Genomic DNA, 69185 nt, shown 5'->3' on the forward strand with positions numbered 1-69185 from the left:
ATTAGGGCGCATGCCCACGTTTTGGGTTCCTTCCCCTGTAGGGGGCGTGCAGGAGGCAGCTGATCAATGATTCTCATCATTGATACTTCTATCTCTCTCTTTCTCTCCCTTCCTCTCTAAAATAAAAAAAAAATGTATTTTAAAAATATTTATAGATGATAGAACATCTGCTTTCAAGCAAATGCTTCAAAACAATCTAATTGACAAGGAAGTGGGAACACGGGAAGAGATGAAACAGGATTGACTTGGCAATTGTCTATATTTATAATCCATTATTTTTGTTCATTGTGGAAAATACACATCATATAAAACTTATCTTTTTGTTGTTGTTGTTAATCCTTACCTGAGGATATTTTTCCATTGACTTTTAGAAAGAGTGGAAGGGCGGAGGAAAAACAGAGAAACATCGCCATGAGAGGTGAGAGAAACACATCAATTGTTTCCCACACACGCAGGACCAGGGCCAGGGATCGAGCCTGCAACTGAGGTATGTGCCCTTGACCAGAATCGAACTCAGGACTCTTCAGTCCCCCAGCCGAGCTCTATCCATTGAGCCAAATAGGCTAGGTCTAAAGTTTATCATTTTAACTATTTTCTAGTGTACAGTTTAGTGGCATTAGTATATTTCTCTACCCTTTTTGTTAAAAATTGTCCAAAATAAAAGGTTGAAATAAAAATTGTGAATAAGTAAATGGTGATAAAAATAAAACATGTAGATAAATTAATATTGAGTTCCTAGGTGGGCTAGTGCAGTGATTTTTATTTATCTCTTTAGTTTCTTAAAATTCTATAATTAATATGCTAATTTTTAGAGATTAAATAATTTTTGTTGATTTGTTTTGAGAGAGAGAGAGACATACATCTATTTGTTGTTCCACTTATTTATGCATTCATTGGTTGTTTCTTGCATGTGCCCTGACTGGAGATCAAACCCAAAACCTGGTTTTATAGGGACGACCCTCTTCACCAATTGAGCTACCCAGCCAGGGCAATTTTTAGAGATTTTTAAAAATAACAATAAGAAAAAGCTAAAGATGGCATTGTTTTTCAGGACAATTATTTCACAGGTGTTCCGCGGGCAAGCGCTGCTCCTGTATTTGGCCGTAGGAGAAGGGCCCCCTCGTGGCGGATATGAGAACTGCCCTTGCTCGTTCCGTTACCGCGGTCCTGGGCTCCTGCTAAGGGAAGGAAAATGCTCCTGGGGGGCTATGCATCCTCTTGGGCGACTCCTGAGCGCCGAGGGGGCACTCGAAGTGACCTAAAGGTCTTGTCCTAGAAGATGAGAGATTCAGAGGAGAAACCAAAGGGGAAATGTAGAGATGATGAACAGCAAATTTCCTCCTCCTCCACCTTCTTTTTTTAGTCCATCTCATTTAACAGCAAGTAACTCATTCCTCCATCAAAAATTTATTGATCACCTACTGTGTGCCATGTCCTGTTCCAAGTACTAGGGATAAAAGTCCTTGCCCGAATGGAGCTGACACAATTACCGTGTGAGGACACACAATAAACAAATAAAGAGCCCAAACTGGTTTGGCTCAGTGGCTAGAGCGTCGACCTGCGGACTCAAGGGTCCTGGGTTCAATTCCAGTTAAGGGCATGTACCTTGGTTGCAGGCACATAACTAGTAGGGAGTGTGCAGAAGGCAGCTGATCCATGTTTCTCTCTAATCGATGTTTCTAACTCTCTATCCCTCTCCCTGCCTCTCTGTAAAAAATCAATAAAATGTATTTAAAAAAAAACAAATAAAGAAAATATACAGTGTGTTATGTGGTGATAAGTATTTGGTGATAGGGAGAAAAATGAGCCCAAGAAGGAAGATACCGAATGGGGTAGGCTTGTAATAGAGTGGTTAGAAAAGGTTTCACTAAGAAAAGGGAGTTTGACCCCGGCCAGCGTGGCTCAGTGGTTGAGCATCGACCTATGAATCAGGAAGTCACGGTTTGATTCTTGGTCAGAGCACATGCCCGGGTTGCGGGCTCGATCCCCAGTGTGGGGCGTCAAGAGGCAGCCGATCAATGATTCACTCTCATCATTGATGTTTCTACCTCTTTCTCCCTCTCCCTTCCCTCTGAAATCAATAAAAATATATTTAAAGAAAAGAGTTTGAGGAGAGGAGCATTTGAGGTCTTGCTTCCTGGTATATATCATCATTTTGGCTCAAATAAACTCATAAAATTCTCAAAATAAAAAAAAGAATGAATGAAAAGGAAAGAAAGAAAGAAAAGAAAACAGAAGAGGAAGAAGTTTGATCAAGGAAGAGAATGAAGTGAAGAGGTAAGTCAGGCAGATATCTGGGAGAACATCCCAGGCAGAGGGAACAGACCGTGCAAAGGCTCTGAGGCAGGAATGTGCCTAATGTGTTTGGGAAACATTAAGAATGCCCATGGAGAGAGAGGAATAGATACGTGTGTTTTGCTTTTTTTTTTTTTTTTTTTTTTGAGCCTTTTGAGAACCAATCTAATGACTCCTTTATATTCCTAAATACTTCCATTTATATTTCCTTATAGGGGGTTTCTCTATCTTGTCATTGTTGACACTTGGTCTGGGTGATTTTTGCTGTGGGGGGCTGCCCTGGGCATGTACAAATTTTAGCATCTCTGGCCTGTACCCACTAGATGTCAGCAGCACACACTCCCAGTAGTAACAACCAAAATGTCTTCAGACATTGTTGGATGTGCCCTGGATAACAGAACTGCCTGCAGTGAAGACGGTTGTTTCTATAACCACAGGGTAAAGGTTACAACCAGAATCTCTAATATCGTTGCAATATTGCTATCTAAGCTACATACCTTATTCAAGTTTTATCAGTCGTCTAATGATGTCTTTTATAGCAGTTTTTATTTTTCAGGTCCCTGGTTCAATCCAGGATCATGTATTGCATTTAGATATCACTCTTTTTTAACATCCTTTCAACCTGGAACATTTTTTCTCCTTTCTTTGTCTTTCGTGGCACTGACATTTTTGAAAGTTATAGGCTAGTCCAGTGGTCGGCAAACCGTGGTTTGCCGCTCTGTTGACTAATGAGTTTGCCGACCACTGGACTAGACTAAATGTTACTGTATAGTTGGAAGCTGTGAGGATTAGGCAATTGTGGCATATTGTGTGCAAAGAGGTAAAGGGTAGTATATGACAGTGGTTGGCAAACTCATTAGTCAACAGAGCGGCAAACTCATTAGTCAACAGAGCGGCAAACTCGCGAGCCGCGGTTTGCCGACCACTGGGCTAGTCATTTTTATGGAAAATACTAGAGGCCCAGTGCACAAAATTCGTGCATGGGTGTGTGTGTGTGTGTGTGTGTGTGTGTGTGTTCCTCAGCCCAACATGCACCCTCTCCAATCTGGATGTGTTATATATACATCCTCCCTACTTAGCTTTGTTCACTAAAAAAAGTCTAGACACAACAGCAAATGAGTATTCCTAGCACCCAAACTACTATATTTCCCACTAACAGAAACCAGAATTTCACTTAGTTTCTAGCTGATGCCACAGAATATGTCCAAGATGAACCTGTGACATCTGGTCCTACGAGAGAGTAAGAAAACTATCAAAGATTACCAGTCACTTCTGAAAGTTCCAAACCACAAAGCTTCCTCAGCCAGGTGTGCCCTGCAGGGAGGATAAGTGCCAGGGACTGAAGCAAGGTGTATTTCTCCAAAAGCTCATAATGACTTAACAACAACAATAAAACCCAATTCATCACTTCAGAGGATTGTGGGGGAATCATTCATTATTTTGAACACTGGTATATAAAGTGCAAGAAGCCAGCCCTTGTCTGGCCTTTTCTATAGGAAGGTTCACTGGGTAACCACATAGGAAGTACGGGAAAGGAAGCATCTGGCAAAGGAAGAATTCTAGCTAATAAATAGGGGAGAATTGCTGGAGAAAGGTCACTATTTTGCAACCTCAATGGCTGCTGACCTCATGTAAGGAGAGACAGTCAAAGAGTATGAGCCTCCTGGTGAAAGGACACAACACCACCCATGGTTGTGCCAAGGAATTAAACCCCAGTCTGAACCCAGTTCTAGAACCAACCACAAATGCGCAGGGCATATGGGAAGACAAAGCAACATACTGGACTGCGTCATGAGGGTGCAATCAACGACACCTAACCGTAGGAAACACCTCAGAACAAATAGCCTGAGTTGTATTTGGATTTATCTCAAGGGAAGGAAGGGGATGTAGGGGGCCTGTGAATTAACAGAGATTGAAAAGACGTATTTTCTTTTGGAATGGGCAATGTTACAGGCAGTTAGACGTGACCAGAGCAAGGATGATGGGCCAGGTACTGAAACTCACCAGGGCAAAAAGCTCGGGATATCTAGAAAGGGGCAAAACTGAGAAAACAAGAACCTCATCCCCAGGGTAACGTATCCTCCCCTAGCATATCGCTAGTCAAGAAGTTTATAATTTTATTTTTAAATATATTTTATTGATATTTTACAGAGAGGAAGGGAGAGGGATAGAGAGCTAGAAACATTGATGAGAGAGAAACATCGATCAGCTGCCTCCTGCACACCTCCCACTGGGGATATGCCCGCAACCAAGGTACATGCCCTTGACCGGAATCGAACCCGGGACCCTTCAGTCCGCAGGCCGATGCTCTATCCACTGAGCCAAACCGGTTTCGGCACAGTCAAGAAGTTTAGACCCCCTAACCTTTCCTCCCTAAAGATAACATCTGGGCCGGAGAAACCAAGATGGCGGCATAGGTAAACACCTAAACTGCTGCCTCACACAACAATTTCAAAACTACAACTAAAAGACAGAACGGACACCATCCAGAACCACAGGAAAGCTGGCTGAGTGAAAATTCTACAACTAGAAGGAAAGAGGAAAGCTCACAGAGAATTGGAGGTACGGCAAAGGGTCTTTGTGCGCGCAGAGAGGAAGGGCGGCTGAGAGCCTGGCTGACTTTCTCTGGTGGAAGGGGGAAGGAAGCCCCCGAATGCACTGAACCCCAGTTCTGACTGCACTGAACCCCCATTCTGGGTGAGCCCCTGGGAACCCACGCTCTTACAGGGGGAGTCTGGACTCTCGGGCGGAGACTCGGGAGCCGGGGAAGGCGGAGGACTGAAAGTGCACGCGCGCCAGTGCGCACAAAGGCTGCGGAGGTTGCCACAGGCTTTCCCTAGTGGAAGGGAGTCAGAGGCTCCTGAATGCACTGAGCCCCAGTTCTGACTGCAGTGAACCCCAGTTCCAGGCGAGCCCCTGGGGACCCACGCTCTTGTGGGGGGAGTCTGGACTCTCGGGCGGAGACTCGGGAGCCGGGGAAGGCGGAGGACTGAAAGTGCACACGCGCCAGTGCGCACAAAGGCTGCGGAGGTTGCCACAGGCTTTCCCTAGTGGAAGGGAGTCAGAGGCTCCTGAATGCACTGAGCCCCAGTTCTGACTGCAGTGAACCCCAGTTCCAGGCGAGCCCCTGGGGACCCATGCTCTTGTGGGGGGAGTCTGGACTCTCGGGCAGAGACTCGGGAGCCGGGAAGGCAGAGGTCTGAAGGCACGCACGTGCGCGCAAGGGCAAGGCTGACGGGAAGCCAAGACTGAGGCTCCACCCCATCCAAGCTGAGCACAGAGGCTATTGCAATTTGGCAAGTCTAATCCTATAAGGCTGTCTCCAGCACCGAACTTCTCCCAGCATAGACACAGCTGATCCTTACAGCCAACTGGCCTGGAGGTCAATTCTTCCCGGTGATACCAACAACAATAAAGACTTAATTACAACAAGGCTGTACACACAGTCCACAAAGGGGTGCACCAAGAGTGTCCACCTCAGGTTAACTGGGGAGGCCGACCCACTGGGCCATATTGGAAACCTAGCACACAAATCTACCTTACCAACTCAGGGAAGCAATGAAAATGCGGCGTCAAAGAATCAGATCACAAACGAAAGAAATGGAGGAAAACAAACGACTGGATATAGAATTCAAAACCACGGTTATAAGGCTTTTTAAGAATATCCTAGAAAAGGCCGATAAATATAACGAGACCCTCGAAGATATGAAAAAGGACCAACTAGAAATTAAACATACACTGACTGAAATAAAAAATATTATACAGAGACCCAAAAACAGACAAGAGGAACACAAAAATCAAGTCAAAGAATTGAATTACAAAGAAGCAAAAAACACTCAACCGAAAAAGCAAAAAGCAAAAAAAAAAAAATCCAAAAAGTTGAAGATAATGTAAGAAGATTCTGGGACAACTTCAAGTGTACCAACATCAGAATTATGGGGGTGCCAGAAGAAGAGAGAGAGCAAGAGACTGAAAACCTATTTGAAGAAATAATGACAGAAAACTTCCCCCACCTGGTGAAAGAAATAGACTTACAAGTCCAGGAAGCCCACAGAACCCCAAACAAAAGGAATCCAAAGAGGACCACACCAAGACACATCATAATTAAAATGCCAAGAGCAAAAGACAAAGAGAGAATATTAAAAGCAGCAAGAGAAAAACAGTTAGTTACCTACAAGGGAGCACCCATACGACTGTCAGCTGATTTCTCAACAGAAACTATGCAGGCCAGACGGGAGTGGCAAGAAATTTTCAATGTGATGAATAGCAAGAACCTACAACCAAGATTACTCTACCCAGCAAAGCTATCATTCAGAATTGAAGGGCAGATAAAGAGTTTCACAGACAAGAAAAAGCTAAAGGAGTTCATCACCACCAAACCAGTATTATATGAAATGCTGAAAGGTATTCTTAAAGAAGAGGAAGAAGAAAAAAGTAAAGATAAAAATTATGAACAACAAATACATATCTATCAACAAGTGAACCTAAAAATCAAGTGAATTAAAAACCTGAGGGACAGAATAAGCTGGTGAATATAATAGAATCAGGGGCATAGAAAGGGAGTGGACTGTTAATTCTCAGGGGGAAAGGGGTATGGGGGGTTCATGAAGAGACTGGACAAAAATCATACACCTATGGATGAGGACAGTGGGGGGGAGGTAAGGGCAGAAGGTGGGGTGGGAAATGGGTGGAGGGGAGATATGGGGAGAAAAAGGAGAAATAATTGTAATAATCTGAATAAAGATTTATTTAAAAAAAATAAAATAATAAAAAAGATAACATCTGGGCCTCAGTTGTACTTCAGTTCCAGGCCCAGAAAAGCAGCAAAACCAGACAAGTGATGCTGTAGCTGCCTCAGGACCAGCTACATTGACTAATGACCCCTGCCATGGCATTGACCAATCAGTGGAGAGCATGAACCTGAAAGAGCACACCTAGAAAACTGATAAATATTCTATGAGACCCTCCCGTGAGACCTAACATTTCTCCCTGCAAGAGAGATAAATATGCTCAGCATGAAGGACCCATCTCGAGCTCGCCCCCCACCGGAGCATGCCCCTGCCATTCCCTTCTCCCATCTTTCCTCTAAGGGTCCCCACAAGACTTGCAACCAGGGGAGCAATGAGCAGTGGCGCTCGTCCTGGGCTAACCCCTGAACCTGTCTCCAAGGCCCCCTTTTCTCGGACCTCTCAGCGAACCCAAGCAGCCCAGCGTAGGCTCTCCTGTTGCTTCTTCTATGCCTTCCTTGTTTCACTGCCCTAAGTATGTTTTTGCTGCTGTCAATAAATTCTTTTTTTTAAATATATATTTTATTGATTTTTTACAGAGAGGAAGGGAGAGGGAGAGAGAGTTAGAAACATCAATGAGAGAGAAACATCAATCAGCTGCTTCCTGCACACCTCCTACTGGGGATGTGCCCGCAACCAAGGTACATGCCCTTGGCCAGAATTGAACCTGGGATCCTTGAGTCCGCAGGCCGACGCTCTATCCACTGAGCCAAACCGGTTAGGGCTAAATTCTTAGCTACTTTGCTACACTTTGTCTCGTGATTGAAATCTTTCCTTCAAGAAGACAAGAACGGAGGTTTTGTAGTCTCCAAACAGGTAAGACTAAAACTACAGTGTCAGGAGATTCATATTCGGGTGATAAACTATTCCGGAATGCAAGGCAGTGATTATTACAAAAGTCACAACAGTGGTTACTTTGCGAAGAAAGAAGGCAGCTGTGATGGGAATGTGGTGAATGGAGGGCCTTCTGAGGTAGCTGGAGACATGTTGATCTGGGTGGGGGTTATAATTATGTTCACTTCCCAGCTGGGTTTCTCAAACTCAGCACTATTGACATTCAGGCTATATAATCCTTTGTTGTGGGGGGCTACCCTGTGCACTGTAGGGTGTTCAGCAGCATCCCTGGCTTCCACCCACTAGATCCTTTCCCCTTCTCCATTATGGCAATCAAAAATCACCCTGGGCCCTGCCGGTATGGCTCAGTGGTTGAGTGTCGACCTATGAGCCAGGAGGTCATGGTTCAATGCCTGGGATACAGGCTCAATCCCTAGTAGGGGGCCTGCAGGGGGCAGCGGATCAATGATTCTCTCTCATCATTGACGTTTCCATCTCTCTCCCTCTCCCCTCCAAAATCAATAAAAATATATATTTTAAAAATCACCTTGGTTGAGAACCTCCCTTCAATATTCCATAAGCTATACATTTATTTTATGTGGCTTCTCTCTTTTTTTTTTTTTGGTAAGGTTCTTTATTGATTTTTAGAGAGAGAGGAAAGGAGAGGGGGGGAGAGAGAAACATTAATGTGAGAGTGATATATTGCTTGACTGACTCCTGCACACCTCCTACCAGGGATCTGGGATCCAACTTGCAACCCGGGCATGTGCCCTAGCCTGGGAACATTTCAGTACACTAGATGATGCTCAACCAACTGAGCCACACAGGCCAGGGCTTATGTAGTTTATTGAGTTTGCTTCTATGTGTGTGCATTTTATTTTACTATAAAAATACTCTTTAGCCCTGACTGGTTTGGCTCAGTGGATGGAGCGTCGGCCTGCGGACTCAAGGGTCCCAGGTTCGGTTCCGGTCAAGGGCATGTACCTTGGTTGCAGGGACATCCCCAGTGGGGGGTGTGCAGGAGGCAGCTGATTGATGTTTCTAGCTCTCTATCCCTCTCCCTTCCTCTCTGTAAAAATCAATAAAATATTTTTTTAAAAAATACTCTTTAAATTCCAATGAAGTGTTCATGGGAAAATTTGACAGAATTCTACAAAGTTTATGTGCATGAAAAAAAGACAGTGGAAATAGCTCAGGAATTTTCTAAAAGGAAGACTACTCGATATTGAAATACATTCTAAAGCTACAGTGTTAAAGTGGAGTGGCACTGGGACAACATAGAGGAATCTGGAATAAGTAACTTGCCTCCAGGGCTCCATTAATCAGATAAAGTCTGAAAGCTTCAGATGTGCTTTTCTGCCTGTCCCCTCAGTTACCCTCCTACCAACACAATGACCTAGTCAAAGTCCTTGATATAGGGAGCTTCCTTCTTCCCTTCCTTTGCACATGCATTTTCTCCTATTTGGAGCACCATTCCTTAAATATTATACCTCCAGGCTGCCTCACAGGACCCTCCAGGTCAGGGTTTTGCCTCTCTTTTCTCCTCCCATAGACCCCAGCTCCCACTCATCATCCCCTTACCATAAACTTTAGCTTGAGTCTGCCTCTGCCTCTCAGCTTTGAGGTGCAGGATGACAGGGATTGTGTCCCCTTAGGTACATACACAGTGCCAGGTACACAGTAGGTGCTCAATAACACTAAAATAATCAGGGGGGAAAAACAATCTGTACAGTTGCTTTAGATAATAATATATTCCAAATGGATTAGAATGTTAAACGTATTTTTAAATCACTAGTTCAATGAATATTTATTGCACACCTACTGTGTGCCAGGGGCATTGGATAAAGTAGTGACCAAAATAAATCAATTCCCTGTCGTTATGGTGCTGACATTAGTGGGACAGATAGGTATGTGCAGGGAAGACAGTTCAGGAAGGTGGAGCAGCATGTGCAAAGACCCTGTGGTGGGAAAGATCCAGGGTCCAGGTACCTCACTCAGACACTGGGATCTGAGCATCAGTCCTTCCAGCTTCCATCCAAAGGATGTTCCAAGCAGTTTTGGTCACTGCTTTATCCAATGCCCCTGGCACACAGTAGGTGTGCAATAAATGTTTGTTGAACGAATGATTTAAAATTACATTTAACATTTTAATCCATTTGGAATATATTATCTAAAGCGACTGTTTTTTCCCCTGATTATTTTAGTATTATTGAGCACCTACTGTGTACCTGGCACTGTGTATGTCCTTAAGTGGACACAAATCCCCCCAGTGGATCTCCTGCTCAGAGCCTTCCATGGCTCTCTAATGTCTAGTGGATCAAACCCAAGGTCCTTAGCCCTTCGCTGGGCAGCACTTGGACACAGGGCTCGGTCCTGCTGTCCCTCAGGGACAGTCATTCCAAGTCCCGCCCCCAGGCTCTCCCACCTTCGCGGCGCCGGCCCACTCCACCTCACTATTGGACAGTTCGGAGGGTGTCGGGCGTTGGTTGGCTGGAGTGACCGTCAATTAGGGTCAAGGCATTGATAACCTGTTCTCTGGCTTCGAGGGGGCGGGCTCGGGCGCGGGCGCGGATGTGGCTGCGGCATCAGGTAAATCGCCTGCTTGCGGGCCACCGATGAGGATCTTGGGCGGGATAAGGGGGCGCCCTGGGGCGTGGCGCTGCGCCTTCAGCCCATCCGCGGGCTCAGCGCGCTGCGATGGGCCGACGCCGTGACCTCTGGCTGGGACCCCTCCCACACTGAGAGCCCCAAGTGGGCAGCGAGCAGAATGGGGAGCTCTGGATTCGTGAGATCGCCCTCCTCCCGCCCTTCAGGAGCCAAGTGGGGGCTTGTTCGCCCCCTAGCTCCCCAACCGACTCCCCCAACCTTTCCCCGCGTCTCTCCCGGACAGCTTGGGGACCCGGGTCGAGCCCCTCGCGCTGGACCTGGATGTGCGTGGGGGTGATACGGAAACGGTGTTGGGGGAGGGACGGACGGCCACCGGGCCGGCAGACAATGGGCAGCGGATGGAACCGCCCGGCAGCGTTTCCTGTAGGAAACTTACCGTCCCTGCGAGGCCGTTTAGGGGGGACGGTGAGGGAGTGGTGGGTGCTGACCTGAGTACCTCCCCCTCACACCGTCATCAGCCAACACCCCCACCTCAGGGGTGTGCAAGTTCCGCTCCAACTTTAGGGGGTGCCACCACACAGGGCCTCAAGCGGGGGTGGGGGTGAGGGCTGGGGGGAGAGTCCCCTCCCCAGGACCAGGAGCTGCACTGCCGGCGGTATTTCGTGATCACAGCACAGAAATAGTCCCTGGGGCTGGAGTGGGGGCGTCTGGCATCAGCTCTGATGGCCTAATGAGGGGGCCTCAGGCAGAGGACCCGAATCTAGCTGTGACAGCTCAGGCGGGGGCGGAGGAGAGAGGAGGGCAGCTGCACGCCCCAATTTCCCAACTCCGGTGAGGCTGCAGCCCCTGGAGCCAAGCGGGGAAGGAGGGGAGCCCACTCCCTGCCATCGGGGACACACGCGGGGACAGGCATGAGTGCAGCTTGGGAGGGTCGTCGGGGAGGGAAGGGCTTTTTCTAGAAGGCCATCAAGTGGAATGGCCAATGCAGAAAGTGGCAAAGCTGCCTGGGTTTAAATCCTGCCTCTGCCTGAATGTGACCTTGGGAGCATCACTTAATCTGTGTTTCTTCCTCTGTATAAAGGAGAAAGATAGTAAGAAAACCGACCTCAGAGGGCTTAGCTAGGATTTTTTAGTTAATTAATACCTACAGATTGCCTAGAATTGAAGCTGGCCCATTGAAAATGGAAAAAGTGTTTTTATTATTCCTTACCATTCTTGGAGTATCCACCCATTTTCCCACCCAGCCTCTGGGTCCAGCTGCTACGTGGTTTGGCTCTTAGGGATGGTCCACAGCTATTCTTTGAGTTCCCACACCTCAGATTTGGGTGTTACCTGATCACTGGAGGAGGGGGCTGATCCCAACTCAGTCCCACTTCGAGCTGTGTGTGAAAAGGCCCAGACTTCTAATCCCCCACCCAGGCCTTTTCCATGGCCAAGTTTTTCTCTGGAAGTTTCCTAAAAACAAGTCCTGAGAGGCACTGAATGTCCTGTGTGATGACCAGCTGTCCTGCTGGTCCACCCTTGCAACTGGTATAAAGGGCAGGAAACAGCTGCTTTGGGACAGGAAGAGGCTCTGGGTGGGGGAGGTCAGGGACCAAGGCAGGACAAAGGTGGGAAGTGGGAAGATGGTTAGTTTAGCACAAATGAGCAATGGGTTAGGGAGAGGTCAGATTGGGTCTGGTAGGCAAAGGTTTCCAGAAGATGAGCAGAGGGTGTTTCCCACAATTGACTTAATTGCTTTGTACCTCCGTTTCCCCATCTGTAAAATGTGAATATCTACCTTGCAGGATTGCACAGGATTACATGTAATCAAGCAGGGAATACAGCAGGCATTTGATACTGGCAGCTGGCTTGCCCTTCCCTGAGGCTTTTCATGTGAGCTCTTTAAAGCCCCATCTTTCTCACCCTGTGCTTTCTGAATCCAAGTTCGGGACTCAATATTTGTTCTTGTAAAATAGCACATTATTAGATGTGTCTCAGTCTCACTCAATTTCTTAGAGCCTCCATCATGTCACCCTGATTTACTCTCCCTCCATCCCCAGGCATAGTTTCAGCTCTGACAACCTGGGTGCTTGTGGTTCCATTACAAGCTCTTACAAGCCAAAGACAGAGCCCTGTGGCACTCCACTAGAGGTATTCCAGGGGTACAGGTATCCAATGATTTGCATCCTTTGTGCATCTGGCCCCCAACTCTCTGTCTTTCCTATGAAGGTCTCAGAGGTGACCTTGGTAAAAATTCACATGCACAGTTATATCTTGTTTGCATTTGTCCAAGGGAAAAATTCATGTGATTCTGTATTTTTGTTTTTTAATCTGCAGAATCTGACCAGATGAGCTCTTAATGAGCCCACGAGGGCTTCCAGTTCTTGCCTTCCTCTCCTGAAGGTTCACATTCCACCCCAGTGATGATTAATTTCTGATTTTCCCCAGCGATTGACAGAAAACTCAGATCTAGAATGACACCCATACCCACTCCCACCTTCAGCTTTATTTTTTTAAATTTTTTTTTATTGATTTCAGAGAGAGGAAGGGAGAGGGAGAGAGGGATAGAAACATCAGTGATGAGAGAGAATCATCAATCAGCTGCCTCCTGCACTCCCCACACTGGGGAACGAGCCTGCAACCCGGGCTTGTGCCCTGACTGGGACTCAAACCGTGACTTCCTGGTTTGTAGGTCCATGCTCAACCGCTAAACCATGCCAGCTGGGCTTCTTTTCTTTTTTTTAAATATACTTTTTATTGGTTTCAGAGAGGAAGGGAGAGATAGAAACATCAATGATGAGAGGCAATCATTGATCAGCTGCCTCCTGCACGCCCCACACTGGGGATCGAGCTCATAAGCTGGGCGTGTGTCCTGACTGGAATTGAACCATGACCTCCTGGTTCACATGTCGATGCTCAACCACTGAGCCACACCAGCTGGGCTACTCTTGTTTTCTGAATTACTTTCCTCTCTCCTTTTGATGCTCTTCCTTTCTCCTCCTGCCCAGCAGGCTGAGGCCTAGCACCTGGGTGTTCCCACATTCATTCATTCCAAAGTTTCAAGGCCTCTTGAGGGAGGATGGAGAAAAGGGCACTGGTGTGTGGGGGTGGGTTGTTGGAGAAGAACTCTTGGGTCTGTTTACTCACTCAGAATCCAGGCTGACCTGAGTCACAGCCAGAAGGATAGGGCCTGACCCTTAACCCCTCTGGGGGACTTTTTCAGGGTGTGTCTGGTGGCTACTGCAGGAAACATGGCCAAGTTTGCCCTGAATCAGAACCTGCCTGGTAAGTGTACAAAATGGTAAGTGTGCACAGGCCCACACTTGGTGCTGGTGTGTGGACACAACTCTGCAGTTCCCTTCGTTGCATAGTGGCCAGAGGGGCCCTCTGTGCTGCCCTGTCACATGTGGAATGTAATCTAACATCTCATGATGGCCCGGGAGTCCCCCTCTATCTGGCCTCATCTCACCTCTCCTACTCCTCTCCCATTTACTCTGCTCTGGACACCCTCAACTCACCCTTTATTCCAGCCCACCCTGCTCTCAGGAGGAGGCAGCGGCCCAGTCGCCTTTGCATGGGCTGTTTTGTTTTAGGAACCTTCTTCCCCAGCTGATTCCCCCTCATCACTTGGCCCTGACAAGCAGAGCCAAAGTCATGCCTCCTCCAGTTATTCTATACTTCACCTTATTATTGCCCTAAGCACCATTTGTAATGTTTGTGTTTATCTGTCTCCTACAAGAGGACAGAGATGTTTGTCTACTCTAGTTCGATGCTTTGTCCTCAGATAAGTGCTTGACATGTAGCAGGAGCCTCAATAAACGTGTGTTTGCATGACTATTTGGTTGCACATAGGCATTTGAGCCTTGGGTGTGTAATGGCTTGGTGCAGAACTTGGTGCAGGTGGAGCCCTGCCAGTGTGTTGCGGTGGGGAGGGGTACCCCTGGCTTGACAACCCTCACGTCCCTGTCATGCCCGCAGACCTGGGTGGCTCTCGCCTGTGCCACGGCCCGATTGGGGGCTCCCACAGCCCGAGTTCGTCCTACACGGTGGAGACGCCCTATGGCTTCCACTTGGACCTGGATTTCCTCAAATACGTGGAGGAGCTGGAGCGCGGCCCCGTCGCCCGTCGCGCCCCCAGCGCCCAGCTGGCACGCCGTCCCCGCGCGTCCCGGGTCGGCATCACGGGCGCGCGTAGCCCAGGGACCTGGACATCGAGCGAGTCCCTGGCTAGTGACGAAGGGGGAGCGTCGGGTGCACTCTCTCCGGGCGCACCCACTTGGTTCCTGCTGCCGCCGCAGTCGCCTAGCGTGCCGGTGCGTAACCCGCACGTCGAGGACATGCTCCTGGAGACCAGCCGACGACTGGAGCTGGCGCAGGCGCACGAGCGCGAGCGCAGCCCGCGTGGTTCGGGCCTCAGCAGCCCAGCCCCAGGCTCCGCCCCCAATCCCGCCCCTGCCTCGCCAGGACCAGCGCAACTGCAGATGGTGCGTGAGCAAATGGCCTTGGCGCTGCGGCGTCTGCGCGAGCTCGAAGACCAGGCGCGCGCGCTGCCCCAGCTGCAGGAGCAGGTGCGCGTGCTGCGTGCGGAGAAGGCGAGGCTACTGGCTGTGCGCCGGCAGCCAGAAGACGATGTGGAGGCCGAGGCGCGCCCGGACAAGCTCGCACAGCTGCGGCGGCTCACCGAACGCCTGGCGACTTCCGAGCGCGGCGTTCGCGCCAGGGCAAGTCCCCGGGCGGACGGCCTGGACGAGGAAGCTCCGAGGCTCAGCGAGGGCGCACTCCAGGTCCTAGACGGGGCGGCGGGGACCCCCGACCGGGCGCCCCAGACGCTGGAGCCTGGAATCCAGGCCGTGCTGGGGACCCAAGAGGCAGAAGCCCAGGCAGTGCCGGAGACCCGGGAAGCCAGCGTGCAGGCGGTCTCCAAGACCCTTGAGGCGGACGCATGGGTGACCGAGGCGCTGCTGGGGCTGCCCGCTGCCGCCGAGCGCGAGCTGGAACTGCTGCGCACCAGCCTGGAGCACCAGTGCGGGGTGAGCGAGCTCCTGCGGAGCCGGCTGCGAGAGTTGGAGGAGGCCCGAGAGGCTACGGAGGAGGAGGAGGCAGCGGCCCAGTCTCAGTCGCGCGAGGCTGCAACCCAGACCCCGTGGGGTTGTGTTGAGAAGTCCACGCAGACCGCGGAGGTCCCTTACCTGACGCAGAGCCCATCTGGACTCACAGATGGGGACAAGGCCATAGCGCCCGCGGGTGAGTCCCGATCTCTCCCGGAGCCCTGGCTTGATGACCACTGGTCTCGAATTCAGTGCCCTTATCTGATCCCTGGCAGGCATCCTCAAATCCATCATGAAGAGGAGAGACGCAACACCTGGCGCCCAACCCAGCCCCGGACCCAAGAGCCTGCAGTTTGTTGGGGTCACCAACGGAGAGTGAGCATTTCCCCCCTCCTCATGTCAGCATCTGTGGGAACATGGACTGGTGTTTGAATTCCAGCTCTACCCCTCAGTTTTCTCATCTGGGAAATGGGGATAGCCAATCCCACCTGGCAGGACTCGGGAACGAGCCCACAGGGGAGGTTCAGCAGATGCCTCCCAAACTGCCCCCAGGTACGAGAGCTCATCCAGTGAGGAAGACAGTGACAGCGAAGATGGTGCTGCCGATCCCCTGAGGAGCAGCTCCTGTGGCTCTGGGGAGGATAGCGGCCAGGGATCCGACTCGGGCACCCCCGGACCTCCCAGCAGCGGAGTCGTTCGGGAGCCGGAGCCGGAGCAGGAGCCGGAGCCTCAACCGCGTGCGCAGGGGAGGTTAGCAGCGCCAGAGCACTGGAGTGGGGACCGCTTTTCACTTTTCAGTTTCCGCGCCCCCACCCCCACCACTCCTGAGCCTCTCCCGACCTCTTCGGTAGGTGCGAACTGAGCCCGCGATTGAGGGAGGCGTGCGCAGCGCTGCAGCGGCAGCTGAGCCAGCCCCGTGGAGTCGCCCGTGACAGCGTGAGTGCGCGAGGAGACCGTCCATTACAGAAGAAGCCGTTGAGTCCGCCAAGGACCTCCCCTGATGTCCTTAGGGAAGCGCCTCTATTGTCTAGAGTTGGGAGGGTCTGGAGTTCCGTCCCCTAGCGCCTGGGACCTCCACCAATCCCAGGCTCTAAAGGAATCTCCCAGGACCATGCTGATCCTTACCTGGTTCCCTAAAAGGATTCCGCCCCAAGCACTAATCAAAGCCCCAGGCCCACTCTCGGACTCCCCAAAGAAAAGTGCTCACCACCTTCCTCTACTCCAGGTTTTGCCACAGGCTCTTCCCCAGAAGAGGATCCCTGCTCCTGTGAGCCCGGGGCCCAATGTACCCACTCTTCCTAAGGGGTGCGGCCCCATGGGTCCCCACGGCCCTCCTCAGACAAGCAGTGACCATCCTCCCCCTGCCTAGACCCCCCACCCCCCCACCCCCCTGCTATTGCACCGGGACCTTCGCTGATGCTTTTCCCTGTCCCGGCAGGGCGCAGCGCGCCTGGTGGCCCTGGAGTGGTTTCGAGTGTCCAGCCAGCGCCGTTCGCAGGCTGAGCTTGTAGCCGGGGTCCTGCGGGCGGTAGCACGCCTGGGACAGGAGCTGCTGGCCCACGTGGTGAACCTGGCGGACGGCAACGGGAACACAGCCCTGCACTACAGCGTGTCCCATGGGAACCTTGCCATCTCCAGCTTGCTGCTGGATACTGGTCAGCATGGAGGAGGGGTGGGCAGGGCACTAGGCAGTGGGGTGGAGGACAGGTAAAGGAGAGCCTGGGCAGCTGGGAAAACCTGGAGAAATGTAGAGATGGGCTGGCCAGGCAGATGGGACCACCATCCTTCACTGGGTGTTTCAAGAGCCAACATGGACTGACCTGAGCTCTGCCCCTGACCCTTCTCACTTTCCAGGTTTGTGAATTATGTTGTCCTAAATTTAGGGGGATTATTTTATCTCTTAGCTTCCTTAACTGTGAAATGGGAATTCATCATCTCCCTACCTGGACAGCTGTAACACCTGTGTGTCAGGCATGCAGCATGAAACTCCAGCTGCCTTTCCAATCTTGAGGGAAGGTACTCACTGGTCAGGGCTGTGACTACCATCATGGTCTGGGACTGGCCCCTATCCTCCGATTCCATTTCACACATTTCCATCCTCTGCCTCAGGAATAGAGATACATGGTCCCAGGTGTTGCAGAACTCAGACAAGTACTGAGCATACTAGGTACCAGAGAGTGCTGGAGTGGACCACCCATGCTGCTTTGCCCATGGGACCAACTGCCCAAGAGCCCTTCCGAGTGCCCTCTCTCAGGCCCAGTAACCTCTGGGGGCCTGCAGGTCTTAGTGACCAAAGGAAGGTCAGCTACTCTGGGCTGGTTACCAGGCTGGGGCTTCTGAGGAGGGGGTGATGCATCAAGTTATTTTCTGGGCATCCGCTGCCTTAAAGGGGATTGGCTGCCATTCATGAGACCCAAGGCTCCTTGGTCCCTTTCACCCTGTATTGAACCCCGTTCAGCCAACTCCCCATCAGTCACCACCAGTATCCCCCATACCCCTACCCACTTGCAGAATGTCAGCCTGGTCCAACCTCCCCCAGGACCCTGAACCCTCAATGAACCATATAGGGGCTGCTTTCCTTTCATCCCTCCAACTTGGCTTCTCAGTTCCTTGACCTGATCCTCTCCCTTCACCTTAATGTATCAGCCTTACACTTGAAAGGTCACCTTAAAACCCTGATGTCACCTCCATGACCTTACTCCCCAACACCCCTCTTCACAACTTTCACCTCCCTGAGGTCTCAGCTTCCTCTCCTATTCCCTAACTCCAACAATCCTCAATCTTAAGGGACCATTACCCATTGTCCCTAACCCATCTCCTCGGGATACCAGTCATACAGGATTAGGGCCTACCATGACCTCATTTTGTTACATCTGCAAAGAGCTTGTTTTTAATAAGATCACATTTACAGTTCAACATGTTTTGGAGGACACATTCAATCTGTCACAGGCTTAGGGAAGGGGAGGATTCCAGAGGAACATAAGTTAACAGCTTCACAGGTCATGGTGGACAATAGCACTTATTCCAGTAGTCAACAGGAAGGTTTTAAATAGACTGGACCAAATTTCTTTGCTCTATTTCTGGCTGCTGCAAGGAAAGGAGGGGGACTTGGATCAAGGTGAACCAGTTGGCAGTTCTCTGGGGGAACAATGGTGGCTTGTAGCCATAAAAATAAACATCCCTCATTGAGTGCCAGGTGGAGAGGGTAGAACACTGAATGTGAGGGAGGAGCCATATGGTACTTGGTGATGAATCTGAAACTGGGTGAGGTGAGTGAACCAGGTTGGGCTAGGGGTGTGGGCTTAGATGACTGATCCCCTATCTCTTAGGAGTCTGCAATGTTGACTGCCAGAATCAAGCAGGCTACTCAGCCCTTATGTTAGCTGCACTCACCTCTGTTGGGCAGGAGGACATACCTGTGGTCCAAAGACTCTTCCAAATGGGCAACATCAATGCCAAGGCTAGCCAGGTGCGTGGATTCTTACAGTTCAGGGACCAACCCTGATTTTGACCGCCCTTCCCCTAAAACCCACCCAGTTCTGTCTTCCCCACCTCAGACAGGGCAGACAGCCCTCATGCTGGCCATTAGCCATGGCCGACAGGACATGGTAGCAGCCCTGCTAGCATGTGGGGCAGATGTCAATGTGCAAGATGTGGACGGAGCCACAGCACTGATGTTTGCCAGTGAGTACGGGCACCTGGAAACTGTCCGGTTGCTACTGGCCCAGCCAGGCTGCGATCCTGCCCTCCTGGATAATGTGAGCTACTGTGGGTGGGGCTGGTTGGGTAGGCAGGGTACCATGCCTTGTGTCATTGACCTAACTGTCCATTTTTCTTCAGGAGGGCACCAGTGCCCTGGCCATGGCTCTGGAGGCTGAGCAGGATGAGGTGGCTGCTCTGCTGCATGCCCACCTGAGTTCAGGCCAGCCTGGTCCCCTGGTGAGTGTAGCTCCAACCTCAAGCAACAAAACTTTACAGCTGCACATTGTGTGAGGATACCCAGCATGCTCTAGGAAGGTCTCCCCTTCCTGCTCCCTCAGGGAAATCGTGGGAGAAACTGGGGGTTTAATCTATGTGGCTGGGACACTTCCTCCATTTTATAGATTGAGACTGAGGCCTGCAGAGGGAAAGTGACCTGATCTATGATCAGAGGAGGCCTGGTAGAGTTTCTCTGTCAGTTACTGCCCCCAAAGAGGCTCATAGCAAAGGAGTTAAGGACCCTTTGCCTAGGCCTGGTTGGGGAAGAGGATGCAGGGCCCCCTGCAAGTTAAGAGCTTCAGAATTGGAGACTGGATCAGTTTGCCAGCAGCCGGCAGGTAGTGAACACCCAGTTTGTCCCTCAAAGGGGAGAGAGGTAACACTCAAAGCTAAATCAGCCTGCCCATCCTGCTCTTTCCAATAGAGATGTGGGAAAGGAGGCATGGTTAAGTGCCTCTTCCAGGTCAGATGGGGTAAAGGCAGGATTCAAACGTAGGCAGCCTGGCCCCACTGTGAAGCAGTTTTTCCTTAGACATGACCACAATGGAAAGGAACAAGACTTCCACTAAGTTAAGCATCCTTGAGTCTATGGCATCTGAAACCCACAGCATTCTGTCCACAAGAGATTGTGACATGACCTCCACCACCTTTCTCACCAGTCACCCCCTGACTCTCCCACGGCCATGCCTGGTAAAAGAGGAAGCAGTGACAATGGAGAGGACTCCCAGTCTCAGTGAACGGCCTCGCACAATGGACCTGGATAGGGTGGGGTGGTAAAGGGTTGACCTTCTTTCCTAATAAATAAAACATTTCTAACTAAACTTGTATCTTGTTTTAGGAGCACATATAGACACTTGGTCTCCTTCAAAAAGAAAATGCCTTGTTGGGGTAGAACCTCCCTCCCCCAGGTTTCCAGAATGCAAAGGGGCCAGTGACCCACCAGAAGGTATTATAAGCCTAGTGACCCCAGACAGGAACCCGAATTTACATAAACACTTTATTAACAGTGGAGCATCTTCCCCATGGGCTATGTGGTTCACCCAGACAGCCAGGACCCTGTAAAAAAGACCCAAGCATGAGATGCTGACAGGCCTCCCAGCAACTGGCAAACTCCCTCCCCAGACTTGCGGCCCGTTTCTACATCCTTACCCTCCTACAAGAGCCCTCACCCATGGGCTTGCCAAAGCCTCCCTACCACCAGCTGCGAGTGTTAACAGAGGCCGGCTCTCAGTTGCCCCATTCCGGTCTGCACTCACTAGACACAAATTCAGCGCAGCCTCCGAGCCTCTCGTTCTGACTCCAATAGAGTGAGCACGTCGCCCTCGCGCACAGGGCCTTTCACGTTGCGGATGATGGAGCGGCTCGTGTCGTCCATGAATTCCACGCGGACCTACGGGAGTGGGGTGGGGCGGAGAGGAGTGTGGGCCAGCCATGGCTAGGCACCAGATCTAGATTTGGAGGGCGTGAAGGGGCCGGCCCAGGGAAACTTAGAAAGGGGGATGAGGCTCGCTGGCAGGTAGGACTGGGCCGGGAGGAAAACTAAAAGGGGTGGAGAGACTGGCGAACAAAGCTCTCGAGCGCCAGAAGCTGCCACCATGGGGGGAAACTGCAGCTCTGGGCCGGTTGTGGACGGGTCCATACTCGGCAGGGCGTGAAGCCAGTGTCCATTGAGACCACTGAGCCAAGATAAAGAGGGTTCACTGGAGCTCAGACCCGGCTGGGAAGACCTTGGTGGGGGTTCAGACCCTCCAGGAAGCCTGGGATAAGGGGTTCTCGGATTCCAAGAGGAATAGTTTAGATCCCGGGGTGTCCCCACCCGCTCACCTGCGTGCACTGTCCCTGGGAACCGGTCCTGCCTAGCACCTTGGTAACCTGGTGGAAAGAAGCTGGGGTCAGAATTACCCGGCCCGGTTCCCTTCCCCCTACCCCACCGGTCTCACTTCGGCCCTCAACACCGCACACTTCTCACCCTGGCTAGCTTGATAGGCTGCACACGACTCGTGTCCATGATGGCGGCAACAGTCGGGCGGAAAGGAGTCACGTGTTTTTGGGAGATTCTTTATACGACGTCCTAGCCCCGCCCCCCGCTCTCGCGAGATTATACACATATTTCCCAACAGCCCCCGCTGCAGCGATGTAGTCGGCGCCCTTCAGCGCAGAGAGAAGATGGCGTCCGCCACCCGGTTTATCCAGGCGCTACGGAACTGGGCCTCCGGGGTGCGCGGGGCGGGAAGGAAGGGCCGCGCTGGGATGGGCGTGGGGGGCTGCGAGTTCCTTGCGCCCGGGACCCGCTCCTTCACTCTATCCTGTGCCCTGGGTCTGAAAGCCTAGGTGCCAAGATCTCCTTGGGCCAGGCCCCTCGATCAGCCCGGGACCCCGAAACTCTTGAAGCCTTCAGCCCGGGACACACCCACCTCCACTCCCACCCTTTGGCAGGAGACCTGGCATCTCCCTAGTTCCTGACCGTATTAGCCTTGGATCTGGTGGTCCCGGCCCCGACTTTCCTTTTCACAGGGCCCATATCCCTGTCTCCAAATGCCCATCTCCTCTCCTGGGGTGCCCTGCTGGCTGAACTCCTTCCTTTCCTCCTCCCACAGCACGACTTGCAGGCGAAGCTGCAGCTACGTTACCAGGAGATCGCCAAGCGGTGAGCTGGCCCCGCTCGCTGCTCAAACCCTCGCCTTGTTCTGTCCTTCCACCAAAAACAAAACCCGTGTTCCTTTAGACCCTGAAGCCCTGAGCCAAAATCCTGCCTCCAGCTTCCTGGCAGGTTGTGAAGACAGGTTTGCCTTTAATCTTGCTGGACTATGTCGTAGACTGCTGCTCTTGGAAACAGCCGGATTGGGCGTGAATTCTGGTTGGGAATCGTTGTGGTTTGCAGTCCTCAGTGTGACCTTGCCAGTTGGTGGTATCATCCCCAAGCAATAGGTGGGGGGGAAAAAAAATTGAGGCGTGGAGAGACTAAATCATTTGCTTAAAGCCATTCAGAAGCTAGAAAGTGACACCTGGGACTTGAACCCAGAAGTGTCTTGATTCCAACTCATTAATGTCAAAAAATGCTTGATATTTACAAGCCCTTGCCAGGTCCTCAGCCTTGGGGATACCAGTGCAAACGAGAAGTTCTGGTCCTCATTCCTTCATATCCTAGGGAGAGAAAAACGTAGGGAAAAAACACAGCAGGCAAAACAACAACCACGTTATTCTGGAATGCTCCAAAGATAAATGAGAGTAATCTGGAGGGTTACTATCTCGGGTCATGTGGGTCAGGAAAAGTTTCTTTTCAGGGATTGACATTTGACTCACCTAAATGATGAGAAGGAGCCAAAGGATAAGCATTGAAGAAACTTTCTGGGCAGAGAGAACACTAAGCACAAGGGCTGTAAGGCCCAACAGAGCCAGAAGTAGGAAGGAAGCCAGTGTGACGGAAACACAGGTAGGAAAGGGGGATAGCAGTATAAAATGAAGTCAGAGGCAGGCAAAGGTAAGGCAGTCTTGGAGAGTTGGCAGTGAAGGCATTAAAATTGACTAATTCCTAATATCGAAAGTTTAAATTGCTTTTCCATTCAGGGTTTGGGTCAGTTGAGGAAAATTGTAAATTTTCAGTTTCCTTAGGGTAATGGTGCCCCCTAGTATTTCATTTGGACTTTCCCTTTTAGCACTGGTTCTTTTTTTAATTTTTTTTTAATTGATTTCAGAGAGGAAAGGAGAGGAAGAGAGAGAAACATTAATGACGAGCCTGGCCAGCTGGCGTGGCTCAGTGGTTGAGCATCGACCTATGAGCCAGGAAGTCACCATTTGATTCCTGGTCAGGGCACATACCTGGGTTGTGGACTCAATCCCCAGTGAGGGGAGTGCAGGAGGCAGCTGATCAGTGATTCTCATCATTGATGTTTCTATCATTCTCTTCCTCTCCCTTGCTCTCTGAAATCAATTTAAAAAAAGAAGAAGAAACATCAATGATGAGAGAGAATCATTGGTTGGAATCGAACCCAGGACCTTTCAGTCCGCAGACCGACGCTCTATCCACTGAGCCAAACCAGCTAGGGCCAGGTCTGGTTCTTTATACTTTTTCTGTGCTAGGTTGCAGAAAACTATGGCCATTCCTACAGAGATCATCTCTGTACTCCAGGGCTTAAGCAAATTCTAACTTCCACACAGGACATTTTGAATGTTAAATTTTTAAAATTTATCTGTATTTATTTTTTTAAAAAATGCACAATGACTATCACTTGTATTAAGAAAAAACTTAAATCCTGGCAAAATGATTACCAGACAAAAAGTTTTAAAATATGGTTGAATGAAAGCCCAGTTTTTAAAAGCTTTTTCCTATCATTTTGCCCTTCCTCTCTGCTATATTTTCTAGGAAAGCTCCTCTTGAGGTTAGGGTTTTCTTTTCAGGCTTCCAGCTTCTTTGTAAATTCACCCCAGGCCCAGAACAGAGCTCTGTTCACCCCCCTTTCTGGCTGCAGCCACCATGAGGTGACAGGAAATGCAGAGGCTTGGGAGGCTTGGAATACAAGGTGCTCTTTGAGTTATAAGCCTTGATCCCAGCAGGGTTCTCCAGAGCAGTGGTCGCCAACCTTTCGGACCTCATGGACCACTGTCCATGGACCACCAGTTGGCGACCGCTGCTCCAGAGAGTTCCTGAAATAGCAGAAAACTCAGGATTTGTGTAGTCTGGCCTTTAGGAAGGAAGCCCCTCAGAATGAGCTGTGTTTGGAGCTTGTTGCCCAAGTTTTTACTGATTAACTACTGGATAGGAGGTAGTGGGCAGAGCCTCACAACCTGGCTTCTTCATTGCCTGAGCATCTTCAGGTGGAAGTGCGGACAGCCTACCCCTTCCATGGTGTTCAGACTGGGCCTACCCCTTCCATGGGTTTCACAAAAGGTCATTCATCCATTTGGGGCAGGTAGGGGACCTACAATGGAGCAGACCCAGCTCTCACATCCAAAGCCTGGGCTGCCACCTGCTTCTAGGCTCTGGACCTTCTCCAGGCATGTCCCTCCATGACAGTGTACCAAGGGATACCCCTGGCCTGCAGCCTGTCCCAGTGACAGGTGACCAGCCCTGCCCAGCCAGGCAGTGAGAGCACTTAGGGCTTTGCTTTAATGCCGATGTCCTTTTTCCTTAGAACTCAGCCTCCTCCCAGGCTCCCCGTGGGCCCCAGCCACAAGCTCTCCAACAATTACTACTGTACTCGTGATGGCCGCAGGGAAGCCACGCCACCTTCCATTGTCATGTCCTCACAGAAGGCACTGGTGTCAGGCAAGCCAGCAGAAAGGTGAGGATGCCACACACTCCTGCAGCCAGCCTGTTCTCTTGCCTCTGGTTTTCAAGGTCCCATTTACATAGCATCAACTATGTTGGGAACTGTGTTGTCAGGAGCTTTTCATCTGCAAACTCATTTAATGCCCACATATCCCAGTGTAGGGGTTAGGGCCTCAGGCAGGGGTGGGTTTCCTGCAAATCAGATAAATTTCCAGGGTCCTTTAGTTTCAGGTGTACAGTATAATGATTTGATATCTGTATATATTGCAAAATGATCACCACAGTAAGTCTACTTAGTGTTCGTCATTTTACATAGTTATACTTTTTTTTTGTAATGAGAACTTTTTTAAAATATATATTTTATTGATTTTTTACAGAGAGGGAGAGGGATAGAGAGTTAGAAACATCGATCGATCAGCTGCCTCCTGCACACCTCCTACTGGGGATGTGCCTGCAACCAAGGTACATGCCCTTGACCGGAATTGAACCTGAAACCTTTCAGTCCGTAGGCTGATGCTCTATCCACTGAGCCAAACCAGTTAGGGCTGTAATGAGAACTTTTAACATCTCTCTTAGCAACTTTCAAATATACAATACAGTATTATTAACTGCATGGGTGGGGTCCCGCAGGCCCTGCCCCCAGTCAGGTTGGGGGGGGCCGAACGGGGCAGGGCTGGCTGGGGGGAGGGACTGTGGGCGGTTGGTTGGCCAGCCAGCCCCACCCCCTGGTCAAACTCCCAGTGGAGGGGACAATTTGCACATTAGCCTTTTATTATATAGGATAATCACCATGTTGTACATTACATCCCCAGGACTTACTTATTTTATAAGTAGAAGTTTATACCTTTTTTTTTTTTTTTAAACTTTTTTTTTTTTTTAACTTTTTTTTTTTTTAAAATATATTTTATTGATATTTTACAGAGAGAAAGGGAGAGGGATAGAGAGCTAGAAACATCGATGAGAGAGAAACATCGATCAGCTGCCTCCTGCACACCTCCCACTGGAGATGTGCCCACAACCAAGGTACATGCCCTTGACCGGAATCGAACCCGGGACCCTTCAGTCCGCAGGCCGACGCTCTTTCCACTGAGCCAAACCGGTTTCGGCGAAGTTTGTACCTTTTAACCCCCTTTGCCCACCCACCACCCTCCACCCCTGGCAATCTGTTCTCTGTATCTGTGAGCTGGTGTGTGTGTGTGTTTGTTTTTTAGATTCCACTGAGGTCATATGGTATTTGTCTTTCTCTGTCTGACTTATTTCACTGAGCTTAATACCTTCTAGCCCTCTAGGTCCATCCATGTTGTTGCAAATGGTAAGATTATCATTCCTCTTCCAGCTCAGCTTTGGCAGCCACTGAGAAGAAGGCGGTGACACCAGCTCCTCCCATACAGAAGTGGGAGCTGTCCCAGGACCAGCCTTATCTGTGATACTACTCTGGGCCACCTGACTGTGCCCTCAGGGCTACCAAGTGCTTCCCCTCCTTCTCTTCCATTCTGGGAGAACGTGACCTAACTTATGACAAATACATTATATTGTGCTCTCTAGTATCACTTCCATTTTTACTTTAAAATATATATTGATTTCAGAGAAGAAAGGAAAGGGAGAGAGAGAGAGACACATCAATGATGATTGGCTGCCTCCTGCATGCCCCCTACTGGGGACCAAGTGTACAACCTGGGCATGTGCCCTGACCAGGAATTGAACCGTGACCTGTTTCATAGGTGGACACTCAATCACTGAGCCATACCAACTGGGCCATTTTTACTTTTAAAGTGACACTGGGTTTACTTGGATTTCGGGGTGAAGTTGGTGCCAAATCTCTTAACTCTGTGAGTGCTCCAGGGACAGAGAGGGATAGTAGTTCTCCAAGATGACATGTCACAGACATGGATGACATGGTACAGGGTGCCCACAGATATCCCATCCCTTCTCCAAGGGCCTGGCTCTATCCCTGAGAGTGGTGGGCTGGATTCCAGGGCCTATAGGGGCTGGGGAAGCTCTGACAGAATACAGCAGGGCCAAAGACATACTGCTCACTTATCTCAAGAGTTTGCTCAGCCATTGCTCATGTGGACATTGGCTAGTACCCTCCTACTGTGGCCCCTGCCTGACTTTGACCACCTTGCAGCTCAGCAGGGAAGGCAGAGGGCAGCAAGGTGGCTCACAGGTAAAACTCACCTAGGACAGGTGAGGCAAGGCCTCCCTGAGTCAGAAGCCTTTCTGCTCAGGGCATCGGGGTATAGGGGGTGAGGCAGTCAGCCAAGGGAAGTTAGGGGCTTGTGCCTGTGGAGGAATGAGCAGGAGAGTAAAAGCCAAAACAAAGTGGTCCCAGTCTGGCTGCAGGAGCAACACAGTGACCTCAAGTGGGGAGTGGCATGGCTGCCCCATGAAAGAACCCTGCAGCCTTTCCAAAGGTTAAGATCAGCTGTGTGCCAGGGGAGTGGAAGTGGAGAGCAAGGCAGGAAGCAGGAAAGGGTCACAGTTCCAGGCAGGAGGTATAAGTGGCCTAGAGTAGGCATCTCAAATGCTAAAAGCTCATCAGAGGTAGGGAGCCCCACTGGCTGAAACACCTGGGAAGACTTCCTGGAGGAGGTGGGGTTTTGGTTGGGGTAAATGATAAATCAGATACAGGAAGGTCAGGAGGGAAAGGAAGGCTGAGCAGGGTATGTGGAAGCTACATGAAGGGCAACCCTGAAGGGCTTCAGAAGACCCCAGGCAAGATGTGCCATTGAAGGTTTCAGAATAGTTTTATGACCCAGACTTGAAATTTGGCGAGGGTGTAAAATAGGACACCTGAGCTCTTTCTGTGTGCTAGGTACAGTTCTGAATGCTTATCTATGATCTCGGCTCCTTTGATCCTGTGAGGTCACCACTGTTGTCAAGCCTCCAACAGCCTTTAAGGCCAGACACTACCCCCCCAGTCCTATTTGCTACTCTTCCCACCTGCTTCTGCACCCTTGCATCTTTGCTTCTTACCCATTTCCCCTGGGAGATTATTATCAAAAAATATACTCCAAAAGCAGCTATAACTTCCAACATTTTCAAATAATGAAGTGTGCCATCGACCGGCAAATAGAACCATTTCTGTGAAAATCTGTATGCTATAGTGTAGCTTCACAGACAAAGGGTGGTAAATACTTGCATATCCAGCATAATGCTGAAGGATAGTGATTTGTTTGGATAAGGTCTTGCTGGCAGTGGGACTTGCTGCTTTTGAAGACAGAACTGTAGGTGAAAATATTTTCTAGAAGAGAACACAGAAACCAGATTGGCTAGAAAGCTTGCAGAAGGTTTATTTTATATGCCTTCTGGGTGAGTGAGAAGTGAAAACCCAAGGATTGCCTTTACATATCTTGTTCCAGAAGTGAAGAATAATACTTCCCTATTGGGTACATGAGGACTAAATGAGATAGCGTGAGCACATCCAGGTGCCAGGGACAGGATGTTCATATTTTTTTTTTTTTTAAGGAATTATAAGTTTATTAGGTCATCTGGAAAACCAGATGGGCTGAGCCCCCAAATGGCGCCAGCCAGGATGTTTATATTTAAAAGCCCACTAGGTAGTAGGCACTGGGGACGCAAGAACAGCATTCCTGAGTTCCTGGGCCTGACATTACAGTTGGGAATCAGACACTAAACCAAAATAAATAAAATATATAATGTGTCGGGTGCACGAAAGAAATACAGTAAAGGGTGTCAGCTGCACAAAAGATTAGAAGGCGGGGATGGGGCGTGTCTGAGGGGAGTGGTTGCCCTATTAAATACGATAGTTAGGCAGTACATATGCTGCGGCATGCATATAGAACGTTAAATGTAAGTAGACGTCAACAAGTTCGTTTCCATCCCTCTGTACCTTTCGCTGTGCCCTATCACAGGGAGAAGTGCGAAAGTCTCAAATCGCAGGTCCCCTCGCATTCGGACATTTACGGTAGGCTTAGCGGCCAGACCTCTGTGCTTGGGCCCCGCCCCCTGGCGGGTGCGCGCGTGCGCGGGAATCAGAGCTCCTCCAGACCCAGACAGCGCGGGCCAGCGCCGGGCGTGGGAGGCACGTTAAGCGGTTGGATGGCTCTGGGAGGAGCGCAGCAGACCGCGGCTCTGGGGCTGATACTGCAGCTGCTGCTCGGCTTCGTGCCGGGCCTGGAGGCAGCCCCGACCCGGTCCCGGGCCCAGACCATAGGTGAGTGAGCTCCGCGCTGCCCGTGCGCCCACCTGGCCAGCCGCCTAGCTTCGTCCCTGCCGGCACCGCTTCGCCATTGGCTGCGCCGCACTCCGTCCGGACACTCCTCCTGCCTGTGGCTGTTGACTCTTTGGAAAATTGTGCGAGTTCTCACCAATGGAACAGTTCACTGCCTGCCTTTAACTGCCGTGCTCTGACCCTGCTCACACCCCGCACCTGCTCTGCTTTATCATCACCCATTGTTACCTCCAAGCCGTCCGTCCTTCAGCCCAGCGCGGGCTCGCCCCAGGCCCTGGTTGACCGACCTCTAAGGCTGCAGGGTCGGTCACTTGGTACCTGGTACCTTCCGCAGCAGCAGCGCCTTCCAAACCCTCCCGTCTGAGCTGAGGCGATGTGGCTGTTGCCTCGGCGGCCATCCTCCCACCTCCCAATCTCTGCACTTTTCTCCTCTAGCCTTAGAGAACGAAAGCTCTCCCTCCCTGTGACCCCTGGCCGATGTGATGTTGGTGGCTGTCTCAGGTTCCCAGAGGCAGCTGGGAGGGTTAGAGTGGCCTCCGTGTGTGCAAAGGTGCCCCTGACTTTCAGCTGTGAGCTCAGGTTCACACACGTGGGGTCTCCTTTTATCTGGTCCTCTACCTCATCCCAAAGTCCCTGCCTTTTCAGGTTAAATGTTCCTGTAAGGAAGGCAGGACTCATGTTAACCAAGTACCAAACCCTTTACATACAAGCAGTCTCCTCAGGACACTGAGGTAGGGACTCCTAACTGCCCCATGTACAGGTAAGAAAACTAAGGCTGGGAGGAGAAGTCACTGGTCTGGTCCCCCAACATTATGAGGTGGAGTCAACTCTGCTCTGCTACCCACTTTACATAGGGACACACACTCCAGCAGGCCAGGGAGAGATGTTGTTGCTTGTCCAGGCCAAGACTGGCTAGGCCTGGGGAGTAAGCTGAGCCTGGATGCTGACAGTCCCCCATGGGCAGGGAAGGAAGCCAGTTCCAGGTTGTCTACAGCTCTTCCTGGCTCCACCGAGCTTAGGGACTGTGTGGCCTACAGCTGCAGTTGGGTCTGGAGGTCTGCAGAGGAGCCAGCTGTGGAGAGTGGGGTGTTTGGAGGCTCAGGCCCCTGTGAGTAAAAGTGGAAGGGGTAAGTGGACCAGCATCAAATGGGGCTAGGCTGGGGCCAAGCCAGGTATTTGCCACCCATCTTGCTACATCTAGGAGGAAGCCCCTAACGTCACTCTCTTGCTCTGTCCCTCAAACTCAGGTTCCAGTTCCTTTTGTGCTCCTCCAGATCAGCATACAGCTGATCGCTTGCTGTCAGGGATCCAGGAAGGCTCAGATCTCACCTGAGTGTGACCCATGTTCACTTACTGTCAGGCACCACCCTGGGCTTTCGGTCACAAGGTCATGGTCCTGGCACACTGAGTGTCCAGTCTAGTCCATATCAGTTTGAAGACGGTTGTTATAAGTGGGAAGCAGTACCTCAGGAGTCTCTGAGGGACAGGAAACCCCTCCTAGGAAATAGATTGAGATCTGAAGGCTGAGGAGGAAATCACCAGGTAGAGACTGGAGGGAGGAAAGGGTATACTGGGTCAAGAAACAGCACAAAGGCCCTGAGGTGGAACAAGCCAGGCTTCTTGGTGAATCAGTGAGGAGGCCACGACAGAGGGAGCTTTGTGAAGAGGAAAATGTGGGAGGAAGCGAGGTTCCAGGAAGGGTTCAGGGCTGGGCTAGGCCTTGTGGGTCACATGGAGGAGGTAGGATTTGGTTGTGAGAGGGTTGGTGGACCAGGAGATGGCTTTCAGCAGGCAGGTGAAGTGGGTTACCAAATGATGTGATTGAGGTCTCCAGTGTCCAAATGGAGATGAGGTTGGGGCCTGGTGAGGCAGCACATTCAGGATGCGGAAAGTGGTCAGATCTGGAGGAATTTAGGAGCTAAGATGATAAAGCATGGTGACTAAGCTGATCTTTTACCCCTTTGTTAAGTAGGTGGCATGCCATGGGCCTGATCCAGGGCAGACTCAGAGATGGCCCCTCCCCAAGTCTGTTTAACCTTGTGGTTTGGAGAGAGTCCTGGGGAGACCATCTGACCATTTGGAGCTTTGAACCCAGTATCAGTGAGACCTGGGTTCAAACCCTGACTCTGCCACCAGTTCTGCTGCTTCTGGCCTTACATCTCCTCAGTGTTCTCTTTAGAATGGGGATTGCAATAGAACCTGCCCAGTAGGGCTTGTGGTGAGGCTGTGAACTCTTTGGCTTCAAGCCCTGTATCTAGTGGGTCCTCAGCAAAGGGTGACCACCAATACAGTTCCAGGGCCCTGGGACCTGGCTCATCTCCTGGTGTTCGCAGCTTGTGACTACTGGACTTCTGGAGAGGGTCCAGACTCAGGCCTCCCAGGCCTCACTCGTGTTCATCTCGCAGGCTCACCCACAAGCTTCCAGTGCCGCATCAGTGGCTACTATGTGCCCCTCATCTGGCATTGCGATGGTGACCAGGACTGCCCTGATGGCAGCGATGAGGAGGAGTGCAGTGAGTGGTCGCACCTTGGGGCGGGGCTTGCAAGGATGGTGCCACAGGAGGTGATGCTTGTGGAAGGGTTGTAGCTTTCAGGGGGCACAGTGGGGTAGGGCCTGGTGGGGACTGGGGGTGCTGTAAGGAGGAAAGTCTGGGTCTCAGGCTTGAGAAGAGATGAGTTTACAGGGAGGTGGGGTTAGTGTGGTCTTGGACCAGGAGGCTTGCAAGAGGATGGGCAGTGGGGAGTACCTGGGCCCTGTTGTGGGGGCGTCAGGGACCTGACTGACTCTGTACTCCAGAGATAGAGCCGTGCACCCAGGATGGGCAGTGCTCACCGCCCGAGGGCAGCCTTTGCTCTTGTGACAGCATCGATGACTGCCCTGAAGGCATCGACAAGATCCTTCTCAACTGTGGCCGTCAGCCCTGCCCGGCAGGGGAGTTCCGCTGCCTGCTGGGCAGCACCTGTATCCTACATACCTGGCTCTGTGATGGCCACCCAGACTGTCCTGACTCCAGTGATGAGCTTGGCTGTGGTATGTGCCATGGGCCCTCATCATGGCTGTAGCAGTGGGGAGGGCTGGTCGTTAGATGAGGATGTCTGACACCACGTGTGTGACCAGGCTGCGAGTGTGGGCTTGTGCCTTTGCTCTTGTCTGCATACCTGTGGGGGCAGTGAGAGGTCACTCCTAGCACCAGTGCTCACCAACCTCACTTAGTCTGGGATGGAGGATGTGCCTCCAGGTCTCCCTCAGGCACATGGAACACGTGCTCATCGCCCCCCCTGCCACCTCCGCCCCCCCCCACACCCCCTTCCCCAGCTAATGAATGCCTGGATTTATTGCAGGAACTGAGACCCTCCAGGAAGGCATGTCTGTGACCCTGGAGAGTGTCACCTATTTCGGGAATGCCACAGCCACCTTTGTCAGGAACCAGGACTCAGTCCAGTCTGGAAATCGAAGTGCCTATGGGGTTATAGCAGCTGCTGGTATGATGAACAGGCCCTCCCACTTCTACTTCCTGGGCCTGGGGCAGCTGCTCCTAGGAGCTGGGGCTTGGGCAGGGGACAGGCTGCAGACCCCAATCCCCATGCATTAGGATATTTGTGGGTGTGGGGCTCCTTCCACTCCCTTACCCAATCCCATCTGTTTGTTCCCCACAGTGGTGCTAAGTGCAGGTTTGGTTGCCGCCACTCTGCTTGTGTTGTCCCGGCTGCTATACCCGCCGGGGCTGCTGGTGGCCATGAAGGAGTCCCTACTGCTGCCAGAGAAGAAGACCTCACCGCTCTGAGGATGAGCTCTTGCCATCATGTTGCTGGGGCCCTGAGTATGGCAGCTATGGGGAGTGCATGCGGCTGCTGGCACACCAGGCCTCAGATATGGGTTCTTCTGACCATAGTACTGCAGACCTGAGTTCCTGTGGACTTGACCCTGGAGACTGGATGTGCCTGACCCAGCCCCTGAATGTGGGGAGCCTCGATTGGAACATGCCCCACCTGGGGTTGGCCCCAGGCCGCTCCAGGGTGGCCTGCGCATAGACACTGCTCCTGCCCTGCCCCGTCTGAGGGTGGTGATTAAAGTTATTTTGCATCATCTGCCTGCTTCTGGGCCTCTGTCTCCCTCTGCCTGGGCAGTCTGGGCAGCAGCCCACCTCTGTGGCCATTCTGCTTCTTGCTTCCTGGGACCCAGAGCAGGGGCGGTGGGGCAGTCTGCATTACCCACAGGCTTCTTCAAGGAGAGCAGAGCTTGGGCATTGCCTCCTGGAGTCCAGAGGATCCCTGTCTATCATGGCTGCCTCTTTGAGATGGAAGCTGGTTTCTGCTCCACCACATTTTTTTAAAAATATATAGTTTATTGATTTTCTACAGAGAGGAAGGGAGAGGGATAGAGAGCTAGAAACATCAATGAGAGAGAAACATCAATCAGCTGCCTCCTGCACACCTCCCACTGGGGATGTGCCCGCAACCAAGGTACATGCCCTTGACCGGAATCGAACCTGGGGCCCTTCAGTCCGCAGGCCGACACTCGATCCACTGAGCCAAACCGGTCAGGGCTCCACTGCGTTTTAAAGTGTAGGTTTTAATATTCAGGTATGATGAGGCCAACAGATCAGGAAAGGACATGTTGTCTTCGGCTGGTGTGGCTCAGAGGTTGAGCATTGACCTATGAACCAGGAGGTCATGATTTGATTCCCAGTTGGCACATGCCCAGGTTGCAGGCTCTATTCCCAGTAGGGGGCATGCAGGAGGTGGCTGATCAATGGTTATATCTCTCATTGAGGTTTCTATCTCTTTTTTCCTTTCTGAAATCAATAAAAAAAGAAAAGACTGCCCTAGCTGGTTTGGCTTGGTGGGTAGAGCATCAGCCTGCAGACTGTAGGGTCCCAGGTTCGATTCTTGCCAAGGGCACATGCCCGGGTTGTGGGTTTGATCCCCAGTGGGGGGTGTGCGGGAGGCAACCAATCAATGATTCTCTCTCATCATTGATGTTTCTCTCTCTCTCTCCCTCTCCCTTCCTCTCTGAAATCTAATAATATATATATCCTATCTAATAAAAGAGTAATATGCAAATTGACCGTACCTCCACCACACCCACAAGCCACGCCCACCAGCCAATCAGGAGCAAATATGCAAATAAACCCAACCAAGATGGCTACAGCCACAGAGAGCAGGAGGGAGGCTTGGGTTTCCCCGGCAATGGAGGAAGCCAAGCTTTCCACCTGCCCTTGCTGGCCTAGGCCTCCACTCAAGGCTAAAAGTTTCAATGATAGAAGATACATAAATCCAAACAGAAATGGCGGCAGCCACGGAGCTGGAAAGAGCAGGAGGCTAGGGTTGCCCATGGCGATGGAGAAAGCCAAGCTTCTGCAGCCCTGGCCAGCCCAGGCCTCTGCTTAAGGCTACAAAGTTTCAATTATAGAAGATACATAAATCCCAACAGAAATGGCTGCCGCCTCAGAGCAAGCAGAAGGCTTGGCTCTGCTCTAGGCTACAAAGTTTCAATTGTAGAAGATAAATAAACCCCAGATACCAGGGCCTCTGCTTGGGTCGCCAGGGGGCGTGGCCAGCCTGCAAACCATCACAAGGCCCCTCACCCAGGCTGCCCCATGCACCAAGGGAACCCCCACCCTGATCGGGGACACCCTTCAGGGCAAACCAGCTAGCCCCCACCTGTGCACCAGGCCTCTATCCTATCTAATAAATGAGTAATATGTAGATTGACCATCACTCCAGCACACAAGATGGCTGTCCCCATGTGGTCAAAGATCCTGCCCCCATGTGGACACAAGATGGCCACCACAAGATGGCCAGCAAGGGAGGGCAGTTGTGGGTGATCAGGCCAGCAGGGGAGGGTAGTTGGGAGGGACCAGGCCTGCAAGGGAGGGCAGTTGGGGGCGATCAAGCCTGCAGGGGAGGGCAGTTAGGGGTGACCAAGCTGGCAGAGGAGGGCAGTTGGGGGCGATCAAGCCTGCAGGGGAGAGCAGTTGGGGGGAACCAGGCCTGCAGGGGAGGGCAGTTAGGGGTGACCAGGCCTGCAGGGGAGGGCAGTTAGGGGAAAACAGGCTGGCAAGGGAGCAGTTAGGCATCAATCAGGCTGGAAGGGGAGTGGTTAGGGGGTGATCAGGCTGGCAAGCAGAAGCGGTTAGGGGCAATCAGGAAGGCAGGCAGGCAAGCAGTTGGGAGCCAGCAGTCCTGGATTGTGATAGGGATGTCCGACTGCCTGTTTAGCCCGATCCCGGGGTCGGGCCTAAACGGGCAGTCGGACATCCCTCGAGGGGTCCCAGATTGGAGAGGGTGCAGGCTGGGCTGAGGGACACCCCTGCCCCCGTGCACAAATTTCTAGTATAGATAGATAGATAGATAGGTAGATAGATAGATAGATTAAGAAAAAAGAAAAGACACATTGTGTCCTGGCCACTGTTTTACCAGTGGTTAGAGCATTGACCCGTATACCAAAAGGTTGTGGGTTTGATTCTCGGCCAAGGGCACATTACCTGGGCTACAGGTTCAATCCCTGGCCCTGGTCAGGGTACGAGCAGGAGGCAACCAATAGATGTGTCTCTTTCACATCTATGTTTCTCCCTCTCTCCCCGTCCCTTCCACTCTCCAAAAATCAGTAGAAAAAATAACCTTGAGTGAGGATTAACAAAGAAAAGAAATGTAACTAAGAGGAGGGGGCCCACCTCTGCAGGTAGGGCCACACAAAGAAACCCTGGCAGTCAGGAGGCAGAGGGCGGGAAAGGGGCCAGAGCCTTGGCTGTGGTTCCCACCAGAGGAGTGGGTGAGGCAGGGTAAGCAGGCCTGGACTGCTAGTTGGAATAGTCTCAGTGGGCTCGGCACAGGCACTGTTTTGCGACAGTCTGTTGACAGTGATGCACTCAGCTAGGAAGGCCTGAGACACACCTGGGTCTTGTGTTCTGTCTCAACACATCTCCCTGACCAGAGCCAGTGTTGTGGCTTGCCTGGCCCTTGTGGTTCTTTTTTTTTTTTTTTTTTTTTAATATACTTTATTGATTGTTTACAGAGAGGAAGGGAGAGGGATAGAGAGTTAGAAACATAGATGAGAGAGAAACATCGATCAGCTGCCTCCTGCACACTCCCTACTGGGATGTGCCCGCAACCAAGGCACATGCCCTTGACTGGAATCGAACCCAGGACCCTTTGAGGAGTCGGCAGGCCGATGCTCTATCCACTGAGCCAAACCGGTCAGGGCCCTTGTGGTTCTTAGTATGATCCTAGAGTGCAACTCAGCAGCAACCATCAGGGAACTTCAAGGAACAAGATTTATTACTCATGGGTCCTGGAGCTACATGGCAGGCTCAGGGCCACTCGGCGTGACTGGGGAGTGAGGGATGGCATGGACCTGGGGGTTCTGCCTTTATTAGGGACTGAGGGTGAGTCATCTAGGGTTGCCTGGGTTCTCTGTTGGTATATTTAAAGCATAAGAGCAGGAATGAGGGCGCGGGAAGGGAGGAGCAAGGTCACTCAAGTGGCCAGTTATCTAGGTCACCCCAGCTTTCTGAAAGAGGGTCCTTTATGTGTGGGAGCAGCATGATTCCTATCTGGGTTGTCTTGCTAGTAGATTGGCATTGTGTTTCTTCAAGCTGGATGTCTTTTGAAATGGATGCCTCAGCTATCAAAAGCTTATTTTCAGCCCTAATTGGTTTGGCTCAGTGAATAGAGCGTCGGCCTGTGGAGTGAAAGGTCCCAGGTTCAATTCTGGTCAAGGGCATGTACCTTGGTTGCGGGCACATCCCCAGTAGGAGGTGTGCAGGAGGCAGCTGATCCATGTTTCTCTCTCATCGATGTTTCTAACTCTCTCTCCCTCTTCCTTCCTCTCTGTAAAAAATCAATAAAATATATATTTTTTAAAAAAGCAGGTGGGTGGGTGCACCAGGAAGGCTTCCAGGATGTGGTAAAACTTGGTTTGGGGACTCTGCCCCCACTGGGGGAAGGTGGTTGAGGGGGGTTTTGGAGTCTAGGCCTTCGGCGGCATGTTGGGTGCTGAGTTCTCTGTGGGGCACAGGGAGCTGAGGCTTGGGAGGTGGGCTGCTGCCAGGATAGAGGGGCCTTGGGTGCCCTACCTTCTGCAGTACAAGGCCTTCCCTCTGCACCCTGTGGGTGCACCTGAGCTGGCCAAGACATCCTGTCAAAGAGACAGAACTGTGGTGTTGACAGGAAGGAGTTATCACAGAGAGAAGGGTTTTCTTTTTTAAATTCTTTTATTAGAGAGAGAGAGAGGAACATCGATTTGTTGTTTCACTTATTTATGCATTCCTTTGTTGATTCTTGTATGTGCCCTGACCAGGGATCAAACCCACACCTTGTTTCAGGGGGACACTTTAACCAAATGAACTACCTGGCCAGGACCGAGAGCAGGGTTTCCTTGTTTTTAGGTTCTGGGGTTTTCTCCTTTGCTCAGGCATCATCAGCTGCAGTGGGCCAGGGGCTGTGAGGCTGCAGGAGTCACACGCTGCCTAGCAGAGGCCTAGGATTTGGATCTTTCTGAGATGTCACTTGGGTTTTCAGTTATCAGGGAAGCCAATCACTGCACGCCTAGGAGCTCCCCACAATCGTCGATATACTCTCGTGGTTCTGGGCTCACCAAGCTGGTTGCTCCCCCCATTTTTTTGTTTTGTTTTGTTTTTTGAGGAATCCAAATATTCCAACTAAGGCTGGTGAAGCCATGGCTGGCGCAGCCATAGCATGAAGAAAAGCTGCAGTTGCCCTAGCTAGTTTGGCTCAGTGGATAGAGCATTGGCTTGTGCACTGAAGGGTCCTGAGTTCAATTCCGGTCAAGGACATATGCCAGTGGGGGGCGTGCAGGAGGAAGCCGATCAATGATTCTCTCTCATCATTGATGTTTCTATTTCTCTCTTCCTTTCTGAAATAAATAAAAATATATTTTGGAGAAAAAAAAAAAGAAAAGCTACAGTCATTTGAGACAAATGGATGATTTTATAAAGTTAAAATCAAAAGACTTAAAACCATGGAAAATTCATTAAGTATGAGATGTCATAAAACACAAAAGTGACCACAAGAATTAAAAATATGTTTAAATCGCAGACATGGGAAATGGACTGTCCACAGCCTTCTGTGAAGAAGAGAAACGCCTTATGTGTTCTGACAGCACTGCACCTTCGGCTTATTTTCAGTGGTTGGTGGAACATGAATAGGAACCACGTTGTTGCGTGGAGACGTTATTTTCATGTCTGACATTTGCTTCTGGGAAACAGTGCGGTATATCTCTGTCAGAACTGTCTGAAAAGCAGCTTCTACATGTGTAGAATCTAGAGCTGATGTCCCAATGAATGACAAACCATTCTTTTCGGCAAAAATTCTTGCTTCGTGCGTAGGAACTGCCCTGAGATGACGCACATCATTCTTATTGCCCACACGCATGATGACGATGTTACTATCAGCATGATCTCTCAGTTCTTTCAGCCATTGCTCTACATTTTCATATGTGAGATGTTTAGCAATGTCACCAACCAATAAGGCACCTACAGCTCCATGACAGTATGCTGATGTGAAAGCTCAAAATCGCTCCTGCCCAGCTGTGCCCCAAATCTGTGCCTTTATTGTTTTCGCATCAACCTGGATGCTTCATGTGGCAAACTCTACTCTAGTGGTGCTCTTGCTTTCAAGATTAAACTTGTTTCAAGTAAATTGAGACAAGAGATTATTCTTTCCAACACTGGAATCTCTGATAAGGACAACTTTGAAGAGGTTGACGTATTTGTCTCGTGGGCGCCCATAGCAAGGAGTGAAAAGGCAGGAGTAGCAATGGTATGGGTGGGACCAGGGGGACATTGCTGCAGCCCCCCCCCCCCTTTTTAATGTTACTATCATTTTACTTTTTCAAGTTTAAAAACATTTTTCAATTACAGTTGACGTTCAATATTATATTAGCTTCAGGTGTGCAGAATAGTGGTCAGACATTTATATAACTGATAAAGTGATCCCCCCCGAAGTCTGGGATCCACCTGACATCATGCAATTGGCTATATTCCCTATGCCATACTTACATCCCTGTCATTACTTTTTAAAAAATATATATTTTATTAATTTTTTACAGAGAGGAAAGGGATAGAGAGCTAGAAACATCGATGAGAGAGAAACATCGATCAGCTGCCTACTGGGGATGTGCCCGCAACCAAGGTACGTGCCTTTGACCGGAATCGAACCTGGGACCTTTCAGTCCGCAGGCCGACGCTCTATCCACTGAGCCAAACCGGTTTCAGCCCTGTCATTACTTTATAACTGCCATTTGTACTTCTTAATCTCTTTTCCCTTTTTTACCCATTCCCCAACCCCTTCCCACCTGGCAATCATCAGTTTGTTCTCTGTATCAATGAGTTTGTGTCTATTTTGTTTGTTCATTTATTTTGTTTTTAGATTCCACATATAAGTGAAATCATATGGAATTTGTCTCTGCCTGACTTTTTTCACTGAGCTTAATACTCTCCAGGTCCATCCATGTTACTGCAAATGGCAAAGTTTCATTCCTTTCTATGGCTGAGTATATTCCATTATATATATGTACCACAGTTTATTTTATTTAAAAAACTTTTAATAAATCTTTATTGTTGCAAGTATTACATTGTCTCTTCCCCCCCCCCCCCAATTGTCCTCTCCCAGCCCGCTCCTCCCAAGCCTTCACCACCCACTGTCTGTGTCCTTGGGTTATGCATATATACATATGAGTTCATTGGTTGATCTCTTCCCCCCTTCCACTCTCCCCTGCCTTACCTCTGAGGTTTGACAATCTGTTCGATGTTTCTATGTCTCTGGGTCTATTTTTGTTCATCAGTTTATGTTGATCATTAGATTCCACAAATGAGTGAGATCATGTGATATATATCTTTCTCCGACTGGCTTATTTTGCTTGGCATAATGCTCTCCAGTCCATCCATGCTGTTGCAAATCGTAAGAGTTCTTTCTTTTTTACAGCAGCGTAGTATTCCACTGTGTAGATGTACCACAGGTTTTTAATCCATTCATCTGCTGAGGGCATTTAGGCTGTTTCCAAATCTTAACTATTGTAAATTGTGCTGCTATGAGCATAGGGGTGCATATATTCTTTCTGATGGGTGTCTTTGAGTTCTTGGGATATATTCCTAGAAGTGGGATCACTGGGTCAAATGTGAGTTCCATTTTAAATTTTTTGAGGAAACTCCATATTGTTCTCCACAGTGGCTGCACCAGTCTGCATTCCCACCAGCAGTGCACGAGAGTTCCCTTTTCTCCACATCCTCGCCAACACTTGTTCGTTGATTTGTTGATGATAGCCATTCTTACAGGTGTGAGATGGTACCTCATTGTTGTTTTGATTTGCATCTCTCGCATGATCAGTAACTTTGAGCACTTTTTCATATGCCTTTTGGCCTTCTGTATGTCCATTTTGGAGAAGTGTCTATTGAGATCCTTTGTCCATTTTTTATTGGATTGTTTATTTTCCTTTTGTTAAGTTGTATGAATTTTCTATAGATTTTGGAGGTTAACCCCTAATCAGATCTATCATTGGCAAATATGTTCTTCCATGGAGTGGGCATTCTTGATATTTTATTGATGGTTTCTTTTGCTGTGCAGAAGCTCTTTATTTTGATGTAGTCCCATTTGTTTATTTTTTCTTTTATTTCCCTTGCCTGAGGGGACATATCTTAAAAAATATTATTAAGAGTTAGTGCCAGAGATTTTACTGTTTATCTTTTCTTTTGGGAGTTTTATGATTTCGGGTTTTACATTTAAGTTTTTAATCAATTTTGAGCTTATTCTTCAATATAGTGTAAGAAAGTGGCCTAGAAAAGTTTCATTTTTTTCTATGAACCTGTCCAGTTTTCCCAACACCATTTATTGAATAGCCTATCTTTACTCCATTGTATGTTCTTGCCTCCTTTGTCATTAATCAGTTGACCGTAAAGGTGTAGGTTTATTTCTGGGCTCTCTATTCTGTTCCATTGATCTAGGTGTCTGTATGCCAGTATGGCTACCGGCTCTTTGTTCCACCCGATGGTGGCTGCTGTCCTTTGGGGGCTGGGCTAGCTTGACATTACCATCAGGAATGTCTCTGTCATGTCTGGTGCCTTAGGGGGACCGCTGGGATAATGGGCCTCCCCGTCTCCACGTCTCCACGTGGCCTCTCCGAATAGCCTTTCCACATGGCCACCTAAGCAGATGGCCACTTGCCTTTCATGGCAACTCAAGGCTCCCCTAAGTGCAGAGCTGAAGCAGCTGAAACTTCGAAAGCTCAGACCCTCCAGGAACTGGGCCAGCATCACTTTCTGCCCCATTCTGTTGGTTCAGTGGGTGTGTGTGGGGGGGTGGGGGTTGGGGGGAGGTGGGCTAGAAGGGGCATGAACACTGGGAGGGCCCAGTTTGTGGGGCCATCCTTGCAGACCAGCTGCCACAAAGGGGCAGACCCGGGATGGGGGAGAGGGACTTCCCATCCAATGAGCCAGCTGATGAGCCCTGGGCAGATAACTTTGTCATCTGTGCACTAGGGCAGTCACAGGGTCCACTCCCCTCACCTCGTCGCCCTGTGAGCATGCCTGGGTGTCAGCTCTTTGTTCCCTTGAGCAGGGCTTCTTCTGACTGCCAGCCACCGGTCCTGTCCTGTGCAGTAAGCCCAGTGAACCTCGGGGGGGGGGGGGGGGTGGCGGTCTGGGCATAAAAGGGAGGGGTGTTTGGGAGCCCACTAGGAGGGGGGTATGGACAGGGTGGGTACAGGTCCCAGTACCTGGTGAAATTCTGGTAGGCCAGAGAAGGTGGCCCGGAGGGAGAAGTGTTAAACATGGGGAAGGGGGTGGATGAGCATATGTGTGTTTTGTCCAACTCTCACCATTCATTCTATTTTTTTTTTTTATCAAGGAAAATTCACATAACATAAAATTAACCATTAATCATTTTAAAGTGGACAGTTCACTGGCACTTGATACATCTGAAATGCTGTGCAACCCCCACGTCCATCTATTTCCAGGACATCTTCATCCCCCCAAAAGGGAACCCCTGCCGAAACCGGTTTGGCTCAGTGGATAGAGCGTCGGCCTGCGGCCTGAAGGGTCCCAGGTTCGATTCCTGTCAAGGGCATGTACCTTGGTTGCGGGCACATCCCCAGTAGGGGGCGTGCAGGAGGCAGCTGATCGATGTTTCTCTCTCATCGATGTTTCTAGCTCTCTATCCCTCTCCTTTCCTCTCTGTGAAATATCAATAAAATATATTAAAAAAAAAAGGGAACCCCTCCCCCTCAGCAGTCACTTCTCACCCATGCCCACCCCTCCCCCCGCACACACACTAATTTACATCTTGTCTCTGTAGGCTTGCCTGTTCCGACAGTTCACATAAATGGAATCACACACTGTGGCCTTGTGTCTGGCTTCTCTCACTGAGCTCATGTTTTCAAGGTTCTTCCCCCAAAGTTTCCTCATTTCCCATGTATGACAACCGTCCCTCCCACCCCACCCCCCCCGCCCCATTACCCAAGTAACTACTGGTTGGCTTCTGACACTATAGACTATTTGCATTTCTAGAATCATACAGTATATACGCTTTTTAGTCAAGCAGTTTTTATCAAACACAATTATTTTAAGACATATCCATATTGTTGCATGTCTTAAAAGTTAACTCATTTTTATTGCTGAGCTGTAATCCATGGTATAGCTAGCCCACAATTCACTTACCAATGCGTCTGCTGATAGATACTTGGGTTGTTTCCAGTTTTTTTATTATTACAGACAGAGATGCTATGAACATTTATGTATAAGTCTGTTCATATGCTTTTATTTCTTTTGGGTAAATTCCCAGGAGTGGAATGGTTGCCTCAGATGGGAAGTATATATTTAATTTTAAAGAAATTTCAAAATGTTTTCCAAAGTGGTTGTCCCTTTTCCTCTCCCAACAATGTAAATGTTCTCATTCCCTCATACCCTGCATCACCTGCTGTGGTCAGTCTTTGCAATTTTAGTTATTCTAATAGATGTGTAATGGTATTATACTGTTTTTTTTATTTAATTTAATTTTTTCTTTATTATACTGTTTTTAAAAAATGAAATTCACATAACAGAAAATTAACCATTTTATTAAAAAATATTTTTATTGATTTCAGAAAGGAAGGGAGAGGGAAAGAGATAGAAACATCAATGTTGAGAAAGAATCATTGACCTGCTGCCTCCTGCACCCCCCTGCTGGGGATGGAGCCCGCAAGCTGAGCTTGTGCCTGGGAATCATACCATGACCTCTTGGTTCACAGTTCGACACTCAATCTCTGAGCCACACTGGCCGGGTGAAAATTAACCATTTTAAAGTGACAATTCAATGGCATCTAGTACATTCATAATGTTGTGCAACCCCCATCTCTAGGAGTACAGGAATCTTTTAATGAGTTTGTTGCATTTCACAAACGATCAAGTTGGGACTTTGATTGGAATTGCATTGTGTTTGTAAGTTAATTTGTAGAGGAGCACACACATTCATTGAGCATGGACTGTGTGCCAGGCATTGCTGTAAGTGCTAGAGATGGTGCCTGAAAGAGAACAAAGCCCCTCCCCCATGGTGTGGAGTGGGAGAGGAGGCAGACAATCAGCTAATATACTGGTCGGATGGTTCTAAATTGTGGGGACCAAAAGCAAAGTAGGAGAGAAGGGCATGCTGGGTTGGGGAAAGATGGGTCACTCTTTTTATATTAAACTAGTGGCCTGGTTCATGAATTTGTGCACAAAGAAAGGAAATTAATTAGAAGAAATATTTTAATATTGCTATTAGCCCTTTCTCTATAATAGAAGTGTCAACCAAATTCATGATCAACAATGACAGATGGAAACACACACGTGTGATTGGCGCCAGCGAGAGCTTTATACGTCTCACGCATGTGCAAATCAACTTAGCTTTTTATAGTTATAGAATAAACTTGCTTAATTAGACCTGCTTTCTGATTTAGCTAAACTTTTTCCAGCCCAGTGAAGCACCCCAACTTCTCTTTCAGGTAATTGTCAGCAACACAGCAGTAAATATCAACACAAAGCAGATTATTATTGTAGATCACGCAGAGAGAACAAAGGGTAAAATATTTAACTGCAGCAGTGTTTGACTATATTCTGCACAGTGAGAAAACCCGAGGTCATTTTCAAGGTCCACTATTTCTAACTTCCTTTCAGTCAGGTCAAGTTTTTAAGCTTTCTAAATCTCCATTTTCTGGCTAATGAAAAGAAAATAGGATTCCACTGAATGTCCTATTTAACTACTCCAGGACTTCTGTGAGGATCAAATGAGATGAGACACAGGAAAATGCTTCACAGACATTTGGTTACAGAGTAAAGTGTTTCTACCTGGGTATAAAGCAAGTCGTGTTCCTGGGCTGAAGAAACTGTAAGGAGGCTAACTGCTATGTGATGCCATTACCCGGTGCCCACAGTGACTGTTTCTGGGCTGGCCATAGGGTCTTGGCAGTGTTGGCTGTAATTTGGTGGGGTGTCACTCCAGGGTGGTGGCGGGGCCTGTGTCCCACCTGGGGGAAGTCGAATGTTGCTTTGTCAGCCAGGTCCCTGCTGCTGTTTCTCTGTAAATGGCAAGTGTGTGTCACGGCAGCTCTTGCATCGAGTGTCTGCCCCCTAGTGGTCAGTGCACGTCATAGCAACCGGTCAGACAGTGGGAAGGACACTTAGCATATTAGCCTTTTATATATATATACTGGAGGCCTGGTGCACGAAATTTGTGCACGGGTGTGTGTGTGTGTGTGTGTGTGTGTGTGTGTGTGTGTGTGTGTCCCTCAGCCCAGCTTGCACCCTCTCCAATCTGGGACCCCTCGAGGGATCTGACTACCTGTTTAAACGGGCAGTTGGACATCCCTCTCACAATCCAGGACTGCTGGCTCCCAACCACTCGCCTGCCTGCCTGCCTGATTTCTCCTAATCGCTCCCCTGCCAGCCTGATCGACACCGAACTGCTCCCTACTGGCCTGATTGCCCCTAACTGCCCTCCCCTGCTGGCATGGTCACCCCTAACTGCCCTCCCTTGCCAGCCTGATTGCCCCCAACTGCCCTCCCTTGCAGGCCTGGTTGCCCCCAACTGCCCTCCTCTGCTGGCCTGGTCACCCCCAACTGCCCTCCTCTGCCAGTCTGGTCACCCCTAACTGCCCTCCCCTGCAAGCCTGATCACCCCAACTGCCCTCCCTTGAAGGCCTGGTCTCTCCCAACTGCCCTTCCCTGCTGGCCTGATTGCTCACAACTGCCCTCCCCTGCCGGTCATCTTGTGGCAGCCATCTTGTGTCCATATGGGGGTGGCCATCTTTGACCACATGGGGGTGGCCATTTTGTGTGTTGGAGTGATAGTCAACTTGAATATTACTCTTTTCTTAGATAGGATAGTCAAAAGAAGCCTCAGGATAGAAAGACATTTGGATAAAGATCTGAAAGAAAGAAGGGGGTGGGTGATTGTATAAGTATGTAGGTGAAAAACATTCTGGGAAGAGGGAACAGCAAGTGCAGAAGGCCTGAGGCAGACATGTGATCCAGAAACAGAGAAGTCTGGAGGGAGTGAGGTGGGGGTAGTTGTAAAATCTGATGTCAGAGATGGTAGGGTGTGGGGGCACAGAGGGTATGGAGGAAGCTGAGTACCTTTAGAATTTGAACAGAGATGGGCATGCTCTGTCTAGGTTTTAAAGTGTCTTTCTGCAATAAGAATTCTCCCTTCCCTTTTTATTTATTTATTTTTTTTGGTAAGAAAAAGAAAATTCCTTTTGCCATGGCTGGATGGCTCAGTTGGTTGTAGCTTCATCCTGTATACCAAAACGTTGCAGGTTCAATTCCTGGTCAGGATACATACTAGTTTGCAGGTTTGATCCCAGGGGTTAGGGTGTGTACAGGAGGCAACTGATCAATGTTTCTTTCTCACATTGATATTTCTATCTCCCTTCTTCTATCTCTAAAATCAATAAGACAAAAACAAACAAACAAAAACCCCATGTCCTTAGGTGAGGATTTAAAAAAAAAAAAAAAGAGCCCAGCCAGTGTGGCTTAGTAGTTGAGCATCGACCTGATCAGGGCACATGTCCAGGTTTTGGGATTGATCCCCAGTGCAGGTGATGGGGGTGGTGCCAGAGGCAACTGATTGATGATGTTTCTCTCACATCAATGTTTCTATCTCTCTATCCCTCTCCCTTCCTCTCTCTCTAAAAATCAATTAAAAACAAAAAAAGAAAATCCCTTTTTAAAGAACTGATTTATTGAACTGACAGCTTCTGTCCTAAGAAAGACTTTGTGGTTTTAAAAATATATATATATTTTACTAGAGGCCTGGTGCACAAAATGCGTGCACAGGTGGAGTCCCTCTGCCTGGCCGGTGATTGGGGCCGATCAGGGCCATCTTACCCAGTTTCAATCGGCTGGACCCCAGCAGCAAGCTAACCTACCGGTTGGACCATCTGCCCCCTGGTGGTCAGTGCACGTCATAGCAACCAGTCAATCAACCAGTCGGTCGACTGCTCAGTCGGACACTTAGCATGTTAGGCTTTTATATATATAGACTACAGGACCGGTGCACAAAATTCGTGCATGTGGGGGTGTCCCTCAGCCTGGCCTGCACCCTCTCCAATATGGGACACCTCGAAGGATGTCCTACTGCCAGTTTACAGGGATCGGGCCTAAAACCGGCATTCGAACATCCCTCTCACAATCTGGGACTGCTGGCTTCTAACCGCTCACCTGCCTGCCTGCCTGCCTGATTGCCCCTAACCACTCTGCCTGCCAGCCTGCTTGCCCCCAACTGCCCCCCGCTGCCAGCCTGCTTACCCCCAAATGCCCCCCCGCCAGCCTGATCACCCACAACTGCCATCTGTGCCAGTGTGCTCGCCCCCAACTGTCATCCCTGCCGGCCTGCTTGCCCCCACTTTCCCTCCCCACTGGCCTACTTGCCCCCAACTGCCCCTGATGGTCTGCTCACCCTGAACTGCCAACCCCCTGCCGGCCTGACCACCCCCAACACCGCCCCCCACCAGCCTGATCACTCACAACTGCTGTCCCATCCTGGCCTGATCACCCTCAACTGCACTCCCCTCTTGTCCTCTAACCGCCTCTACCATGGCCCCGCCACCATGGCTTTGTCCAGAAGAACATCTGGAAGGTCTCCTGGAAGGTCTCCCAGTCTAATTATTATATTACCCTTTTATTAGTATAGATAGGGGCCTGGTGCACGGGTGGGGGCTGGCTGGTTTGCCCTGATCCTGGTGTCCCAGATCAAGGTGGGGGTTCCCTTGGGGCGTGGGGTGGCCTGGGAGAGGAACCTGTGGTGGTTTGCAGGCCGGCCATGCCCCCATGGGGTGAGGGTCCCCACTGGGGGGGCATGGCCAGCCTAGGTGAGGGGCTGAGGGCTGTTTTCAAGCTGGCCACACCCCCTTCAGGGTGGGGCTCCCCGCTGGGGTGCCTGGCCAGCCTGGGTGAGGGGCTGATGGCTGTTTGAGGCTGGCCAAGCCCCCCAGTTGGGACCCTTACCCCATGGGGGTGTGGCCAGCCTGGGTAAGGGGCTTTTTTTCTTTTTCTTTCTTTTCAGCGCCTCTTTGAGCGGAGACCAGGGCTGGCTGGAAGCAGGTATCTAGGATTTATTTATCTTCTATAATTGAAACTTTGTAGCCTTGAGCGGAGGCCAGGGCAGGCCAGGGCGGGCGGGAAGCTTGGCTTCCTCCATTGCCAGGGGCAACCCAAGCCTCCTGCTCACTCCGCCTCCGTGGCTGCTGCCGTCTTTGTTGGGATAATTTGCATACTCATTCCTGATTGGCTGGTGGGTGTAGTGGAGTGATGGTTAATTTGCATGTTTCTCTTTTATTAGTGTAGATTGTAACTCACGGCATGGAATGCTTGGCATACACTTTCCCTCCAGCCCCAGTCTTGGAGAACTCATGTGCTTCCAAGGTTCTGCTCACCCTCTTCACTGCCACATGAAGTAAATTGCATCATGTGTGTGGAATCCCTTTGCAGGCTCCATGGGTGCCGCAACCTGCACAGCTAGGGTTCAGGATCTAAAGAAGGGGCTGACGCACAAATGAAAACACTAGATAAGAAATATGAATTTAGAAGGCATTGGGTGGCCAGGTGGAGACCTCTTTCTTAAAGAGGCACACTGAAACCTGGCCTTATCTGCTTTTTATTCAGTTTTAGATACACATCTTGCCCCCAGTAAAGCACAGCAAACAGGTAGCAGACAGACCGTCTCTAAGGCCAATAAAAATCAGTAAAGATCAGTAAGGTCCAGTAAACATTTACTTTAAGGCTATTAGGTCAGGAAATTGCTTTGAGCCACCGCTATCTCAACATGAACAATGGTGTTTGGCGTTAGCCCTGCTAACACCCAAGGTCCATTGGCCTTCGTGTTCCTTGGTGTACTCTCATGTAGTATCAGCAGTGGGTGGCTTCCCATATCTCCCCCATTTTGTTTTCTTTTTTTTTTTATTAATTTCTTTATTGATTAAGGTATCACATATTTGTCCTCATCCCCCATTCCCATCCCAAACCCCTCCCCACACATGCCCCCACTCCCCTGTTGTCCGTGACCACTGGTTAGGCTTCTATGCATGCATACAAGTCCTTTGGTTGATCTCTCCCCCTTACCCCCACCCTCCCCTACCTTCCCTCTAAGGTTTGACAGTCTCATCAATGCTTCCCTGTCTCCGGGTCTGTTTTTGTTCATCAGCCCATTTTGTTTTCTTAATAAATCTTGAAAAGTGTATGCTGTCTGTAGGGCTTGAGTCCTTTTAAGACTCTTCATTCCGCATCTGCAGACTAGAAATAAACATATAAGAACAAGAATGAGACAGACAATAGTGGTTATGCTAAGAGGCAAATGTAAGGAGATCCAGTGAAAGGGATTAAATTCTCTTATATCCTTTTTAAATTGCTGCCAGGCATCTAAAGAACTAGTTTGTAAGTTTGCCTGGGATAATTGTACAATATGCTGTTGTAATTCTAAAATATCAAGGGTTGTGTTACCTTTATCCCAAGCACCAAGAAGGTGATTTTTTATTGATTCCCAAGGGTGTAAGGTACTGTTATAGGGAATGGGGGTAACACAAATCTGGGAAAAATTATAATGCCACTGTAAGGACATTCTTTGCTCTAAGCTGTGGATTTTATCACCCATCCATAAGACTGTAGATTTTAGTACCAATAATTCTATCTCAAACTGGCTGTCAATTCTTTTTTGTATAGACAAGTTCTTAGTTACATTTTCCTTAACTTGTTGTACAAACTGAGAAGTTTAAACAGTTTGTACCATAGATGAAGCAGCAATTCCCACAGAAGTAAGTAACATTATGAGAGCGAAGAGTCCTGCAGTTAACATTCCAAGAAATCTTTTTTGTCGTTTTAAGATTTTTACCAGGTCATGTAACATTTGGTAGGTTTGATGAGATTCCCAAGGCTCGGTTAGGTTAGTAGGAACCCAAGCGAAAGCAGGGTGTTTTAAAATCATGAGGGAATCCTTTTGGAATGTAGAATTAATACAATGGGATAATGTGCAGCCTGTGCATGACACCTCATATAAATGGCTTGTGCATTAAGGCGCATCTGGATGGGGCCTGAGAGGAGTACAAAAGGATCAAATACACAAGCCGTGGCAAATACTGTCTTATTGGGAGTTCCCCATAAGGTACGAATGGAGTTATTTAAGCTATAGTTAAAACTATACCATTTTATAGGTGCAAGTGCAGCAGCTAATTTCCTTTGCGTGTTTTGTAGGGGCCAATTATCATGTTGTAATTGAGATCCAACAAATCCTCCTCCATACCATGAGATGGAGTGATTAGCTTCAACATATAGATAGGATGCGGTCCTCTTCCACTTTAGGGTGCGATTGTTACTATACGCAGACCCGTAGGGGCTCCAATCCACAAAGGAAAAGCTGTTATCAAGTTTGCTGCTAGTGGGGTGGTCACTATAACAGTCTTGCCAATTAATTTCTTCCTTGGTGGGTGCCATTCACAAGACTTTTTACATAATGGCTTAGTCGGGGGATGTCTTAGTAATGTTACATTTTCTGTACCTCTTGGGGTTTTGGTTTCCTCACAAATTCGCTCAGCTTTCTGGTCTTCTTCACCACCCTCCAGGTCATCTCTGAACTGTCTGTTGTCCATCTCATTCTCCTCCACTCCTTATCTTCAGCATGTTGCTTGGGGCTACTGCTATCTGTGGCTGGAGTAATAGATTGTCTGCAGCCGCAGGTACAGGATGAGGCTCCAGGTGCAAGGTCCTCATCAGTCTGGTCAGTTCCTCTCTCAGATTCATGTTGAAGTTTAATATTCCTTGCAGGAATCCACACAGGTTTGGAGGAGTTTTCTGGAAATACACAAGCATATCCTTGATCAAATGTTAACAGGGGGTCAAGACCCTTCCATAAATCAGACTCGGGATCTTTCTATTTAACCAGACCATTTTCCTTTGGCTTATGCTGACGCCAGTGTAATTCCATAGGTGTCTTGCCATCAGGGTTACAAGTGAAAAAATTTAAAGTAATTAAGTGTAATCTACTTACAGGAGATTTCACCACTATTCCCCCTTTTTGTTTTTCAAGTTGGGATTTTAGCCACTGATGTTGGCGTTTTATAATTCCTGTAATGTTTTTGGGAATTGTATGGTATTCCCGTAATGTGCTGAATTTTCCACTTTTTACAAAATTGCTGGAAATGACAGCTTGTGTATGCAGGTCCATTATCAGTTTTAATAATTTTTGGAATTCCCAAGATGGCAAAAGCAGCTAGTCAATGATTAATGACCTGTTTCACCACTTCCCCTGTAGATGCAGTGGCCCATAGGACCTTTGAAAAAGTGTCTACAGAGACATGCAATGCCCTAAGGCAGTGGTCGGCAAACTGCGGCTCTCGAGCCACATGCCACTCACAAGCTGCAGTTTGCTGCTCTGTTGTCTAATTGGTTTGCCGACCACTGACCTAGACTCTCGATTCCAATAATTATAGGCTGTTGTTGTTCCTTGTGATTAAGCCCCTACCCCAGTGGTTGGCAAACTCATTCATCAACAGAGCGGCAAACCGCAGTTTGCCGACCACTGCCCTAAGGCATCCAAAAGGAGTATAGTGTGTTACTTCCATTTGTCAGATATAGTCCCTTATCAATCCTTGAGGGTTAATTCCTGTATTAGGCCCTTGAGGCAGATGTAACATGCAAGTGGGATATTCCTTGATAATCTGTTTTGCCTGCTGTCTGAGTGATTGAGAATTGTTTAGACAACATTTTGGCCGGCTGATGTAAAAACTGATGAGATTCTGTGGCCTTTTTTAATAAAGCAACCAATTGATCGGCATATGCATTTCCTTTTGTTAAAGGACCAGGCAGGGTGGTATGAGCCCTATATGAATAATATAAAAGGGGTATTGTCTTTGCTGTACAATTTGCTGTGCCTGTTTGAATAGTATAGACTTTGGTTACTGAGCCATTATAATCAAGCAGTCTCTATTCTATTTACCAGGCCAGCAGCATAGGCAGAATCAGAAATAATATTAAGAGGCTCTTGGAAATCCTGCAATGCAGCCTTGATAGCTTCTAATTCAGTTCTTTGCACAGAAGTATGACTGATCTGGATGACTCGGTCTGAATTCATTGCATGATAAGTAGCTTTACCATTAGATGAACAATCAGTAAAAACAGTTAATGCTCCAGGAATAGTTTCCTGCCTAGTATTTTTTGGTATAATAATAGGGGTGTAATATAAAAATTGTAGTAATTTGTTTTTTAGTAGGTGACAACTAAGTTTCCCTGAATATCTACTTAGTCCAATTTGTCAGTTCAAATCAGTCTGAAATAACAGTTCTAATTGCTTCCCAGTGAGGGGAAGATAGATGCATTGGGGTTCTTCTCCTCTAATCTGCCTGCAGTGCTTTCTGAGTTGAGATATTAATTGAGCCATGAGTTCTATATATGTAACCACAGTTTTAGAGGATTGATGCCCTAGGTGGACCCACTCAATAATGGTAGGAGAGTTTTTATTTTGGAAGATGACTCCAGTGGGACTATTTGCAGTAGGATTAATCTGTCCTAATAAAGGTAATTCAGGCTGTACCCGTGCTAGTTTGGCTGAGGAGATTGTCTGCTCAATTCTTAGTAACTCCTTCCTAGCTTCATCTGTTAATGTTTGGGGCGAGGAAAGATTAGGGTCACCCCTAAGTATATTGAATAAATTTATCATTTCTCCCATAGATATTTTTAGATAAGGTCTTAACTAATTAATGTCCTCTAATAATTTCTAAAAGTCATTTAAGGTTTTAAGGCAATCCTTTCATATTTCCACCTTTTGAGGCCTAATACATTCGTTTTCAATTATGGTTCCTAGATATTTGAAGGGCATTTCTCTCTGTACCTTTTCTGGAGCAATCCTTAAGCCCCATTTAGGGAATTTATTTCTAATTGGGAAAACATTGCTAAAGTCTGCTCTTCCCGTGGACTCACTAAGAGCAAGTCATCCATGTAATGGGTAATGTAATATTGGGAGTATTTGTCCCTTAAAGGTTGAATAGCTTGAGCTACATATTTTTGACATAATGTGGGGCTATTGGCCGTTCCTTGAGGCAAAACTTTCCATTGATATGTTTTCATAGGCTCTATATTATTAATAGATGGCACTGAAAAGGTAAATCTTTATCTTGAGGTGCCAAGGGAATGGTGAAAAAACAATCCTTGAGATCTACTACAATAAGAGACCAATCTAGAGGTATTTGTGAAGGTGCTGGGAGTCCAGGTTGTAAAGCTCCCATGGTATGCATAGTAGTGTTAACCGCTCTAAGATCATGCAACTATCGCCACTTTCCTGTCGTCTTCTTAGGTATTATAAATATAGGAGTACTCCAAGGAGTGTTGGTAGGCTCCATGTGACCAGTCTCTACTTGTTCCTGTATTAATTCATGAATATGACCTAATTTCTCCTTGGTTAAGGGCCATTGATCCAGCCATATAGGTCTATCATCTTTCCATTGTATAGGATCAGTATGGGGGCGAGGAGACTGAGCAGTGACCATTCCTAAAAAGGCTGGTATCCTAATCCTCATCTTCCTGCGTTTCCTTTGGCTTGAATGGGTTCTTTAATTCCCTGATTATTTTTCCCTAAGCCTTGACCATCTTGATATCCCATCTGAGTTATTAATTGCTGTCCCTTGCCGGTAATAGTACAAGCTTATAAACCTTCTAAAACATCCCGTCCCCATAAGTTGACTGCAATTCCAGAGACTATGTAGGGCTGAAATCATCCTGTTTGTCCTTCCTCTTCTTGCCACTTTAACACTGCAGCACTATGTTGCGTATTAGGAGCTCAAACCCCCATAATAGAGCCCATAGCTTCTACCACGGACCAACTTGGAGGCCAGAATTCTTTACTAATAATTAGCTCCAGTGTCTACTAAACCCTTAAACAGTTTTCCCCTCTATTCTTAAATTAATCGTAGGACGGGTTTTGCTAATTTCATGTATCCAATAGATATCTGAGTTTCCCAATCCTTGTGTTCCTCTTTTCCTACTTATAGCTTCACCCTGCTGAATATAAGGTAGAAGTAGGAGCTGAGCAATTCTTGGTCCTGGAGTAATTTGCATAATATGTTTGCATTCTAGTATTACCTTGATTTCTCCCTCATAGTCTGAATCTATGACTCCAGGCAAAACAGTTAGTCCTTTCAGAGTATTTCTACTTCTTCCTAAGACTAATCCCAGTGGCACAGGCCCCCAAATTCCTGAAGGAATAGCTTGCCAAGCCATATCAGGGGTCAGAGTGACCGCTACTGTGCTGTTGAGATCTAAGCCGGTGCTTCCTGGAGTGGCTCAGATGAGGAAATCCACTGTGGGCCTTGCAAGGCGTAAACCCCCTATTGTTGACAGGGCTGGGGGAAGCCCCTCTGGCCGTTTCCCTATGTCTCAATTTAATGGCTTCCCATTTCTATTAAATTTAAATCTACATTGACTAGCCCAATGATTTTCTTTTTGACATCTAGGACATAAAGAGGTTGAACCTGCATTGTTTGAATCCTGAGGCGGAATGCTCATGCCTTTCTCTTGGGCGCCACCCTGAGTCCTTTTTGGTTGCCTACATTCTTTTTTGGAATGTCCTGGCTTTCCACAATTAAAACATTTTTTACTCCCCGCTGTTACAGCGGCAGCTAGTAAGTTTGCTTGAAGAGTGCCTGATCCCACATCCTGACATGCTCAAATCATTTCTGTAATGGTACCATTTTTCCTTAGAGGTGTCAGACATTTCTTACAATCAGTATTGGCATTTTCATAGGCTAATTGCTGAATTAAAATGTCTCCTGCTGTTTCATGTTGTATTCATGTGGCTTGAGTGAGGTGAGCCACGAAATCAGAAAATGATTCCGTGGTCCCTGCATACACTTACTGAAAACTCCCTCAGGATCCCCTTTAGCTGGTAAATCCCACCAGGCTTTTCTCCCACAAAGTCTAATCTGCTCATAAGCTTGTTGCACACACTGTAGCTGATTCTGCAAGTCACTGTATTGTCCTTAACCTGCTAACATTTCAAAAGTTATTTGAAAAAAAAAAAAGTGGTTTGAACATCCTGCCCGCAATTAGTATGAGTCTGCTCTTGACATCTCTCTAAAAATGCTCCCTTCCATAGTAAGTAATCTCCTCCATCCAGGGCTGCACGAGCTAAAGAGTACCAATCAAAAGAAGGTAGGAATGCTTCAGAAATGTTAGTCATAATTTCTCCGGTAAATGTAGTGGTAGGACCATTTTGTACTACGCTCTCACGCAAGGCCTTTATCATCTTAAAGTCAAATTTGTTATGCTGTCTTATTATTTGATTTGGGTAATGTGGGTTAGCTACCTATATAATAGGAAAAGCAAGGCTCTCCTCCACCATCATGTCCTTTAATCCTTCTTGGATAGTCTTTGCACAGTTGATTCTATTAGCGGTGAATTCAATATTTCAGGAGCAGGACACGGAGGTGGAGGGGGACAGGAAGGCCACTCCTCCAATTTTTCTTTCTGCTCCTCTTCAGGAGCAGAGGGTGTAGGGGGAAGAGGTTTATCCTCTTTTGCCTCTCTAAAAGGTTCTAGCAAATGCAATACCATGCTCCACAAGGAGAAACAATATGGAGGCAAGTTTTTCCCCTGCTGATGAGCTTTTTTCAAGTCTTGACCTACTCTTTCCCAACATTCAACATCTAATGTACCCTCGACAGGAAACCAAGGATTATGTTCTATAATAATGTGCAAAAACTGTAAGAGAAGACCTTCTGACACCTTAATTCCTTTATGCTTGAGCATGCAAGCCAAAAGTCTACAATAATATTTTTCCCCCTTTACTCAAATTCTGCCCCATTATAACCTGGCTGAATCAAAACATTCCCATCCACTTATGGTCGTGACTTTGAAGCTGGCACGGGCTTTGTGTGCGGTGAAGTTCCCACCTTTCCAGTGAATTTCCACTTTTCCTTTTTCACTTAATTTTTCACTCCAGGGAATCTTCTTCTCCAATATCCTGTTCGAGGTCCCAGAAGGCTGCGACCTGCATGGCTAGGGTTCGGGATCTGAAGAAGGGGTGGATGCACAAATGGAAACATTAGACAAGAAATATGAATTTAGAAGGCATTGGGGAGCCAGGTGGAGACCTCTTTCTTGAAGAGGCACACTGAAACCTGGCCTTATCCGCTTTTTATTCAGTTTTAGATACACATCTTGCCCCCAGTAAAGCACAGCAGACAGGTAGCAGACAGACTGTTTCTAAGGTCAATAAAGATTAGTAAAGATCAGTAAGGTCCAGTAAACATTTACTTTGAGGCTACTAGGTCAGGAAATTGCTTTGAGCCACCGCTATCTCAACTTGAACAATGGTGTTTGGCGTTAGCCCTGCTAACACCCAAGGTCCATCGGCCTTCCACGTTCCTTGGTGCACTCTCATGATAGTATTGGCAGGGTGGCTTCCCGCACATGGGTGAGTCCTTACTTTGCTGCAGTTCCAATCACCGCAACATAAGGAGAGACACCTTCATTATCAGGTAACACCATCTGGTAAGACCCCTGCTCAGCCTACTGCAGCGGTTTTAAATAGGCCATGGATCACCCTAGATGATTTGGCTCAGTGGATAGAGCCATGGCCTGCAGAATGAAGGGTCCTGGGTTCGATTCCATTCAAGGGCACATGCCTGGGTTGTGGGCTCCATCCCCAGTAAGGGGGCATGCAGGAGGCAACCGATCAATGATTCTCTCTCATCATTGATGTTTCTATCCTTCTCTGCCTCTGCCTTCCTCTCTGAAATCAATAAAAATATATTAACAAAAATAAAAATAAATAAGCCATGAATCAAACGTCACTGATCTCCATCCAATCAGTCCCCTCACACCCTCTTTTGTCTTCACCCCCCACCACACACACACACACACACACACTCTGCTGGGGTCTGTAAAATGGGGTCAGGATTTCTACTTCAACCAAGGGCAATGCTTCTGCTCGGCCCTCTTCCCCCGCCCATCTGTGTCCCCAGTCCTGTGGGGTCTCTCTCTCCCTCCCCTCCATCTAACTTGGTGGGCCCTGCTCTGACCCCTCTTCCTGCGACCTCCTGTCTGAAGCCTTCCCCTTTCTCCTCCAGGGGCGGAGCTCCCCAAAGGCTGTGGGGGGGCAGGGGGGTAGAGCGGGGCTGTGCTGGGTAGGCAAGGTGGTGCGGGTGAGGCAGTGTGGGTGGGGCTGTGCAGGCCATGCGGTGGTGCGGTGGTGCGGTGGTGCGGGAGCTGTATGGGGCAAGCCCAGGCGGGGCCTCAGAGGAGAGCTGGGGTGACAGGTCACGGGGAGGAGGAGGGAGGGACGTGGAGCCTGTCCCGTGGGAGAGGCACCGGGCTCCTCGGCTGGCCCCACCCAGCAGCTTTTCTAGGCCCCTGCACAGCTGTCGCCCTCCGCCCCTCGCTGCCTCCCGCTTCCTTTCAAGTTTTGGACTCAGTTTCTCGGACTCAACCCTGCCCCCCTCTCTGCTGTGTCCCCGGGAGCCCGAGGCCCCCCCTTGGCCTTGGGCAGGCGCGCCTGGCCCATCCCCCTGTAATGGTGCTACCCACTCTCCTACAGTAGTAAGTGAAACTTAACAAATAAAAAGAAGCAGCTCTGAAGATTATAAATTGTGCACTGAAAATGCCACAGGCTGCGGAGGGCTGCTCAGTCAGTCCATGGCTCTCGGATCACTGGCTCCCACCCCCGCCTGCTTCCATGGGGGGCGGGGGGGGGGGGGGGGGGGGCTCCCGCCAAATCCTGGGAGCTTCCTGACGGCTGTCACCTCACACCTCACTTTTCAGTCCAGCCCCATAGCAAGCTAACCTACTGGTTAGAGCTTCTGCCCCCTGGTGGTCAGTGCATGTCACAGTGACTGGTCGAGCAGTGGAACTCCAGTTGAGGGGACAATTTGCATATTAGGCTTTTATTATATAGGATTGAGTTCAGAGAGGAAAGGGGTGGGAGAAAGAGAGAGAAACATCAATGATGAGAGAGACTCATTGATCGGCTGCTTCCTGCATGCCCCCACTGGGGATCAAGCCCACAACCTGGGTATGTGCCCTGATCAAGAATCAAACTGTAACCTTCTGGTTCCTAGGTTGATGCTCAATCACTGAGCCACGCTGGTGGGCTCTCTGCACATTTTAAGTGGGTGACTATGGTATGTGTAGTGTTATGAGCTGAACTTCTATTTTTTAAAAATATATATATATTTATTGATTTCAGAGAGGAAGGGAGAGGGAGAGATAGCAACATCAATGATGAGAGAGAATCATTGATTGGCTCCCTCCTGCACACCCCACACTGAGGATCGAACTCGCAACCGGGCATGTGCCCCTGACCAGGAATCCAACCGGTGACCTCTTGGTTCCTGGGTTGACGCTCAACTGCTGAGCTACACCCGGCTGGGCTGAACTTCTATTTTTTTAAAATATATTTTGTTGATTTTTTTTTTTACAGAAAGAAAGGGAGAGGGATAGAGAGTTAGAAACATCGATGGAAGAGAAACATGGATCAGCTGCCTCCTGCACACCCCCTAGTGGTGATGTGCCCACAACCAAGGTACATGCCCTTGACCAGAATTGAACCTGGGACCTTTCAGTCCGCAGACTGACACTCTATCCACTGAGCCAAACCGGTTAGGGCTGAACTTCTATTTTTAAAGGTGAATTCCTATTCCCGTATTTATTTATTTGCACATATGAGAAATGTGCTAGTATTTTCTCAAGCTCCTTTCTGCTTTTGTTGGTGCTCTGCTTACAGATGGCATGGGTTTTGAGTGGCTGCCCCTGCCATGTGTCTGGAAGAACCCCTTTCTCAGGTCTAATCCTGGCAACAAGTGTCTATATCAGAAGGAATCCCGTCAGCAGACACACGTAAATTACCCTGATTTTCTGAGGTTGACTCTTCTGTGCTTTTCTGACCCATTTGTACCTGGTCATGATGGAATCACCGCAATCTGCAAGATTTGGGTGGCAGCACTTTATTTAGGACTTCGGTGTCTATGGACATTGTTGCAAATTGGCCTGAATTTTTCTATCTCGCTTCCTGCTCTTTATCTGTTTTTGTTTTATTGAGGTGAAATTTACATAATGAAATGAACCATTTGAAAGCGAACAATTCAGTGCCATTTAGAACATTCACAATGCTGTGCAACCACCACCCTCTCATTCCAAAACATTTCTTCACCCCTAAAGGAACCCACCCCCTCTGATTGATTAAGCATTGCTCCCATAACTCCTTCTCCACCCCTGGTAACTTTTAATCTTCCTGTCTCTGGATTTGCCTGATCTGGACATTTCATATAAACAAAATTTTACACTGTGTGGCCTTGTGTGTCTGGCTTCTTTGGTTGAGAATCTGTTTTCAAGGCTTATCCATGTTGTAATCCTATCTGGTTTTGGTTTGTAGGTTATATACTATCCCCTTCAAAGAAGCTGAATGTTCTCTGCATCTCGATCCCTTTTTTCTTATTCTTGGTGTCAACCTGAATAAAATGGGAATTATCTGCTACTTGAGAATCTGGTAAAACTTGATGGTTAAATCCTCTAGGTTTTTGTTTTGTTTTCTGTTAATCCTTACCTGAGGATATTTTCTCCAGTGAGTTTTAGAAAGAGTGGGAAGGAGGGGAGGTGGGAGCGGGGGGGAGGAGAGAGAGAGAGAGAGAGAGGGAGAATATGATGTGAGACACATCGATTGCCTCCTGCACACTTCCCAACCAGGGCTCATGACAATGCTTTTTACTCAACCATGTTTTTGGCATGGCTCAGTGGTTGAGCATGGGCCCATGAATCAGGAGGTCAAGGTTCAATTCCTGGTCGGGGCACATGCCCTAGTTGCGGGCTCCATTCCTAGTGTGGGGCATGCAGGAGGCAGCCAATTGATGATTCTCTCTCATCAATAGATGTTTCTATCTCTTTCTCTCTCCCTTCCTCTCTGAAATCAATAAAAATATATTTTAAAAAAACAATGTTTTTGGTATCTATTCATATTGATAATATGAATGTCATTCATAGTGATATGTAGTATTGAAACATGTGCATTTTATTAGTACATGTCCATATTATTGGCTTTTTGGGAAGTTTCCCCACTAGGACACGCCTCTGCATCCACAGGCAGTGCTGTGTGTGGGGTCAGCGTGTTTTCCCTTTTTTCAGGTAGTTTGCCTAGTGTCTTCCAAAATTACTTGTGTCAATGCCCATGCCATACCACCCCCCAAGGAGAATAGAATTTTTCCCACAATCTCATTAACATTTGATATTATCAAACTTAAAAAATTTTTTTCCAAGCTAATGGTTGGAAAATAAATCTTGTGATTATTTCAGTAGGCATTTTCTTGATTACTATGGAACTCTCTTTTTAAAAATGTTAAATAGATTTTATTTTCTAGAGCAGTTTTAGGTTCACAGCAAACTGTTCTCATGTTCCCCTGCCCCCACACTGTTACTGGAAAGGGGACCTGGCCCTGGGCGAGTCTGCCTATGGCTAGCCAGTAGTTTGTAGGTTATTGACTTCGTGCAGGAAAGATTTCACAAAACGAGTACAGGTAATTTTTAAAGGACGTTTATTAAAGCTGGGGACAGTGCAAGAAGGAAGGGCCTAGGATAGAAGAAGCAACAGGAGAGGGACTAGGAGGGGAAATGATCCCAGGCGGGGCTGCTTTGCCTCACTAATGTTACCGGGAAACCCCCGGGTGGGCTCGGGCTGCCTGTCGCAATGTCCAATCACGAAGGCAGGGTTGAATCATATAAGGCGTTTATTGAGAAGGCCAGCCAACCAAGAAGACAGGAGCTTACAAGCATACAAAACCTGTCTTGACAGTAAGGTGCAGGGGACAGGATTATATAGAAAAATGGGCTGGGGTGAGGTTGGGGACAGAATGCAATTGCATGCAGTCCTGGACGTCAGCAGACGTCAACCGTTGCTCTTGGTTGTCAGGCAATGAGATGACGGCTTGGCTCCTGGTGGGGTCGGCTGGTCATGCTTAACAGTTCTGCTTGCGTGTTGGGTACAGTATACATTGTCCGCAGTTGGGTCATCTCCTCCATCACGTTGTTCAGGATCAAAGGGAGTACGCAGGTGCACTGGCCCAAGAAATGAAACTTAGAAAAGAAAATAAACTTAATCCTCTGTTCCCACACGTATATGTATTTCAGAATTTCAAACTAATATGATTATCTTTTAGATGGTGCTCTATTAGATTATGAGTCTCCCCTGTCACTAAGGCGTCAGAGAAAAGGGGGTTCTGGGGACAAGGCCAGGGGGTTAGCCTGGGATGAGCTGCTGCTGTCCATTGCTCCCTGATTGTAAGCTTCATTGGGTCCCTTAGAATTTAGGAGACACATTCCTGTTGGGGGAGAAGCGGAGGAAGGGAAAGGTGAGGGAATGCTCCTGGGAGGGAGACCGTGCACTCAGGGACCTGGGTTTTTTAAAAATATATATATATTTTATTGATTTTTCACAGAGAGGAAGGGAGAGGGATAGAGAGTTAGAAACATCGATGAGAGAGAAACATGGATCAGCTGCCTCCTGCACATCCCCTACTGGGGATGTGCCTGCAACCAAGGTACATGCCTTTGACCGGAATACGAACCTGGGACCTTTCAGTCTTCAGGCCGACACTCTATCCACTGAGCCAAACCAGTTAGGGCCAGAGACCTGGTTTTTGAGCATTTGTAAAGGCTGGGGTTTTAGGGTGATTTGGGGGAGGATCTCAATAGAATATGCATTCGTTTTATGCTGATGTGCCAAAATGAGATTTATTCCCTTAGCTTCAGCTGTCCTTGGGTGTGGTTGGCAAATGGCACTAATTGATTTTCTGCTATCTCCCCGAGTAGGGCGATTTAAGCTACTCTGGTTGGGAAGAAGTATAAACCATTTACTTTTTTATTTTATTTTTTTAGGACACAAGTTTTCCTTTAATTATTCTTTGGGGGGAAGGGATGCCACACTTCCACTCGATTAAGAGAAACATTTTTATCAGCACAGAAGTCTTTTTTATTTTTCCCACTTATCATGCCATGAATTCACAGGGAAGGGGTTCCAGCAGCTCAGGCTCCTTTCCTTTGGTTCTCACTGTGCTTCTCTGGGTGGAGCAGGCTGACGCTTCAATGGAACCAGGTACCTTTCTCTTGGGCTCCTTTCTTTCTCTGATCATTGTCCTTCACACGTTTCCTTCACATGAGAAGTGATCTCAGCTCTTAATATGCTCAATACGTAATTAATTCTCTTGGCAGGAATCTTGCCCTTACCTTGCTTGTTCACAACAATGCCCACTGCATGCTGGGTGACACGGTAGACTCTTGCAGTTTTGCCACGGTAACGTTTGCGGGGCCTTCCTTATTGAACAGCGCCCATTCCCCTGATGTCCACAACATCACCTTTCTTGTAGATTCACATGTATGTGACCAAAGGAACAACTCCATGTTTTCAAAAGGCCTAGAGAACATATAGCGAGTGCCTCTTCTCTTTCCCTTTGCGTTAGTCATTTTGGCGAATTAGCCTGTTGAACCACGGTCGCCGGGAGCCATGTGCAGGGCCTACCTGGAAGATGGCAGTTCCAACCTTGGAATCATGGATCTTTTTATTGTCTCCATAGTTTTGCCTTTTCCAGAATGTCATACAGTTGGAACCATCCATATGTAGGCTTTTCATATTGGCTTCTTTCACTAAATAATAGCCATTTAACTTCCTCTGTGTCTTTTCATGGCTAGATAGCTCATTTCTTTTGAAAATTATTAGTAAAGTTGCCATAAACATTCATGCACAGGTTTTTGTGTGGATGTAAATTTTCAGCCCCTTTGGGTAAATGCCAAGGAGCTTAGCTGCTGGATCATATCATAAGAATATGTTTAGTTTTGTAAGAAATCACCAAACTAGGCCTGGCTGGGTAGCTCAGTTGGTTAGAACTTCATCCTAATATGTCAAGGTTGTGAGTTCAATCCCTGGTCAGGCACATATAAGAATCAACCAATGAATGCATAAGTAAGTGGAACAACAAATCGATGTTTCTCTCTTTCTCTTTCTTCCTTTCTCTCTCTCCCTGCTCCTCCCTCTAGATTCAATGGGGAAAAAAAACTAAAAAAAAAAAAAAAAGATATTAAAAAAAAATAAAGAAATCACCAAACTACCTCTCAAAATGGCTATACCATTGTGCATTCCCACCCAATGAGTGAGAGTTCCTATTGCTCTACATCAAGCATCTCAAACTCAAAGGCTAACAGGCCAAGTAAACATGGTTTAAGTTTATGTGGGCCGCAAAAGAACAAAATCTTCAATTTTCATAGAAACGTACGTTTATTTTTATGGAGACATGCTGAATACAAAGAGCTGAAATAAATGAGTATTCATTAACATAAAATTATAGAACATTTTAATAAAAATTAATATTTTTTCTTGAACATTAACTTACCAGACACTGAATAACTGCACAAATTAATAAGTGTAACGCAAATAAACTTACTTTTCTTGTTCTCCGAAAGCGAAATATTTCCTGTTGCGCACACCAAACAAGTCAGTCCAAGACTAATGATGTGGCAGTCGGCTGCTAAACTATTCGCTGCCAGTATTAGTGGAGAGAAATGGTGCGCCTGCGCATAAGGTACGTAAGGGAAATGAATGCAACACGATTATAGTAATCAGTCATTAGCGAACGTTGTAGTTTGTTATTAATAATCTATAATAATAAAAGTGTAACTGCTAATTAGACTGAATGTCCTTCCTAACGACCTTCCGGGCGAAGCTGGGGCTGTGAGGGAAGCCTGGGTCCCGAATGCCAGAGGGAAGCCAGTGCCGGCAGCTGGGGGAAGGAAGGCTTACTCTTGCACGAATTTTGTGCATCGGGCCTCTAGTTATGTATAACAGGATATTGTAAAAATTAAGTTATGAAATTTTTATTACAACGTTTCTTACATACCGTTATGTTGGCTGGGCCGCAAAAATATTCATTGTGGGCCACATCCTGCCCGAGGGCCGTGAGTTTGACATGTTTGCTCTACATCTTTGCCAGCATTTGGTGTTGTCAGTGTTCTGGATTTTGGGCCATTCTGATAAGCGTGTAGAGGCCGCTCATTGTGTTTCTTAAAAATATTTTTATTGATTTCAGAGAGGAAGGGAGAGGGAGAGAGAGAAACATCAATGATGAGAGAGAATCATTGATCAGCTGCCTCTTGTATGCCCTCCACTGGGGATGGGTCAGTGCCAGCCTGACAGGTGAACCGGGCTGAGGTAGGGAGGTGGGAATTAAGAAAAGAAAGACAAGAAAGCGGGATCGGGAGGACTGCAAGCCATTGACAGACTGCAGCAGCTTTATTAACTGCGCAATACCTTTTATACACAAACACTGACTGGGAGGTCAGTTCAAAGGAACGTACTCTCCGTTCCTCTTAATCTCTAAGGGAGAGATAAAGCAGAAGGCAAATTCTTGGTACAGCAAATCTCAGTAAATAGTTACAGACTTCTGGGAAGCCATGAAAGGTCGCTCTCATTCTGCTGACAATTGGAAATCGCCATCCAAACAAGTCAGGGGACACTGTGTGGGCAGGGGACTGAATCTTATCAGTCCCTTCGGGTGCAAGGACTCTGTCAGCTTACACCCGGTCTCCAACAGATCCCCCTTCTTTTAATTCTAAGCTACTAATAATGGAAGTAAAACTTAAACATCAAGAACAAAGTTCTCACTATTAAAATATTAATAAAGCAATGATATCTGGATGGTGGACAAATGGTGGCAATGCAGGTCCGACCCTCTCTGGTTTGGTCCTGGGCAACCTGCAGCGACGCACAGCTGCTAACTGCTAGCATGGCAAGGTGTCGTCAGCGTCTTCTATCTCTGGACTGTTTCTCCTCTTGTCTTCGTGGTTGGAGCAGTCCTGTCAATTCCTCTTTGTTGCAGGAATCCACATGGTCTTGGAGTTGTTTTCTGAAAATATATAAACATATTCTCAACCAAAAGTTAATAAAGGAATCTTTTCTATAAATTTGACTTGGGATCCTTTTTTATTTTTGCCCAAACGATTTTCCTTTGGCTTATTTTTACACCATGTGTGTTTTTCATGGGTGTCTTGCTGTTAGCATTACAAATGAAAGTTAATTTTCTAAAGTAAAAATTTTCTAGATGTAATTTACTTACAGGATATTTTTCCTTACATGATATTCTTCCACTATCCCCCCTTTTTTTGATTAATGGAGGCTTTTAGAAATTTCATAATGCAGTCTTGATAACTTTAAACTTTAATTTTTTGCACAAAAATATAACTGCTTTTGGGTTCATTGCATATTAAGCAATTTTATGATGAGATGAACTACTAATAGAAATTTTAGTTAATACTTTAGAAATAGCTTTTAGTACAATTAAATTTTCTTGAATATTTACTTATTTTAATTAGCCAATTTAAATTAATCTGAAAACTTGACTACTATTTTACTGTCAAATTTAATACTCTAACAATAATCTTAGTTTACTCTGTAAATATTAGTGGAAAGGATTATTTGCATTCTTGAGTAGGCTCTGAGTATTCCTGGTGCTAGGCTGGATGTAGATATAGGGCAGCTGCTGTCGGCCAAGTCTCTGTTGTTGTCTCGGTCCCGATCTAGGCTGGGCCAAGTCTTTGTATGTTACCTGGGTCCTGATCTGAGCTGGGCATGGGAAGCGCGAAGCAGCCATGGGGGCAGGAGACCTCCCTCAGACGGGGTGAGGGTTCAGGCCCCTGCAAGGTTGGGGGGGTGAGGGTCTGTGCCCCACCTCTGTTGATCCCCAAGTTCTCTCCTGATGGCCCCTCTGCGACTGTGCCTGTCTTAGGTTGTTCCTTCCCTGAGGAATCTTACCCGTCTCTGGCTAACCAGCCATCCTCCGGGGCCAAGCAGGGTGATGTGAGGTTCAGTTCTGTCTCCTTGATAGACTATGCCCCAGTGGCCTCCACGCCCAGTACCTGCCTTGGGATCCCCTCACCTGCTGGCGGGGCCCCGGCACTGATCACATATCTTGGGGAAACCAGGTTTCTTCTCCAGGGAGGGCCCAGCTCACCATTGGGCGAGAAACAGATCTATGGTATCAGCCACCACAAGGCTTCAACCTCAGCATGAACAGAAAGCTCAGGCAACAACTGTGGGCAATTGGATTGTGAGAAAAGGGTTACTCTTGGCATAAAGGGCAAGAGAGGCCAATATAGAATGCTCAAGTGCCTTCCTAAGGGGCCCTCCACACAGTGGAAGGGATTAAATCCTTTTATGTCCTTTTTAAATTGCTGCCAAACATTCAAAGAATTAGTTTATAAGTTTGTTTGGGATAATTGTACAATATGCTGTTGTAAAACATCAAAAATTGTAATGAAATTGTAGAATAATATCATGTAAGGATATTCTTTGCTCTAGCCCATGGCAATTCAATTTCAAACTGGCTGTTAATTTCTCTTTATGCTTAAAAGATAGACAGATCTTAATTTTTTTCTTTTTTGCTTTCTGAAGTAATACCCAATTTGGCCAAGATTTGCATTTCCCTGCGAGTTCTTCTATAATTTTTAAATGAAACCTTAAGTAATCTTATTGCGGGAGAGCAGATAGCCCTGCCCTCTCCTGCCACCTTTGAATTTCTCCGCACCAGAGGCGGTTTCAGCAGTGGAGTTTCACTTATTACAGATTTTAAATTCCAAATACAAACTAAGATTTTAATTTGAACAAGAAACCACACTATTTTATGATCACATAGACTTCAACATTTGCCTATAAAGGGCACTTTCCCTAGACCAGCCGTGGGCAAACTACGGCCCGCGGGCCGGATCCGGCCCATTCGGCTGTTCTATCCGGCCCGCGGAGCCGAAAGAGCGGAGGGTTCTCTTGCTCTCCCCTCCGCTCCTTCACCAGCAGCAGTGTTAACATGGCAACGTCGGGAAACAGGGCCACAGCTCCTTCTTCTGAGTGGGAGGATTTATATCCGCCCATTCAGTAGAAGGAACAATCTCTCAATCTTCCAGAGGCTCCTTGTAATGCCCGTGGACACGACCCCTGACATCACCCTGGGAATGCGTAGACACGTTATCGTGGTGATGTAGGGAGACACGCCCCTGGAGAGCACAGTATCAGAGCATTAGCTAAAAAGGAGACCAACAACACTGTTCCCACTGAAGTTGATGTTTTAAAGACCAAAAACCTTTCAACCCAGTCTACATTGCCATCTACATCTACGTCCTGGGCATAATTTGGAAGTTGCACTAAAGAAAATGTTTAATTTACTGTTTACACGTTTTGTTCTTTTCTATTTGTTTTAGTTTTAAATTATTTTATTATATTTAAGTTTAATTTGAAAGGCTTTTGTACCTTTCCTTTGTTAGGCAATTTTATTTTGCCTTTGCCATCTTCAATATAAGGTATGTTATTGTGCTATGATTCCTCCATTTTTTGAAGTTTCAAATTATAATAATTAGAGTTTACATTCTTCTTGTTAAAATGTTTGAAATGAATAAAACTATTGAAATAAAAAAAAAAATACCGTACCCTTTTATGTAATGATGTTTACTTTGAATTTATATTAGTTCACACAAACACTCCATCCATGCTTTTGTTCCGGCCCTCCAGTCCAGTTTAAGAACCCATTGTGGCCCTCGAGTCAAAAAGTTTGCCCACCCCTGCCCTAGACTCTAGCTGTCCCATGCTTTACTCCCGACACTTATGTTAAGAAGTTTCTCCTCTCTTACCTTAATATTCAGAGTGCACTCTTTACCTGGAGGAGTTCCTCACCATCTGCTTCCCAAGTCCTCAGGTCCCTGTTCGGGCGCCAATCAGTGCCAGCCTGACAGGTGAACCGGACTGAGGTAGGGAGGTGGGAATTAAGAAAAGAAAGACAAGAAAGCGGGATCAGGAGGACTGCAAGCCATCGACAGACTGCAGCAGCTTTATTAACTGCGCAATACCTTTTATACACAAACACTGACTGGGAGGTCAGTTCAAAGGAACGTACTCTCCGTTCCTCTTAATCTCTAAGGGAGATAAAACAGGAAGCCAAATTCTCGGTACAGCAAATCTCAGTAAATCGTTACAGACTTCTGGTAAGCCATGAAAGGTCGCTCTCATTCTGCTGACAATTGGAAATCGCCATCCAAACAAGTCAGGGGACACTGTGTGGGCAGGGGACTGAATCTTATCAGTCCCTTTGGGTGCAAGGACTCTGTCAGCTTACACCTGGTCTCCAACAGGGATGGAGCCCACAACCTGGGCTTGTGCCCTGACCGGGAATCGAACTGTGACCTCCTGGTTTTTAATTTACATTTATTTCCCTGATAGCATATGATGTGTGGTGACATATGTGTTTTCATATGCTTATTTGCAATCTGCATATCTTTAATGATCTTTGGCCCATTTTCCAGTTGGGTTGTTTGTTTTCTTATTGTTGAGTTTTAAGAGTTCTTTGTACCAGTATATCTTAGATAATAGTCCTTTATCAATGTCATTTGCAAAATTTTCTCCTAGTCTGAAACTTCTATTGTCCCTTCTCTCTTCTTCTCTCCCTCTCTCTCCCTCTCTCTGGATAATGTCTTTCACAAAGCAGAAAAAATTAATTTTAATAAAGTGGAGCTATCAATTCTTTCTCTCATGGATTGTGCCTTTGGTGTTACCTCTAAAAAGTCATTGCCAAACCCAAGTCCATCTAGATTTTCTTCTCTGTTATCTTCTTGGAGTTTTACATTTTGCATTTAGGTTTATGGTCCATTTTGAGTTCATTTGTGAAGGGTGTAAGATCTGTATCTAGATTCTTTTTTTTTTTTTTTTTTTTTTTTTTGCTTGTGGATGCCGTTGTTCTAGTACCATTTGTTGAAAAAACTATTCCCCGATCCTCATTGTGTTGCCTTTGATCCTTTGTCACAGATCAATTGATTATAATTATATCTGTCTGTTTCTTGGTGCTCTCTCTGTTCCATTGATCTATTTGTCTATACTTTTGCCAGTATCACCCTGTCTTCATTACTGTAGCTTTATAATAAGTCTTGAAATTGTATAGTGTCAGTCCAACTTTGTCCTTTTCCTTCAATATTGTGTTAGCTATTTTGGGTCATTGTCTCTCCTTATAAACTTGAGAATCAGTTTGCTAATAACCACAAAATAAGTTTTTGGGATTTTGATTGGAATTGCATTAGGTCTATAGATCAAGTTGGGAAGAACTAACATCCTGTCAGTATCAAGTCTTCTTATTCATGAACATGGAATATTTCTTTAAAAATTTTTTTAAAAAATACGTCTTATTGCCCTAGCCGATTTGGCTCAGTGGATAGACCATAAGCCCGAGGACCGAAAGGTCATGGGTTCAATTCCTGTCAAGGGCATGTACCTGGGTTGCAGGCTCGATCCCTGACCACGGTTGGGGTGCGTGCAGGAGGCAACCAATCAATGTGTCTCTCTCACATTGATGTTTTTCTATGTCTCTCCCCCTCCTTTCCACTCTCTCTAAAAATCAATGGAAAAATATCCTCCAGTGAGGATTAACAACAACAAAAACATACACACAAAATACGTTTTTTATTGGTTTTTAGAGAGAGAGGGAGAGGATAGAGAGATAGAAACATCAATGAGAGAGAAACATCATTGATCGTATGCCTCCTGCACCAGCACCACCCCCTTCCCCTGCCGCCCCTGCCCCCCACCCGCTGGTTGCCTCTGGGGATAGAGCCCTAAGCCTGACCAGGGGTTGAACTGATGACCTTCTGGTTCATGGGTTGATGACCTTCTGGTTC

At 48.0% G+C, this 69185-nt stretch overlaps 4 protein-coding genes and 1 pseudogene across 8 annotated transcripts; 3 read left to right on the plus strand and 2 right to left on the minus strand.

The window, feature by feature from the left end:
* The first annotated feature begins 10467 nt into the window (after nt 1–10467).
* On the plus strand, nt 10468–20352 carry KANK3 (KN motif and ankyrin repeat domains 3). Of its 3 annotated transcripts, none has more exons than XM_080676220.1 (12): nt 10468–10505; nt 12311–12398; nt 13729–13790; nt 14484–15749; nt 15829–15928; nt 16106–16303; nt 16405–16489; nt 16992–17208; nt 18883–19022; nt 19111–19311; nt 19394–19492; nt 20191–20352. In XM_080676220.1, coding segments are annotated over exons 2-12 (2448 nt in total). In that variant the 5' UTR covers nt 10468–10505; nt 12311–12396; the 3' UTR covers nt 20269–20352. The 3 variants fall into 3 exon arrangements, with proteins under 3 accessions (XP_080532346.1, XP_080532344.1, XP_080532345.1); XM_080676218.1 differs by lacking the exon at nt 12311–12398 and adding an exon at nt 16779–16820 and having other exon boundaries at nt 10474–10505; XM_080676219.1 differs by lacking the exon at nt 12311–12398 and having other exon boundaries at nt 10474–10505.
* Nucleotides 20353–20509: 157 nt separating this feature from the next.
* RPS28 (ribosomal protein S28) lies at nt 20510–21616 on the minus strand. The gene is made up of 4 exons (XM_080676221.1): nt 21501–21616; nt 21356–21403; nt 20788–20921; nt 20510–20587 (listed from the first exon to the last, which is right to left on the minus strand). The coding sequence occupies exons 1-3, from the start codon at nt 21537–21539 to the stop codon at nt 20799–20801; spliced, it is 210 nt and encodes a 69-aa protein (XP_080532347.1). The 5' UTR covers nt 21540–21616; the 3' UTR covers nt 20510–20587; nt 20788–20798.
* Nucleotides 21617–21631: 15 nt separating this feature from the next.
* Nucleotides 21632–26344, plus strand: NDUFA7 (NADH:ubiquinone oxidoreductase subunit A7). The gene is made up of 4 exons (XM_080676224.1): nt 21632–21748; nt 22129–22178; nt 24664–24813; nt 26137–26344. The coding sequence occupies exons 1-4, from the start codon at nt 21698–21700 to the stop codon at nt 26225–26227; spliced, it is 342 nt and encodes a 113-aa protein (XP_080532350.1). The 5' UTR covers nt 21632–21697; the 3' UTR covers nt 26228–26344.
* A 2084-nt stretch (nt 26345–28428) lies between these two features.
* On the plus strand, nt 28429–33084 carry CD320 (CD320 molecule). Of its 2 annotated transcripts, XM_080676223.1 has the most exons (5): nt 28429–28977; nt 31401–31508; nt 31793–32026; nt 32338–32478; nt 32653–33084. In XM_080676223.1, the coding sequence occupies exons 1-5, from the start codon at nt 28584–28586 to the stop codon at nt 32778–32780; spliced, it is 1005 nt and encodes a 334-aa protein (XP_080532349.1). In that variant the 5' UTR covers nt 28429–28583; the 3' UTR covers nt 32781–33084. The 2 variants fall into 2 exon arrangements, with proteins under 2 accessions (XP_080532349.1, XP_080532348.1); XM_080676222.1 differs by lacking the exon at nt 31401–31508 and having other exon boundaries at nt 28489–28977.
* A 5019-nt stretch (nt 33085–38103) lies between these two features.
* Nucleotides 38104–38802, minus strand: LOC308251791 (ras-related protein Rab-11A-like; annotated as a pseudogene). The gene has a single exon. The product of its transcript is annotated as a ras-related protein Rab-11A-like (transcript).
* Nucleotides 38803–69185: the final 30383 nt, after the last annotated feature.

This window comes from Plecotus auritus (genome assembly GCF_963455305.1).
Source record: "Plecotus auritus genome assembly, chromosome: 6".
NCBI lineage: Eukaryota > Metazoa > Chordata > Mammalia > Chiroptera > Vespertilionidae > Plecotus > Plecotus auritus.

Coding starts and splice junctions, on each gene's coding strand:
- NDUFA7 (XM_080676224.1), top strand. CDS start 21,698: ATGGCGTCCGCCACCCGGTTTATCCAGGCGCTACGGAACTGGGCCTCC. Junction 21,749..22,128: donor TACGGAACTGGGCCTCCGGG/GTGCGCGGGGCG, acceptor CTCCTCCCACAG/CACGACTTGCAGGCGAAGCT. Junction 24,814..26,136: donor TCAGGCAAGCCAGCAGAAAG/GTGAGGATGCCA, acceptor TTCCTCTTCCAG/CTCAGCTTTGGCAGCCACTG.
- CD320 (XM_080676223.1), top strand. CDS start 28,584: ATGCTGCGGCATGCATATAGAACGTTAAATGTAAGTAGACGTCAACAA. Junction 28,978..31,400: donor GTCCCGGGCCCAGACCATAG/GTGAGTGAGCTC, acceptor TTCATCTCGCAG/GCTCACCCACAAGCTTCCAG. Junction 32,027..32,337: donor CAGTGATGAGCTTGGCTGTG/GTATGTGCCATG, acceptor GATTTATTGCAG/GAACTGAGACCCTCCAGGAA.
- KANK3 (XM_080676218.1), top strand. CDS start 13,757: ATGGCCAAGTTTGCCCTGAATCAGAACCTGCCTG. Junction 13,791..14,483: donor CCTGAATCAGAACCTGCCTG/GTAAGTGTACAA, acceptor TCATGCCCGCAG/ACCTGGGTGGCTCTCGCCTG. Junction 19,312..19,393: donor ATCCTGCCCTCCTGGATAAT/GTGAGCTACTGT, acceptor ATTTTTCTTCAG/GAGGGCACCAGTGCCCTGGC.
- RPS28 (XM_080676221.1), bottom strand. CDS start 21,539: ATGGACACGAGTCGTGTGCAGCCTATCAAGCTAGCCAGG. Junction 21,404..21,500: donor AGCCTATCAAGCTAGCCAGG/GTGAGAAGTGTG, acceptor TCTTTCCACCAG/GTTACCAAGGTGCTAGGCAG. Junction 20,922..21,355: donor CCCAGGGACAGTGCACGCAG/GTGAGCGGGTGG, acceptor CCACTCCCGTAG/GTCCGCGTGGAATTCATGGA.